The following is a 50981-nucleotide window of genomic DNA, read 5'->3' on the forward strand; positions in this document are numbered from 1 at the left end:
ACACCAGGAGGTCAGGCATGACAGAGTTTTGGAAATTTACCTTTTTTTCAAATCCCTGTGCTGTGAAAGTATGGTCTTGAATGTCCATGCAAAGCAATGCTGATGGTGTGGTCATCTTGCTATGCCCAACACTAGGGGATGGCCAGCAGCTCTCAGAATATTCTATGCCATCAGTATTACTTCTGCATCCTTCTCTGTTTACTTCAACTGATTGAAAGAAGTGTGTCCATACCTTATCATAGAATCATAGAATGGCTTAGTCTGAAAGGGACCTTAAAGACCATCTACTTCCACCCCCCTGCCATAGGCAGGATTGCCAGCAGTCACCAAGCAAGATGGGCTTTTTTAAAAAAAATGTGGCTGCCAGTGCACCTCTTACGTTGTTCTGTGCTTGGATTTTGTGCCCCTGGAATCCAGCTGTCCTGGTGTGGCAGGGAAGCTGCTGCTTTGGTGCATGAAATCTCCAGAATTGGCCCCTTTCAGGTCTTATTCACACTTTGATTAATTATTGCTTCTGAAAACATCTTCCACTTCTTCCAGCATTGCCTCACTATCTCTTCCTCAAGCTCTCAGTTAATAACCTGGCTCTTGGGAAAGCAATTGCATAAGAGTCTATGGCTCATTTTAAGTTGCCGGATGCTGGGCTGCAGTGAGTCACGCCCACAACGCCCTGGGAAGGGAATCCAATGCCACTCTCTCCAATTTATGGATGGAGAAGTTTTTGAGGTGTGGAAATGTACAGGATTTGCTCAGGGTCAGGTAGTGAGTCAGGCATAGTGGCATAATGTCAGAATGCCCATTCCATCCCATCTCCTCAGGCTCTCGTCTGTCTAGACTTTTCCATGCACCAGCTTTGATGCTGGTGTTACCACTATCTTTTGTCATTGCCCTGGGAGCCCAGACATCTCCTCTCCCTTCACCAGTCACGACAACATTTCTGTAGTCTTGAAAATGACTTGTTGCCAGTAAGGATCAGATGCTGCATGGAGGGGAAGTGTGTTTCTGCTTATATGGAGAGCATCACATCTCCATGTCCCTGTTGTTCATCTGTTGGCTCTCTCTGGTCTTCCTGCTTGCTCCCAGCACAGTGGCCCTGTCCCTGCCATCAGGAAAAGAACAGGATCTAGGATCCTGTGTAAGTAAATCTCCATAAACCTTCACTACACTGTCTCCCCACTGACAGTTCAACAAATGGCAAAAAAAGCCATAGATCTTAGCTTAGGAGCTGCCAAAAGTAAAAAAAAGAAAGACACCACAGCTTAATTTCTGGCTGTGGTGTCTTCTAAACCATGTCAGCATTTAAAGCACAGAGGGGAGTATAAAGGAAGGTGAGAAGTGCAGGATGAAGTGGAGTGGTGGCCCCTCCATTCCTTGGGTGAGGCACAGTGAAATAGACAAAGGCAAAGGAGAGAGAAAGGAGAAGTTGCTGTCCTTGGCTCTGGTTGGCAAACCCCTTGCAGCTGCAGTTTGGAGGACCTCACTGATGTTGGTTAAAGCAAACCAGACCAAAGCCCAAAGAAATGAGGGATGTTTCCTGTCCCTGCAGTTGTGTTTGGACCTAAATGTTTCCCTGCATTTGATTCCTTGCACGTTATTGCTAGCTGCATTCCTGACTTGACTCCTCAGGCTGGCTGCGGCTCCTGTGGGGAATAAGAGCCAATTTATCACCACTCTGTTTTTCCAGAGGGAAAGCTGGTGGTTAAACAAGGGGAAGAAGAGAGGCTGGGAATCTGTGGTTTTGCAGAGGAGTCAAGGAACAAATCTTGGAAGGGGGTCCATCCATCCCGTGCATTCACCCACTGCATTGCGTCAAGCCTGGGGAATTTTTACTGCTGTCTTAACAGAAACCAGACACCACAAGTGGCACACATCCTGCCAACAGCCCCAGGGCCACAGACGAGGACAGCTTTTCATCCAGGCAGTCTCATCCTACTGGTGGGCAGCAATGCCTCTGCCGTGCTGCGGTGGGCTTTAGAGGGAGTGCAAGCTGAAAACTGGGTAGTGTGATACTACAGACGGGTAAAGATGTTGTTTGGTCCACAGGTTTGGCTTTTTGGACCTTGGTTAAAGCTGAGGAGAGGCAGTCACGGCCTCATGCAATTGGTGGGATTTGTGTTTGGGTGGATATCTCTGCCACGTTTAATTCCTCCTTCTGAAAGTCTCTTGCTCACCTACATGGGCAATAAGGACAAAGAAGAAAACAGCCCAGCCCAACTCATGCTGAAAAGGAGGAGGAAAAAAGTGTTTTGAATAGTGTGGAAGGGGTGTGGTCACTGGGTGGGGGTGTGTCAGGCACCGCAAAACTTATTTATAAGCAAGAGCTGCTCTGCTGGAGAAGAAACCTTGGTGAGGCTTTGTCAGCTGCTGCTGGTCCCTGACACCACTGGGAGGACACAACTGCTGCGATGGGGAGGCAAAAGGACGTGCTTGCTACCATCGAGGAGCACCTGAGGATCCGAAATAAGTTGGTGCGGCAAGCGCTGGCTGAGTGCCTGGGGACACTGATCCTGGTGGTGAGTCTGTGCTGGGGCGTGGGGACGTCGTCCTGGTGTGGGGACATCGTCCTGGTGCAGGGATTGTGCTGGTCCTGGCACTGCTGCTGCTGGGAATTGCAGGTGAATGAGCCCAGCTCCCGTGCAACCTGCCTGTTGGCACAGCCGTTATCCATAGAGGATAACCTTGTGCTGTAGGGTGAGCGTTAGGGCTGCTGGCAAGGAGTGGGCTCTGCAGAGCTCAGCAGGTGTTGCAGAGCTGTAGCGTGTCTGTGTGTTCACAAAGCACAGGGAGCAGACTAAGCACTGGAGCAAGTGTTTTGCTAGAGATCATGCAAAACTTCCTTCCCCGCTCTGCCTTGGGGTATTGTCTTGGCACTGAAATAGTTCAAGTGTTATCATCCAGGCAGTGAAAACCTCACTTTGTTTTCTTTGTGCATCCTGTGAAGAAGAAACAGGCAGAATTTAAGCTGTTCCAGCAAATTTTTTTACTGCCTGCTGCAGGTCCCCAGGGGTCTTATCAGCAGGGCTGCATGCCACCAGGACAGCCTGTGTTGGCAGCTGATCCCGCCTGTGTGGAAGTGCAAGGCTGTCACTCCCACTACAAAACACATCATTTGTAAATGATGACTGCAACAAAACTCTGCTGCCTGCTGTACTGCTGGGTTTCCAAAGGGACAGGATATAGGGGTAGATATCTTTGACGCTGAAGCCTGATCTGAGCAGGTAGGACAGCAGTGAAGGATAGGGATCACACAGTAGTGCAGCAACACTGCAGTGGGGGTATCTCCTTTTTGGGTGTCCAAAAATGCAGGACTATGCAATGCCCAATGATTTGGTGGTAGCACAGCCAAAGTGTGCTGGTGAAACTTCATCTGAAGTGGTGTAAACCCATGTGGCAGAGTGACTGTGGGTTTATGCCCTCTGTAACTGGTTGTCTGAGGAGAGCACTGATGGACTGAGAGACTGAGGGGCAGAGGAAGGCTGATGAAGCCACATGTGCTCCTGGGGGTCTGACACACTGTCTTGTGCTTTACTTATGGGGAAGAGGGGACTATTGAGTCTTGCACAGGGGGAAAAACATGACAATAAAATGCTACCACTCCTAAAAGAAAGCAGCTCTGCACAGTGCAGTGGCCTCATTTCCAGAATGACCCAGCTCTGATGATTTCCAGGATGTTCTGTTGGTTTCCTGGGGAAGAGTTACTTGGGATAAAGGCGATAAGAAGCTGATGGGAATGCAACCAGCAGAAGGTCTCTGCAGTGAGTCTCAGGATAGATGCAAGGTAGTGCTTGGGGGAAAGATAATGTCTCCTGCTAGCCAGGTTAGTTCTGTTAGTTCTACTGGAGAAATGAGGCACATCTTCAGCTGTGCAAGCTTTCAGAAGGGCTTGTGGTTAAAAAATAAATTATTCTCTCTGCTGACACAATTTTCCCCTATAGTCTCACTGTTTTGAGGCGGAGAGGAATCAGAGCCCCAGGAAAGGTTTGGTCCCACTGCTTATCCAGACTCCAAAATGAGAGTGGGCACCATTAGCCTCAGGAAACACCATGCTTGCTCTGTTTTCATGCTTGTGTGCAAAAGCAGTTTCATCACCTTGTCCAGGACTCCCTGAGCTGGTGCCTGGGAAATAAGAAAATGCTGCTTTTATTGGCGCTCTCAACTCTGTCCCAGAGTGATCCAGGATCTCTTCAGCTCCTATGCAGTGGGACCTCTGTGCTGTATGGAAGCAGATGCAGAGGGAGAATTGGGAAGTCCCACGCATGTCAAACCCTGCCTGGCTGTTAGCATGGAATACAGAGAGGGAAGTTCGTTCCTTGCAGCTGTCCCAGTCTGTTCTTCTGCTAGTAAGGAGCTATGTGCTTTATTAAAAATTAAAATAAATATAATACATATATATATAATTGCTCCCTATCACCCATATTCCTCTGTATCTGTTTTATTTCATCAATTGCCCCGAAAGCAGAAGCAAAAGCCTTGAAGTTGTCTTTTTCCTTATCAGAAGACCTTGATAGTGGATTAAGCCAGATAATCCCAGGATAGAGATCCTGATCCTGCCTGGAGGGAAAATGGACATTTCTATCCTGCAGAAGTCCCAACAGGCTGACCTGAGAGTGAAAGCATTCACCTGCAGCTGAGCCCAGCAAGCACTTCTTGTGGGCTTCAGAAAATGGAATCTATGAAGCTGCTTTTGTGGGATATGGTGTTGGCTGCATATGAATTTCTTTAGAACCAGGCAATATTGGGGATGGATTTAAGGCTTGGTATCATTCACACCAAAGTCAACTTCCTGAGTCCAATGTTTAAGGTTTGCAGCTTATTTAAGATTGCACTGTGTAATGTAGAACTTGTCCCGCTGTGGATATTGGAATGGCTTCAGCTTCTTCCCTCCTCCCCTTCAATTGCATAATGGCAGCTCTCTAAAGCTCTTCTACAGCAAAGCCATTTCAGAACCCCACAGTTCTTACCTGCTGGTAAGAGTTATAAAGGCAGCAGAGTGTTGCCTAAGAGAAAATACTACCTTTTTGTTTAACGTAAGAAAAATAATCCAACTAAGCAGCCAAACCTTGAAGAGCACAAAGGAGTTGCAGTTGAGTTGCTCTTGCTATGTGCCTTGCACAACAGAGCTACACTCTGTTGCTTGCGACCCTCCTGTTACAAGAGTTTAGCACTTCTTCTGTTTCCTTTGATAGTGAAGATGGCAGTCCCCTTCCTCTCCCCCCAACATACACTTTCAGACATGTTAGGTTTGAACTTTCTATCCATGTCAGAAGCACCTCTTGCTGGAAATAGTTAAGCAATGCAAACACTGAAGGCATTTTCCGACTCACTTGCTGTTTGTGTTATTGCTGTAGCAACTCACTAAAGCGAGATTTCCACCAGCAGGTCTCCATGCTTTCCTTAAAGGCTTGGACTGTTTGTCTTTGTCTGCTGGCTGCAAATACCAAAGCTGTCCCTGTTCAGTTTTAACGTTTGCAGAAGTAATTTGCTATTGTAACTGATTTCCAAGTCAGACTATGATTCACTGCTGCTGAGGCACGAGGAAGGAACAAAACAATTCCTAATTGCTTCTCAGCCAGGCTGTCCTGCTTTTGCAGCCAGGTGGGAACTCTTTAGAATCTGAGTGTGCTGCTAACCACAGAAGCCAACATAGTAAGGTGGCTGGGATGATCAAGGCAAGGGGAACCTCATCTAACTGCTGACAGTGCTGCTGCTCTCCACCACCTCTTCCACCAGAAGAGCTCAGAGCTGTTTGTTAACCACCCAAACTATAGCCTTGTTGCTCCAGTGCAGGAGCAGGGAGATTTCTCCTTCGCACAGAGATGAAAGCTCAGGCACTACAACTTGCCCTGATGGGACACAGCTTTCTCCAGCAATGCCCAATACTGTGAGTGAAGCCCAGGTCTTCCCAAGAGTAAGGCTTCCTTATCTGATGGACATCAGGGATATCAGAACGTGTTCTTGCTTCAGTACACATGGGGACGGAACAAACTAAATAACATCTCCCCGCCAATGCCCAACTACTCTGCTGTAGGTTGCTCAGCTTTTTTTTTTTTTTTTTTTTCTTCACTGAGCTCTTTGAAGTGTTGTTGTAGCCCACAGTGTGCATATGATGTAGCTTCCCTCAGCCCCTCTTATCTCCCCACTCCTGCTGCCTCACTTGGCTCCAAGACAGCTCTCGGTGCAGAGGAGCTGTAACATTACAGACCATCTGAGCCTGGCTTTTGTTCCTACCCCGACTGGTTGGTAGGTGGAGCTGGTAGGTCCAGCAAGGCTGTGGAATATGATATTTCTCTCCTGTTTAGCAACCTCTAACTCACGACCCACCTATTTGTTCAAGAGGTGCTGCAGAAAGGCACAAATGTTTCTTCTTGCACTGCCCCTGCTGCTTTTGGAGGTCCCCTGGATGCACGGGCTTTGAGGCTGAAGAAGGCCCATGCACACTGGGCTCCTCTCAGGGTTCTTTCCCCTGGATTATCCCCAGGATCTGATTGCCCTTATGTCACCTTTGCTGTCCACCGGAGGGCAGCAGGGGCTGAGCCGCTCTTCCCATGCACTTGCTTGCTTGTTTTTTGCAGGCTGAAGGGTAAAGTTGCAACTGCAATAGTCCTTCTGGGCTATGCCAACAAAATTTTCCTGTCTTGATTTGGATCAGTTGGTCTGAAATCCAAGAACAAATCCATTTAGGCCTTTTGTGTTTGTTGAAGGTGTGAAAGAGCACCAACAAGGGAAAGATGGCAGGAGAGGGAGGGAACGTGGCTGCCGTGCTGTCTTCCACCTGAGTTCATGAACAGAACTGTTTCGGTCAGGATTTGTCCGTGAACCCAGTAACCCTTAGTTCTTCATTAGCTCTTTCACTATGTTTGTGTCCTTCAAGGCCCCCTCCTAAGAGCTGTGACTAACTCCAGGGCTTCTCTGCCAGGGTAGCTGTGGGTGGAAAAGCCACACGGCCTATCTCAACCCAACCTGGACGCAGAGAGGTTGAGTTTTTCTGAGTATGAAGTTACACCCAGCAACATGCTTCTGGCTATCTCCTCCCTTTTTCGACCGCTGGAGTCTTCCAGCCCCTTCATCCCTGAACCAGTTCAACTCACTGATCCTGCAGAACATGGTATGTTCCTATTGATTTTCTGCAGACTATCAAGTTGGATCAGCTCAGGAGGAAAGAGGAGATGAGAAGCTTTCCTGTTGGCCATGAGAACCATTAGATCTGCTTGAGACAGTAAAATGAAATTAGGGAGCTGTTTTCCATTAACATGGTTAATGGTGCATCGACCTCAACTCCTGGAAGAATAGCTTTAATACGTCTGAGTAATGGCTTGCTGCAATCATTTTATTAGTACTTAAAAAACACTTCTCTAATGGGTTATGGGGATAAAACAGCTGATGGCTGCATGCTGCCTTGTGAGGGTCTCACCTGAGTTTTTGCTGGTTGAGATGTTTTTCTGGTAATGTAAAAACTATGTGTTGGCAGCAGATTATTAAAACCAAGAATGAAGGATCATATTTCCTTGGGTGTGCACCACTCATATCCATTGCATGGGCTTAGGTCCATGGATTTAAATTGAATAAATGCTGCTGTATTTTATATAATCTTCCTTGCCTTGCAACTCAAGCTAGATGCTAGAACACTGTAAGTAGTGGAAAACGAAGACTTAAGAAAATAGAATGGTCAGGGTATCCTGTCTTGTATGGCCTGAGAGAAGAAATTGGAGGGAAAGCTAACAAAGAGTGGAATTGGAAATGGCGCGATCGTAAGTTTTATGTCACTTATGTCACTTATGTGGTCATTTACCACAACCAAACAATAGGCACCTGGCAGTGCAAAGATTTGGAAAAGTGGATCATGCCAAAATCTGTCACAGAGGATGGTGAACTTTGATCTGTGTCCCCATGAGCAGCATGGTAGATCACAGTGACACGTGGCGTGCTTCAGGTATGTCATTCAGGCTCCAACATATCTGTCACTGCTGTCTTTTTAGAGGTCTTGAAAGATAAAGGAGAGTGTTACTGAGTTGATGGGATTTGTTCTGCCTAAATGTACACAGGAAAGTTCAGAGTTGGCTGACCTGAGTGCTGACTACATCAGTGGGGAAAATGAGACCCTAAATCAAGCCACTTGTCTTGATTTAGAAACCCATGTTGGGAGGCTGGGCTCCATTCCATAAGCTGCCATTTCTCCTCACTGCATGTGAAGGTCATCCAAGATGACTGTATCAGTCATAAAACAAAATGACTAAAGGTGCAAAATAAATCTTGCTACAGGCTATCATATATTTTATACTTATTTGATGATAGTAACTGTAGATTTTGCATCTGCATAAGCAAGGATTGGAACTGTATCCCTCCGGACAACAGAACCACCTGGTACATGTATCAAAGCTGCCCCTATACCTAGCATATGCAATTGTTTTGTTGGCTGCCACCCAGTGCTGCCGCTTGATGCTCTAATGTAAAACCGTTTGTCACAAGAGCAGGGTTGAGCATGATTTGGATGTCATGTATGGGAATGCTTAAAGGACTCCATTGGTGTGGGATGGAATTGCACATAAGCATATCAAACCTCAAATTTGTCCCTAAATACTACCTTACTTTTTTATTTTAATCTACTTAGGGTCATTTTTTTCTATTGTTGTGCTGAATTAAGCCAAACAAGAACTTAGGACATATCTGATAAGTAATTGTAATGTTCCTGTGGAGTGGCTCCAGGGTGTTTTTGCATGGCTCATATACTCTCTTCTGAGAAAAAGCTGGGGAGCTCTTGCTAGGTGTAGGATGGCAGAGAGGAGAATGGAGAATAGCCTCTTGGGAAACACCAGAGCTGGAATTCCTCCAGTTTGAGAAAAGACCTTTGTGAATAAGTGTGGTCACAGATAGTGGAATGGAAAAATTGTGGTTTCTGTGACCAAAAGGTATGTGTGTCTGATGAACCAACCACCATCCACCTGCAGAACTGCGAGTTCCTTCAGAGTGAATAACACAGATTCCATCATCAATGGGAATAAGCTTGGTCTAGTGGGTAGCAACCTTACCCACAGCAAGAGACTGGAATTAGGTGATCTTTAAGGTCCCTTCCAACCTAAGCCATTCTGTGATTGTATTACTACAGTTTACAGTAAACTGAGGCCAACCCTACCAAACTCAGCTGCCTTCTGCAGCTTTTTCTGGGATCACCTCCTGGTCAGACTGATACGCTTTATGGCTGTAGAGAGACAAACACCATAGCCAAGTACTCTGTCCAAAACTCTGCCTAATATGTGCTGAGACTCCTCTGGGAAGGAACAGGTATCACCCTGGTCATTAGCAAGTTTTTCTTTGCTCACTTGCAGCTATGCTTTCCTCATGGTTTGGACAAAGCTGGTAACGATAGCTCTGTTTGTTGAACAACAACTAATCTTTTCTGCCCTAGAGCATGTGTGTCCTCTGCTGTGGTTTTCCAAGTGAGAGTCTTGGTATGAGGACAAGGAATGGGCTGCTATGTACCCAGTAGAAAGCAGTATTGGATATCAATTTGCTAACTAACGAGTTCTACAGGTTTCTTTGTTCTTCCAACAGAGGGTCCTGTGCCAAGAGGTACCTGAGTACAGAGTGTCCACCTCATGAGTCAGCCTGCAGCCTACTTGGCCACTCCTTTTCCAGCAGATTAAGTGCAATGTTTTCTTAGTAATTCATCAGTCACTGAGGGGATGAACTAGCTGTGTTTTGGCTTTGCCCTTCAACTGTATTGTGTGTTGCTCAACAGGTATGTCCAGCATTGGCAGAAGAGGTGAAGAGATCCACTCCTGCCTACCTGATGCCTATTTGGTGGTTTATCCCCTAACAGCAGATATTACCTTTGTGGCAGTTGAGTAATCTTGGAGTAATGGAATTTGCAGAAGCAGAACATCTTGATAGGTAGACACAGGCACAAGTTCTAGGCACTAGCCTTGAGGATCTTGAGCAAGATGTTATCCCTGTCCTAGTTTAAGGATGCTCTCTGTATCTAGTGATGAGATAATCCCTGGTATACACTGAGAATCTGTTCAGGTTAAGCCAGTGGAAGATAAAAGCATACAGAAGATTAGGACTAGGGCTCCTTAAAATATATGGTGGGTAGTGGAGGGACATGGCTAGGCAGGAGGCATCCATCTGGATGAGTGATGAACCGAACAGCCAGGGGAAACTGGTCTGGGTTGATAGGGGTGAGCATAGGAAGTATGGCTTTTGGATGTGATTGGGAAAGGAAGAATTGCCCACTGAGAGCTAACGTCTTTCAGAATGAGCACATACTTCCTTTAGCAATTAGGTTGTTACCCAGAGTGCTTGATGCTTGTTGGTGTTGCAGAGACAGAACAGTTTTGTTGCCCTGATCTCTTCCTACATGTTGCCATAGGAAGGAACTCATCGTGTTGAGGTGGTGTGGGCTGTGCTCAAATTGCCCATGGCAGGGAGCAAACCTTGGGGATGAGACAAGCATAGGTATCTCAGCTCAGGAAGGCAAACTCAATCCCTCAACCATGGCTTGAAAGGAATGTCCCTGAATGCCAAGGTGAAAAATAGCCTTCTTCAGCCATGTCTTCATATCCATGCAGTAGCAAAACTGTGCCATGCCAATCGATGTGCTACTGTGTCAGACAATTATTAGCCCTTTTTAACAGCAAGGAGTTTAGGTCCCTTATCTGAGCCATGATCCTTCTCGTCTACCTTTAGCCACCATACATTTGGATGTTTGACAAAATTGTCCAGTCTCCTGGAGATGTGAAGTGTGAGCTGATGTATCTTTAACTTTCTTTTGGTCCTGGATTCAGTTTACCAGCCAAGAGGCAGGCTTTCCTTGTGACTTTTCTGCAGCTGAATGCTGAAGCTTTGAGTTATGAGTATGCTGCAACGGTCCATGCAGGTGTAAGCAGAGCAGTCAAGAGTGTCGGTCAGCAGCTGGCCCTGGTGTAAATCACAGAGGGTAATTTCAGTCTGTTCTTGTCTTTCAGCTCTTCGGCTGTGGCTCTGTTGCGCAGATCGTGCTCAGCAGAGGGACCCATGGAGGTTTCCTGACTGTCAATCTCGCCTTTGGCTTTGCTGTGATGCTTGGCATTTTGATCGCAGGCCAGGTGTCAGGTATGTTGTGTCCCTGTGTGTGGGCTGGATTTCACTTGTGAGAACTTGTGATACTTGTGTGGGCCTACATGGCTGCACTTTCCCTGTGTGGCACTTCTCCCATGTGGAGACTATTGTGCCATGGCTCATCTCTTGCGCTCAAGTTCTGTCCATAAAAGTGCATAAACCTTCTGTCTTTCTGCAGGTGGACACCTGAACCCAGCTGTCACTTTCGCCATGTGCTTCTTGGCCCGAGAGCCCTGGATCAAGCTACCAGTTTATGCCCTGGCCCAGACACTTGGAGCTTTCCTAGGAGCTGGCATAGTCTTTGGGCTCTACCATGGTAGGTGCAGAAAGTATGATGTGCATGGGTCTTTGCTGTCTAGATTACAGCATATCTCTCCGAAGTGTTGATGAAACAATAGCAGTGATAGAAACTTTACATCTGTGCATTTCTCCAGAGTCATTTTATCTTCATGTTTTTTGTGTAATAAATAAAGACTTCACTTGGATTTTTTTCTGCATAGTCTAAATACTACTGTGAGACAGTCAGACTTCTAGCAACTTTGGCAGCCCTTGTCAGGCTGATTCTACATCTTGAAAAACAACCTGGAAATCCAGTTACTCATTAATGTATTCCTCTTTTCGCTGTGCTCCTTATTACAGCAGGAGATAAGAACTGATCACTCCGTTCTGATCAGGAAAATATTTAATACTGCTAACTCCAGACAAAGCAGTGCTGCTGTAATTTTGTAGCTTAAACAAGCAAAGTAATCAGCACTTAGCAATGTTCAGGATATAATGAATGCTAAAGCTAGTTGGTGTTCCTGATGGAGTGGCATGAGGAGAGTGTCAGTGGGTATGAAGATACAACTCTGTAATAATGAGTTTACTGCAGTATGGAATCATAAAAAATCCCGAGTTGGAAGGGAGACAGAAGAATCACTGAGTCCATCTCCTGGCCCAACACAGGACGACTCAAATTTAGTCTGAGAGCATTGTTCAGATTGTTCTGAACAAAATCTGAGATTTTGACTTCTGTAGCACCACAGGCATTTAGGCACCTTGTAGGGGGAATTAGAATTCAGATTAGTATCTACTGGCTCTGACCGGTGCTTTTTCTCCACCTCCAGATGCCATCTGGGCTTTTGGCTCCAACCACCTGTATGTAACAGGACATAATGGCACAGCTGGTATCTTTGCCACCTACCCATCTCAGCATCTGAATGTTGTGAATGGATTCTTTGATCAGGTAAGGAGGAGCTTGGAGGGTGCCAGAGAGAGAATTTGGGTTTGTTCTGGCCCTCTCATTTAGTCAGAGAATGCATCGCAGCTTGGAAGCATGTTCTGGAAGATGTCTTCAGCTGATTTGGCTGCTTACGCAGTTACTGATAGCTCTTCTGTGTGCAGGGAAGAGGTGTGGGCACAAAGGAACCTATCAGCTGCTAGGAGGAGCGTGTTCCATCATCTCTTTCCCAACTGGGCACTCAGTCTAATTCTGTATGACAGTGCCATGAGATGTTTTTATTGTAGCTTTTCCACTTTAGAAAATGAGTCCTAAAACCATGGAACTTCAGAAGAGTTAAGTAACTTGGTTAAAAGATCAGTCTGGATTAAATTCTTCTTTCTGATTTTTCCTTTCACAGTTCATTGGCACTGCTTCCCTGATTGTTTGTGTCTTGGCTATCGTGGATCCTTACAACAATCCTGTTCCCACGGGGCTGGAAGCTTTCACAGTTGGCTTTGTCGTCCTTGTTATTGGAACTTCCATGGGCTTCAACTCTGGCTATGCTGTCAACCCTGCCAGAGACTTTGGGCCTCGTCTCTTCACAGCCATTGCTGGCTGGGGTACTGAAGTGTTCTGGTAAGAGCTTGCCGATGAAAACTCTGTGCATCAAGGGGGAAAAAAGTTACAGATTCAAGTAGGTGGTACCTGTGGTGCCAGAGAGAATCTTAGCACCCTTATGGTGTCTTTGGAATGTGTAAACCTCTTTACAAGACACAGTTTGCTCTGTTTTGATTTCTTAAAAAATCATAGAGCTACAACAGTTTCCAGCAAATTAATGAACTTGGGGAGGAAATCTCAGAGATGAGAAGCTCAGGTGCACCTTGAACATGATCTTATCCACTTTTTTTTTAATGGAAGGAAGTGCAGGTCCTTTATTATATTTTGTTGAACCTGGAGAAAACTCAGAACTATGAGTAGTAGAGGCTATGTGCTATAAAGGAGTACTTTCCTGCAGGCAGTAGGAGGGAAGTGAAAGTGCCTAGCTCAGACAGTGATGGTTTCTCTAATTTCTTGGTGGAGAGAGAGTTCTAGAAGTCCTGGAAACAGCTGCTCTGAAGTGCTTGTCCCCAGAACTTGCAGCAAGAGGCAACAACTGCCTTGGATGTTGCTGTGGATATAGGGTTGCTGTTGTCTTGCATGTCAATGAGGATGTTTGCAAATAATCAGATTTTGCATTATTCCAGACTGAAACAGAAGTATCCTAATGCTTAAGCTGCAATTCTTAACCATGTGCATTTCCCTTTTGTTTTCCAGGACTGGTAAGCAGTGGTGGTGGGTTCCAATTGTTGCTCCTTTCCTTGGGGCCATTGCTGGAGTGATAGTCTACCAGCTGATGATTGGATGTCATGATGAGCCTTCTCCACCTGCTTCTGAGCAGGAGACAGTCAAGCTGGCCAACGTGAAGCACAAGGAAAGGGTCTGAGGAAGCTGCCATTCAGATGTGGCAGACGTTCATTACTCAGGACTGCAGCTGGTGAAGAGGAGGGAGGAGTTAAGAAGAGCTTCAACAAGAACAGGAAGAGTTTTTTTCCTGTCTTCAGTTATTCTAGCCTTTGATTTTTTTAATTTTTTTTTTTTAAATATCCGTGATGCACTTGCTTTAGATAGTTTCCTATGTGCCTTTTCCTTCCATGCAGTATCATATAATCTTCCCATACTTCTCGAAGGGGGTTGAGAGTTTTAGGAGACAGGAGAGAGGTGAGCATTGCTATCCAACCACTCCAGCATGAGCCTCATGAATCAGGAATCAGGGGCTCTATTGGGCTGCTTTGCTGTCTTGGCCTTTGAGCTTGGCAAACTGCTTCCCTCTGAACATGTGCCCCATCTGCAGAGTGGGGACCATGCAAAACATAAATTGTTTTTCTAGTGTGGAACTGAAATTCTGATATCCTGGGAAAAATTTGCCTGCAGTTCTATGATGGATCAAGTTCATGTTTGGTGTTGCTCCATAGTCAGTGACTTGACACCAGGAATGGACTTATCTACAATATTTTAATTGGCTAAAATGTTCGTTTCTCCGATGAGCTCACAGAAGATTGTATCAATTCACTGATCCATGAGCAGAGAGTCAGAGCAGGTAGTGAGAATGCATTGGATTTTAATATAATACTAAGACAAAATGTTTACAAGCCACTGCACCCTGGTGTTCTAATCACAGTTTTCAATCTTGCCAACTCATGGAAGATAAAACATAGGAAATCCTTGTTTCAGTCAGGGGATAACCTGGAAAGAAAGCTTGGCTCCCTGTAGCAGCCCTTCTTATTAATCAGCTGTGTATATAAATTGCAAGCAGCTAATAGCCAAGTTCCACTGAAAGCATGGTGTTGCTAAAGTTGTGTGTGTTCATGTAAATTTCACAGTAGTATTTTTTTTTAATAGAGATATATAAATGCACTCCTTAAAAAGCTATTACTACAAAACAAGATGGGGATCATTTAATTTAAAGATGTGTGGGAACTGCCTATTCTCTGACAGCTTTGAGATAACTGTTGGGTTTGCCCAAGATGGCCTTAGATTTTGGCACAGTGTGATTGGAGCATTTAGTTTTTTACCTTGCAGAATTGTGGGGGCATCCCTGGCACTCAGGACTCTTCTACCACATCTTTTCTGGTGAGGGTTTGGCTCCTATGGCACCTCTGGCTCCTATAGCACTGGTGTGTCAGAGGATGGCTGGCTCTCCCAGTGCTATACAGAGTGTTAGAAACAAGCAGTATCAGTTGTGAAAGAATTTGTAGGTCCCATGCCTCTGCATTAGAGAAACTCTTTTGAAGGCAGTTTCTTTAATGAGTGAATTCTTTGAAATATGTAACTTTGTACACATTTCCAGTCACTAAAACGATGTTTTTTTTTTTTTTTTTTTGTTTTGTTTTTTTTTGCCTTTTTAAGAAATAAAATGTTAATACCCACATTGTAAGATGTCAGCAGTGCCTGTTTTATTTTTAAGCTCTGGACAGTAAACTTTGCCATGGAAAGGAAGTTGTCAGGAACAAAAGCTTCCTCAAATCCCTTTCCTCTCTGCAGCCTGCATTAGCAAAAGCGAATTAACCCTTCAGGCAGTGTATCCATATGCACTGCTGGTGCTGTATTCCTTTCACTTTGGGGGTATGTAGGAGAAGATGCAGTGCCTGAGCTAATTACTTCCTTGCACAATGTAGAGAACATAAGTAATGCAGACCTGAGCCCACTGCTCAAAGAACTGCACAGTCGTTCCTGCCTATGTGCTCTGTAAATGCAGGTGTTGTTCCTGATTTATGTCCTGCTGTGTTTTTCCTCTGTCAGCTGTACAGACTTGAAAAAAGTCTATAGCTTTCCACATAGTGCCATCTGAACAGTTCAGTGAGGTTGGATTAATGTGATTTCCTTTAATTCACCAACTAGCAATCAAGTGATTTTTAGCAAGAAATCTGTTTGTTCAGTATGCTCTGTACTTGTCCCATTTCTGCTGCTTTGTTCCATTTCTGTCTTGAAAATTAATCCCTCAAAATCTGTTTAAAAGCCTTGTGTACTGTTGCAATCAACTCACGTAGCTGCAGGGATCACTTTTCCTTTTTCTCTGTCCTTTTCTCACTCTTCCACCACTTCAGTTAAAATTCTTACTACAAACATGATGACTGTGGACTCCAGAATTGCTGTTTTTCTTTCAGTATGTACTCTGTACCGTTTCCTCCTGCTTCCATCTGAGCCTTTTTCTATAACTTTGCCTTATTTTTGCCTCAGCGTTCTATTTTGGAATCCTTAGTAAAACTGTAGCAAAATACCAACCTCTTTCAGGTCAAGTCTTGACTAACTTTTGTCTTAGTCATGTTCCCACTGCGTAGGTCTTCTCTCTGGGGATCTGTTGGAGTGCCAAGTGCAGCTGAGCAGACCTTCAGTCCAAGTTGAGTGGATGGGAACTAAGTAGTTTTATGTCCCTTTCCAAAAAGGTCTTGCCCATATTATCCACTCATGGGGCAACTCTTTGCTAACCCTGTGAAGAAAGCACTGCATTGGGTAGTTTCATATGCCGGATTCAGGAACTACTATTTGAGTGTGGGGAAGAAAAAACAAGGTTAATTGCAGTCAGCAGCATCCCTGGCAGTAGGCTCCCTTAAGTTGCTGCAAATTGTGATTGTTTGTTTTCAGTTTAGTTGCCTAATGTTTAATTTTTGTCCTTTTTCTAATTTTTCCCTTTCCTGTGACTAAACTACAAAACAACGAATCATCATTTTCTCAATACTGTGCCTTTGCAGTTCTTGGAGAATTTAAGACTCATCTGGCCAAATAAAGACTGCTAGGTTTTAGGTCAGAAGAATTCCAACCATCAGGCTATTGAAATATACTTAGTATGTAGGAAGAAATAAATCTACAATTCAAACTATTCATGCTTGACAGGGAGAGTAATTAGTCACTAGAACAAAGATGCTGTGGAATGTCTATTGTGTGAGGGTTTCAAATTAAGACTGGCTGTCTTGCAAAAAGGTGTCTCACTTAAACAGCAAGGCCTTCTCCAAGAGCAAGTCCTTCTGGAGGAAATTCCCAGACATCTATATTACAGAAGGTCAAGTAGACAGGAAAGGTCCCCTCTGGCTTTAAAACCTATTTATAAGGAATAGTGGCCAGGAGTTCAGTTCCTCTTGTCAGCTGAGTCTGAGTTCTTTGCTGCAGGTGCTGTAGTGGGGACAGGAGTAAAGCACTGACTTCTGCGCTGCTTTTCTATCCCAAAGTGAGTTTCAGCTCTCGTCTGCCAGCAGTGAGTACTGGGGATTCAGGAGCTGGCTGGCACATGGCTGATCTGGTGGCACTGGCCCAGGGCAGGTTTCCACTTAGGACCAAAAGAATCAGCATGGACACTTCAGCTGCTTGCTCTCTTCCCTTTTTCCCACCACCTTCCCCTTGGTTCATGTCATCCTCTTCCATCCAAAAGAGATACCTGGTAACTCTATGAGAAAGTGGGACTGAGACAAGGTCACCGTGTGGGAGAATACCTGAAACTGTTTCAAGGCTGCTATCTCAAGACAGGCCAATGGAGAGGAGAAAATGAGGCTCTATTGTTGGACATCACTGGCAAGGACGAGGCGTCATTGGCAAGGACTGTCTTCTCTATGTCCTTGGCAGTTCTGCATGCTCATGTCATGCTTGGACTTCCATGAGCCCCAGGTTTCTGCCCTCATCATGTACCTCAAGGTAGAAAGCAGTCTTAGCGCACTTGCCCAGTTCTAGCACAAACTGGTTCTAGTGTGTCCAGGGTTTCTGAGCTTGTGGGCATCATTGTGAGAATCATTGAATCATTAAGGCTGGAAATGACCACAAAGATCATCTAGTCCAACTGTCAACCCACCACCACCACGTAGGAGCCTCTGTAGGCTTGTAGGTGCCTTCGATGTGTGTTTCATTAAGCCACCTTTTCATTAATTGTTTACTGTGAAGTACAATAAAAATCCTTCCTGGCAGCACAAATTCCATTCTGAGCAGGAAGTTCCTCTTCACTTTGCCCCATTCAGCTCCAGTTCAGGAGCAACAACTCCCATGAAGGGTTCCTCTGGATGCAGTGTGTAAGTGAGGGAGAATGAAGGAGTTCAGGGCAAATGATGCAACCTAGCTGCTGTCGTGTGGCTTCTCACTGCTGCAATTCAGCTGAAGAAATGAGCATTGCCATCTCACTCCAGGGGGTTGGAGAACAATTATGCAGCCAGATGAGTTTATCAAAATGAAAATATTTTTGTGGGTAGCCATATAATGGCAATTAAAGAGCCACACTGGAAAGGAAATGTCAATAGCAGAAAGATGGGAAAGACACACAGAGAGAAACTCAATCATTTTAAAGGGCAGTGGTTTTGTTTAAGAAGTAGCTGATACCTCCTGACAGCAAAGTTTTGCAGCACGTGTAATGTATTTAACCTTATTGAGTGAGAGTGCAGAAATGTATTTAAAATTCAGTTAAGAAATATTTGAAGATATTTTTCTACTTGCAACATTAAGGAGACTTCTTAAGGTTTCCCCCAGTGTTCTAACAGCAGCCAGAAGGAGGAATGAAAAGAGGAGTTCCCTCATTAAATAAGCTTAGGGATAAAAGCGTGGTTTGGATCCATCGATCCTAAAATTTCCAGTGGATTTAAACGTCAGCAATCAGAAGCATCAGGGCTTCATAAATCCACCTTGGATAGAAGATCAGCTGCACAGAGTGGGCATTCAACATACCCAAAAGACACAGAATGGTGAAATGGAATTTTTCAAGTTTTGAAATCCAGTATAAAAGCACAAGGGGAGAAACAGTACTGCACACACTTCAGAAATGGGATTTGGATCCCAAATCCATCAATAAATAATTGAATCTTTACAGTTGGAAAAGACCTCTAAGATCTAGTCCAACTATCTGCCCATCTCCATTATGCCCACTAACCATGTCCCTCAGTGTGACATCTCCACATTTCTTGAAAACTCCAAGGACAGTGACTCTGCAACTCCAACCTTCACAGGCTTTGCTTCCTGGAGACTTTCAAGGACCGACTGGACCACACTCTGAGCAGCTGGCTGAGCTGTAGATGGCCTTTAAATGTCCCTTCTAACTCTGAGGATTCTGTGACTCTATGATATGCTTGTGTTGCTCTGCCAGTGCATGTGGCTTGAATCCCAGGGACCAAGTAGGAAACTCAGCTCTCTCTGCTGATCAGTGTGAAGGATGCCTGTTCCTCTGGAGCATGGCCACTGGGCATCATTTATCTACTGTCCTACTGGCTGAGGCTAAGTGACATTGACAGTGAAGAACAGTTTTCCTTCACAGCCACACTGGGGAACAGATTGGCTCAGCTCATTTCTGCAGCACATTTCCTTGTCCAGAAAGAGCATGGGGATCAGCAGAAGACATAGGAAGAGTCTTGAAGCCTTCACATGATCTGCAGCTTTTTAGTTTGGGTGAGATCTCTCCAGCAGACACCTTTTACTTAATCTTGATATAGTTGCTCTTCAATGTCTGTCTGAAGAGAAATGCCTATTAGCATGGGACCTCCCCAGCAGAACCTGTCCAGCTGGGGCTGACCCAGGCTCTGTCAATGGAGGTGAATGGAAGAAAATGAAATAAATGGATGGAAGGTGACAAAAAGAATAAGCTCTCAGGTTCAAGATGCCAACTAGCACAGACTTCCAGAAATGTAATATGAAACATGCTGACTGAGATAGTTGTTTAATTGGTTATGGAATCATGGAATCATAGCATCGTTTGAACTTGAAAGTACCCTTAAAGGCCATGTAGTCCAATTCCCCTGTAATGAACAAGGATGTCTGCAGCTTGATCAGGGTGGTCATAGGCCCCTCCAGCCTGATCTTGACTGCCTCCAGAAAGGAGGGACCGAAGGATCATAAACTAGCTTAGTGCCTTGCCAGGGAGTTGCATACTTCCCATCTACCCCTTCTTCTTCTTCTTCTCTTCCTCTCTAGGATATGCACTTACTTCCTACTCATTTCTGCTGCTGGCCTGGAACAGACTGAAACATCTTTTTGGATCTGGAATATCAACAAAACATTCCCTGCTATCCTGCGCTTCGTATGTGTCTGCAGCTGACCTAAGGGTAGAGGAGGAGAGTCCTAGAACCTGGGGTGTGTCCTGCCAATTGCTTATAGACAGGTGAGGACACCTACCTGCCCCTGCTAGCCCAGCTGGCACTGCTGTGGGAGCCCACAAGGAGGTAGCTGTGGGGTGAGCTGGTGCCCCCCTTGTGTTGCTCTGTGTGGTGGCTGCTGAAAAGCTCCATTCCAGATATAAGACATGAGACCTAGTACAAAACACAAGACATAGGAATGGTCAGGATGGAAAATGCATCTCAGTAAATACAAGTTAATAGGTGTGGCACACAAAGCCTCCTTTATCTTCAAGCAGCAAGATATGAAGTCAAAACTTACCACACCTCTAACCCATGTTTCCTTTCCCTGAGTCCAGAGGCTGAAAGAGAGCTCAGCAGATGTCAGGCCAGGCAGCCTAGCCCTGCAATGTCCAGGTGAGCAGCTGAGCTTAAAAAACATGTCACAGTGATGAATGCTCTTGATACAGGGATGAAGACGACTGTGTTTGTGCCTCCAGGTAAAAAATGTGAAATGCTGAGAACCTCTATGCTGCCTCCAGGGGATACAGAGCGGAGGGACAATTGCACAAGAGTGTTTATAGATCCAGCACAGACAATCTGTGCAGGAGATGATTGTATCTGAGTCCTACCGTCCACAGCTGCAAGATAAAGGTACTGAAAGCTGGGGGAGGTCTGGGAGCCCATGACCCTGCTCAGGCTGACAAGTGGTAGTATGAACATTCAGTGAGCATTGGGTGAGCAGGGAAGAGGACAAAACAATGATATCCTCACCGTCACTACTTTCATAGGGACTCCAAGCTCCGTTTCCTCTCCATGTGCATGCTGGTTCTGTTGTGCTAAAAGAACACAGTCAAGGAGCCTAGAGAAATGGTCACCTTGTGAGTCCATTGTAGTGGGGGCTGAATTGCTTCACTGACTGTGTTAATGATGGGCTCAGCCATATTTCTAAATGGAGGTATGTGGGGAAATTTGAGGTGCAGGTCTATGTCATAGAATCATAGAATCACAGAATCGTAGAATGGCCTGGGTTGATAAGGACCACAATGGTCATCTAGTTTCAACCCCCTGCTATATGCAGCATTGCCAACCACCAGACCAGCCTGCCCAGAGTCACATCCAGCCTGGCCTTGAATGCCTTCAAGGATGGGGCATCCACAATCTTCCTGGGCAAGCTGGAAGCCCTGTGTAGATGTATTAGGGTGTCCTCTCTCTGTATGACAGGGTCATATCCTGGAGATGATGGAACTTGAGCTGAATTCCTCAACCAGGAGATTATGGCTTGAGCAGGAGCCGAAACTCAACAGATCTCTATATTTCTATTTCATTTGTAGTAGCATGTCCATTTCCATAGAGACATAAGAATGCACAGGAACCAGACAAAAGCTGTGTCTGTCTCTGTGCTCTGTCTCCAGCAACAGTCTCTTACACCTCCCTGCCCTCGTTAGAAATGCTGTTACAGGGAGCAATAAAAGGCATACAGATGATGTGGCTTTTCAATTCCCAAATATTCTTCTTTGTTTGTTTTGAGCTATAATAAAGTTGGTTGAAATCAACTTTCTTGAGGAGCCAGAGTAAAGCTGCATTTGCATCATAACTGAAAGGAGTTTGTTGGTTTATACTGTGAAGGGAAACCTCATCCTCTGTCCTAAGGAAAAATTTTGATGTAGTTTCATAATTAAAGCTTTCCTTATTCTCATTTCCTTACTGGAAGACATCTTCCTTGCCAGACAGGCTTGCATTGTCCTAGATGGTTTTTCACTGTTCCAGGTTGTATATGAGAGTATGGCAATTCCTTTCTGGATGAACCTGAAGGGAACCACATAGATGGTTCATCTTTCTGGCCTCCATCAATGGGAAATGGTCTCAGGTGGATGTTTTCTGTCAGATCCAGCTGCCTAGGCTATCAGAGCTAAAGATGTCATAGTTCAAATGAATGCAGCAGGCTGCCTGGTGAGGTCTGCACCAGGATTCCCTGCCCTCTGAACCAAGCACAGTAAGGCATCTGTCACTGGAACTCATCATTTCATGTCAGGCTTTTAATATGACTGTGCACTGGCTCTAGCCATGAGAGGCAGATCCAGAGCATGGGGAGCTAACCTGCATGGCTAAGATCAGGGTAATACTTTCCATTCAGTATGAGTCACTGGGGCAACTTGTAGTAGCTGAATTTTGTGTCTTAGCTGGTATCAGCTCAGTCACTAAAACAATTAAATTTTCATTAAACCTCCTGGGCTTACTTGCAGCTTCTGAACCCCACCCAGCATAGAAGAGCAAGTTTCTGTTGCCCTTTAACTTTGCATTCCCTTTCTTGTTTGCATTGCTTTAGGTACTCTCCAGCCAAATTGTTGCGTGCCTGAGTCCTTTCCTCTTTTATATTTTGTGCTCTCTCAGGAAATGCTTACAGTGCTATTGGCCCCTCAGGAGGAAAGAAGCTGATGGGAGAGGAGAGGTCAAGCTAAGAATCCTGCTCTGAGTTGGAGTAACAGAAATAATAGCATCTGATCCCCACGAGATCTACAGCTCAGTGCATCCCAGCACAGCTGCTACCCGACCAGCACATCTGGCCTTGGCCAGAAGAGTCTGGCTCTCCCCTCAGCCCTCCTGCATCCATACATGATGTGGTTCGGAGAAGGGCCTGTGGGATCACTGATTACCTCCTGTGCAAGCATTTTCTCTAGGTGACCATCTCCCACCTTCCCTCCTATTGAGGCTGGGTTTGCTGGGAGGAAAACCCATGGGACAGAAAGCAGCAAAGCAGGAGAGACTCTGGTCCTGAAGAAATGGTTCTTCTTCATTTCAATTCAGTGACTTTAAAGCCTTGAATCCTATTCTCAATGTGAGGGGATGGGTTTGAAGAATCAAAAAGAATCAAAAAAAGAGACTCACACAATGAGGGAGACCTCATTGTGGCCTTCCAGTATTTGAAGAGAGCATATAAACAGGAGGGGGAACAGCTGTTTACAAGTGTGGATAGCGATAGGACAAGGGGGAATGGTTTTAAACTGAAACAGAGGAGGTTTAGGCGAGACATTAGGAGCAAGTTTTTCACACAGGGGTGGTGAGGCACTGGAACAGGTTGCCCAAGGAGATTGTGGATGCCCCATCCCTGGAGGCATTCAAGACCAGGCTGGATGTGGCTCTGGGAGCCTGGGCTGGTGGTTGGCGACTCTGCACATAGCAGGGAGGTTGAAACTCGATGATCTTTGTGGTCCTTTTCAACCCAGCCCATCTAATGATTCTATGATGGTACGATTCTATGATCTCCCCTGAGCTATACAATCCCCAACAAACACCTAGGATTGAGTCCTGAATTCCCTTGCAAGGCATTGCTTCAAAGAGAAATACGGGGGTAAAAAACATTATGTATTTATAATCCAGGGAAGAATAAGTGGGAGCAGAAAGTCTCAGAGTGGCAGTCTGTGGGTCCTCCCTCTTGCAGGAGTTGTGCCGGGGAGGAGCGCTCTCCCTGTTTATGCTATAGGGCACGCCCGGCCCCTGCCAGCTGCCTGGAAGTGAGGAGTAGCAATGCAGAGCTTTCCCACGCTGGAGACCCTTTGTAGGTCTGGGCAGGAGCCTGTGTGTGCCTTCAAAGCAGAGAGAGCAGCAGCACCACCCTGCCCCTGGGCGGGCAGGGAGAGGTTGTGCGCTGAAGATAGTGTCATGTACTACAGAGACAGACTGTACAAAACATTTGCTATTCAATCATTTTGGTATTTTCCCTTCCCATGACCTGTTCTATGCTCAGCCCTCATATGCATCTCTTCCGTATTTCTGTGCCTTGGAGATTAATTTGTCTTCCATGTTTCATCCTCTTTCATTAGGGCATTCTCCCTGTTGCTTTTCTTCCTCTTTGGTCTTTTTCCCTCTGTCCTCCTGTTCCTTCTGCCTGGTGATCCTGCAGAGCCCCCGGCCCCTTGTCTGCCTATGGCTCACTGGGGATAGGATAAGCTGCTGTGGAACAATCCAGGAGCTGGGCCCACGTGGGAGCTGGGAGCTCTTGCTCTGGGCTATTATCCAGACACGTTTTGCTGAGGTGTCCTCATAGTACATTCCCAGCATTTTATCAAAGAGGTGACGCTGTCACGGGTTTGTTTATCATTTCCCTTCAGGGCATGGTCTCTTCATGGCTTCTTCCTTCCATTTTTGAGGAGGAAATGTTTGCAGTTCTGTCAGCCCCTGGGAGGAAAGTAAGTTACAAAGGGAGCAGGGCTAATGAAAGTTTTTTCCTGAGCAAAGGTAACACTGCTTTATGGTCACCTATGCCCTGAACATGTGGGAACAAAGCTCAGCACTCGAGGACACTGAGCGGGGAGCTAGTCTCCAGAGGAATGAGCAGGGCATCAGGGACACGGCCATTGTGCAGAGACACTTTTGTCTCTGTTCCTCCAGCAGCTCCTCTCTCCACCACCCTTCGCGGTCTCTGACACTGATGGGTCCTTGACTCCTGCCATGCCCAAACCTTACATCTCTGACACATCTCCTCCTCACACGCCTCCTGTGCACTTGCTTGGCTGTTTCAGCAGAGCTTCGAGCAAATCTGTCCTGCCCCTTCCTTCATCTTCCTCTTTTGTTGAATCACAGAATTGCAGGGGTTGGAATGACCTCAAGAGATCATCGAATCCAACTGCCCTGTGATAGCAGGCTCCCTACAATAGGTTGCACAGGTAGGCATCCAGGCAGGTCTTGAATATGTCCAGAGAAGAATACTCCACAGTCTCTCTGGGCAGCCTGTTCCTGTGCTCTGTCACCCTTACAGTAAAGAAGTTTTTCCTCACGTTTATACGGAACTTCCTGTATTTCCTTTTGTGCCCGTTGCCTCTTGTCCTATCACTTGGAACCACCAAAAAAAGCCCAACCCCATCCATATGACTCCTGCCCAACAGATATCTATAAGCATTGATGGGATTCCCTCCTCACCCTTCTCTTCACAGCCCCAACTCTAAGCTTTTCCTCATATGGGAGATGCTCCAGTGCCACAGCCATCTCTGTGTCCCTCCACTGGACTCTGCAGTAGTTCCCTTTCTTTATGAACTGGGCAGCCCAGAACTGGGCACAGTGCTGCAGATGTATTCTCACCAGAACAGAGAGGTCCTCCCTCTACCCACTGGTCATGCTCTTTTTAATGCATCCTAGGATACTATTGGCCTTCTTGGCCACAAGGGCATACTGCTGGATCATGGGCTCACTGAAGACAATGCCAGTGTCAGGGAGGGACACATGAAGGACTTTCTTTACACAGAGGGATGTAACCCCCTGTCCCATGGTGCTCCATGCCATGGCTGTGACCTGGGGCACGCAGACCCCAGGCTGCTTTCTGCTTTATTTATTCCAGCAGAAGATCTGTATCTCTGTCACTGTGTCAAGAAGACTTGCACATGCATGAGTAAAACAAAACAAAAAGAGACTCTCAGGGTCCTTTGAGAGGATTTGCATTTTGGGAGTCCTCTATTATTTTCTACTGCATCATCTTTTCCTTCTGTACCCCCTAATGTATGCACTGTTTTGGGAACATCACAGAACACTGCACTGAGGAACTCACTTAAGAGCCAGGAGAAAAAATGTAAAATGCAACAAATGTTGGGAAACAAGGAAATCTTGTTTCATGATGTGAGTCCTTGCTACTAATTTTGGCCTTCTATTATTCTCAAGTTTGGTGTCATTGATGTCCTGTGCTGAAGGTGGCAGATAGGTGACTCTGGGGAAAGATGTGGGTTGCAGATAAGCTCTTGAATATAGCTTGCAGCACAGGTTATAGACCAGACCCTAGTCCTGGATGCTGAGCTAACATGATATTCTTCATCTCATGTTTTTGCCACCTGTGCTTTCCATGAAGAGGGAAGTTAGGATCATAGAACAATTAAGGTTGGAAAAGATTGCTAAGATCACCTAATCCAACTGCTGACCCATCACCACCATGGCAACTAACCCACGTCCCTGAAGATACCCACACAGCAAGTGGTCTCTCCTGCAAGGTGTGACCTTGCTGTTGGACACCTGCAGTGAGGAGATGACTTCTGCCTGGTTTTCTCAGGAACCTAGGTGCAAAATAGCTTGTTTTTGATAAGAGACTCTGGATCTCCTGAAGCCTCTGGGAATTGGAAAGATGAAGTAGTCACATCACTGTTGTATAAATCCTCCAGGATAGTACTGGAAAGCAGTCAGCTGTGATAGCAGGGCTGTAGATTTCTGAAACATTTTTTCTTGGAAAATTGTCATAGAATCAGAGAATCACTGAATGAATGGGGTTGAAAGGGGCTTCAAAGAGCATCCAGCTCCAACCCCGGCTGTGGCAGGGGTTTGTGGTTATGGATCCAAGTTGAAGGAGGGAAGATTTAGGTTGGATGTTAGGAGGAAGTTCTTTACAAGGAGAGTGGTTAGGCCCTGGAACGGGCTGACCAGGGAGGTTGTGGATGCCCCGTCCTTGGACGTGTTCAAGGCCAGGTTGGACGGGGTCCTGGGCAACCTGATCTGAATGTGTATGTTTGGTGGCCCTGCTAGGCAGGGGGGTTGGAACTACATGATCCTTGAGGTCCCTTCCAACCCGGGTGATTCTGTGATTCTGTGTGATTCTGTGCCAACCACTAGATCAGGTGCTATATCATGTTGTCCAAGGCACCATGTAGTCCTCCAGTTTAAAATGGAATTGATGAAAATATGGCTGGGCTTTTCAGAGTGAAAAAAAAAAAAAAATCTGCTTTGGCTAAGCAGCTTGCTCTTTCATGGAGCTCCAATCTGGTTAGATACAGTCCTCTCAGTATTCAGGTGCTGATTGCTGTGGTTCAGTTTTTATTCATTTTCCCCTATGTGGAAATACACACATGGTGGGGAGAGAAATGAAAAGGAAAAGAAGAATTAGTGATAGCAGCTTTTCAGTAGCTCTGCAAAGAAAAACCTCTCACGGATTTCTTTCCTTTTACTAGGTAAGGAATTTATTTTACTTTTAGCCCTAAAAGCCAGAGCATATGCTAACTTGCCTACCTTTCTGCTCAGCACCAAGCCCTTCCCATTCTCAGATCCTCCTGGTTGTTTCGGGGTGTCATTTGCCTCTCAGGCAAACCAGACTCAAATACTTAATCTTGATTCATTGCTTTTGTCAGCACTGAAAATTGAGCTCTGTGTGTCTGTGCTGTTACTCATTGCTGAGAAGGAGAAGATAATTATATTGGTATTTCTGGTTTTGAAGGAAAATGTGTGTTGTTCCTGGGAGTAAAAAGCACTGGTGCAAGATCCAGGTGCAGACTCATAACCACACGCCCAGAACCTGGAGTTGTTAGATGCCTGATTGTGTATCCTTGGTGCCGTTCTTATCTTGCATGTTTTTTCGTCATCTTCGTTGTTCTGTCTCTCACGAGAAATGAAAAATGAGCAAGAAGGACAGGGATAAAATCTTCAAGGCCCTGGAGAACTTGTAGGTGAATCACATCAATTCTCTCCAAACATGAGGCAAACACAGTGCTGTCACTAGGAGAGACGCTGGAGAGGTTATGCCAGGAAGAGGCTGGTTTTGTGGGAAGGATGAAATGAAGTGAAGGATCAGTGTGGAGAAGGAAATTGACTTTCTTGATGCTGCTTCCTCACACAAGTCCTCTCGTCATCCTTCATAAGGGATGTTAGGCTGTGGCGTTGATGGGTCTCCTGTGCCTGTTATCCCAGGCATAACACAAATAACTTACAGTTTGTGCTAACACATGGTTAGTATAAGGAACACTGCCGTCCACAGGAAAGGCAAAAGCCACAGGTACAAACCTCTTCTCTTGGGTGTGGAGAAGGTGTTTATTCCACACTTCCCATTACCAGGTGCCCAAGACCATGGCCTCAAAGCTGCACCTCCAGAATGCTTCATCTCTCTGCACAAAGGACAAAACTGTGGCCTCCTCTGCTAAGTGCTTGGTTTTCAGGTGTGTTCACCAGCCCCTAATTCACTTCGGCCAAAAGACCTCAGGTTTGTAATGAGATGCATGCTTTGTCTAGAGATCATCTGCAGTGATGCCTGTGGGTAGCTACTGGCTGACAGTTGTGGGTGTCATTCAGTGAAGATGTGGGATCTGGTGTAAGGTGACAACTGTCCTTTGTTCTCTGCCATTCTCCCCACCGCTGTGTTTTTCACTTTCTTAGTTGATCTTTCCTTCTTTGCATTCAAGGCTGGACAAGTTTCCTTTTGGGGCAGCTCCCTATCTGGCTCTTGAGTGTCTTTTATTGATCAAGCTCCTGAGGTTCTAGAGACCTGTGAAAAGTGAATGTGACATGCAAAGCCTGTGCCAGAGAGCACTATGAGATTACTTGCACTGCATGTTCCAGCCTTGCCAAGGCAGAATGCCTCCTCCCAGCATGGCTTTGTAGGTGGCTTTATGGACTGGACCTAGCAGCTAGAACTGATCCCATGGGAGTCATTACCTGGCTCCCTCTGTGCTGAACTCCAGAGATGTGGGCAATCAAGCTTTTTGCAGAATTTTCCAATTTCCTAAGAAGCTCACATTTGGCTAAAAAGTGTAAAAATATTGATTCACTCTACTGTTAATTGTTGCCTATCCAACCAGAGAGGCTTTGAGATTCCTCCTTAGCCTTATCTTCCCTAGATTATTGCCAAAGTGTTTGTCTATTTCTTCCCTCCTTCTTCTTTCTGTTTTCATAATGCAGAACAAGATAGTCATGGATGTGGGCTTTGCTGTACCTCATGGTGTTGGGGGACACAAATCTCTTCCACAAGGCACTGAGAGCTGAAGGATCAGCCTTACAGGCAGTGGTGTTAACCACTGCAAAGAGAAGGACAGAGGATGGGAGGTTTTCTAGGGATCTTTTGAGTGAACTGCCCCATGAGTAGGGAGCATGGAATAAAAGATGACGGTACATCTTTGAAAACCAGTAGGTGATGTTGAAGTCTGCCTGTGCTACCCAGGGTTGGGAGCCTGCTCCTCTATGGTAACCGCTGTTGGCTTCCCAGTGGAGTTCGACTGGCTGAAGGAAGTGAGTAAATGTCTTCATGCCTGAAATAACTTCCCATCATCTCAGTGTCTCATAGACCCTTCCAGCTCTATGCTCAGTCCTTGGCAGTATAGGCATAAGGTCCTTGAAAGTGCTGCCAGGATGGCTGCTACCATGCCAAGTCTTTGCTCAGCTTCTATGGCACCATTCACCCACAATCGGCTTTTGTTCTCCCAGCCATGTTTAGACACTTTTTCTTTGGGAATCTGATTTGGAAAAACATTTCTGGAGCAATTTTTTTTTTTTTTTTTTTGACCACTGTTTTTGTTGCTGCTTTTGGTCTGGTTGGACTCAGGCATGACGAGAATTCAGATTTCTTGATTTTCTTTCCCCTTTGATACATCCCGGGCTACAGACATGTGAACAGCAGTAATAAAGACATTACAGCTTAACGAGTTGTGGTGAGCTGTGTTGTCCCAGCCCATCCAATGATATGTCAGTACATAATTTGTAGCTGTCTGTTTATCTGTGGATTCACTACACCAATAAATGATCTGCTATTCCTGGCTAAGGCAATGCTCTTATTTGGCTTATACTGAGTAAAGGTGTTGGATGAGAAACCCACAGTTTGCATCTTGATGCTGTTCCAAACGGAACCAGAGCCACTGCAGGTCACTGGCTTTGTATAAATCAGAGTACAGCTTCCCTGGGGCCCCTGGGGACTTTCCCTTATCTTACTGCAATTCAAAGAGCTTTTCGGGCTAACATGTCTTTTTCACATTCTATTTGCATTACGTGCACATAGCACAGTCCATACAGGTGAACAAAGTACAGCTTGTAACACTTTCGTTCCCTGGACTATTGTGATATCATGGGCAGGAGAGAGCATTAGCACACCCATTGGCACTGCCTTCTTGGGGTGACAGTTAATTCAACAAGAACTGCAGTGTTAGTCAAGCTAAAAAAAAGTAAATAAAGTATTCGTCTACAATAGCCAAACAAATAGAAGAGTTGAATAGGCTGGAGGAAAAGATGAATAAGAGAAACTCACACTTTGTGCAAGTCATCCCGAAGTTTGCTTGCATGAACTTTCTCACTATCCCAGCATCTGTTTCTATACCTACTCTGTTGCCTCTCTGCTTATGCAAGCTGCAACAATTGCTCAAGGGAGCAAATGCAGATCTCAGTATTCATTTTCCTTTTGTACTGAGACCCAAGGCCAAGTTACATTCAGATTCAGATCTTGCTTCCTCTCTCTGCAAATGACCTTGATCAGGAAGAAATCTTTTCCCTGTGAAATTATTTAATTTAAATTGTTATCAAATTGGTGGGGCGGGACACTTCTCCCACACGCAGCAGCACACGTGGCTCACGACAAGCTTTGGATTAAGACTGACACAGTAGTAAACCGAGAGTGATTTGGCAGAGGGTGACTGATCCCTAATTTAGATTTTGAAGTCTGCGGTCATTCACTCATACACACAGTGTACTACACAGACAGGAGACTTGCAGTTAGGACTCTACAGATCTGTGTTTGGCCCAAAATACAAACTTAGGTGGTATCTGGGATTACAGGTGGACTACTCTTGGTAGTGGTGCCAGTCTGAAAACTGTCTGCCACAGATCACTCACATCTGTTTCCAAAATGGCATGGGAACTTTCAGAACTGACCTGTCTGAAATCAAATCCCAGACAAATCTGACTAATTTCTCAATGAAAGCAATTCCCCGCTGGTAAGCTGATGAGAAGATACACTGCATAAGTTTTGGTCAGAAGAGGTCTCTGGGATCTCCCCTCCAGCCTTCTGCTTGGACTAGCTGGGCTATCCCCGGTGCTCAAGCAGGTTGGCTCTGTATTTACTTACTCACCTCTGTAGCTGCCCTTCAACTCATTGTTGGCTTTTATCCCCTTTCAGTCTCTTCCTTGCTAGACTGAGCAATCCCAGCTCCCTCACACTCTGCTAATGGGACTGGTGGTCTGTTTTCCTTGTCCTGGCAGCCCTCCCCCATTGTTATTTCTTGATATCTCCCTTGATTTGGGTTAGACAACACAGACAGAAGATCTCACTGTCCTGGCACAGTCCAGTATGAAGTTTGCCCAATTTGAGGTGAGGCTCATATTCAGCCTGACGGTAAGGTAATGTGACTGTGGGAAGAGGGCAGGAGTGTTCTTCATCCATACCTGCTCTGATGATGGACCCTGCTCTTGAGGCTCAGCAGACTGATAGTGTGGGTGCACAGCTTGCACGCCAGATGTGGCTCATGCTGAAGGACAGCTTTTCAGCTATTTGTGAATGAATAACCACAGCAGCAGACTCACACTCAAAGAGATCTCAAGGAAAATCCCAGTTGCTTCACAAAGAGAGGTGTCTTAACCCTTCCCTCTGATTTGCTCCTCAGCACAATGTCCCAGAAGCATGCTAAGGAAAATGTGGGAAGCACCATCATTATACACGATATCTATGTTGCTTGTGGTCTGTAAAGATCTCACCAGATATCACTGAGTATGTTTGCTCTGATACCCTGGGAAAATTCCAGCGCAGTTAATTGCCTCCTGTCTAATTCAATTCACATTTAATAAGGTGGCAACATTCAAGCTAAAGCCTGCAGGATAGATGAGTGGTGGGAATCAGAGCTGTGCAGAAAAAAAGATTGGGAAGAAGAGGTACAAATCCATTGCAAATCAGTGTTTGCAAATCAGGAAAAGACTCCTTCCCCTGCCCCAGTATGTCCAGGATCAATTCTTCTTTTTCTGAGCTCTGCCAGCCAGAAAGTGTGGGAAGAAATACTGGGATGAGGTTCTTCTACAAGGTTGAGGCCATAAACCATCCTGGCATATATTGTGCTATGAGAGATGCAACAAATCCATCTGCAAAACCCTTCACTTGCAAACGTTACAACAGAGACTCCCCTGTTCTCACCAGACTTTGTTGTATGTGTTATATGGACCTTTATTTTCATGCTGTCACTCATAGAGAAAAATTTTTAGCTTTCCAACTCTCAGGGAGAGCACTGATAGTGTGAGCATACAACTGTTTTGAAATGTTCAGTCTCTACATTGCAGACCTGACACCATTTGCATCTAGTGTCCCAGATCTGCATATTCAGATCTTATCTGAAGCAGAGGGGAAGCAGAAATACTGTCAGGATAGTTGGAGATGGGCATGCAGAGGGGTAAAAAGTCCATCTCATCTTAAACATGGCTAAGATGACACTTGCTGTTGTATTGCATATTCCTATACAGTCCTGCCTTCCCAAACGTAAGCTGAAGTTCTCCCTGGAAGTGCAAAAGGAAAAATCTCTGCCCTAGCAGCAGCTTGCTCCAAGTTTTTTGAGATCATATCTACTGTGTTTATTAGTTTTCTTAATAAATTGGCAGCCTTGGTGTGCTCTGAGCCAGGTATATTTGCTGAAAGATTTATCAGAGATCCTCCAGGCCCAGATAGGTCAAGGCGGGGTAAGAAGACAGTAACAACTGCTCCATATCAGGTTCTTATCTTTGCTTTTAGATCCACTAGGTGCTGCATGCAGGCAAAGAGGGATACATCTCCCTTGCCTCCGGCATGAAGTTGTACCACTACAATTCATCTACTAAATGTAAAATTAGACAACTCCTCAGCGGTCTCCCAGTGTTGACATCCTCTGATTTTCTCCCCCATGAGGCACCTGGCTTCCTGTTGCTTATCCCATTGCCAGTTGTCAGTCCTCCCCTGCCTTCTTTCCAGAAATCATGCCAAGACTGTCACTGCTCAGACAATATCTGTCCCAGGGCAGGCATTGCCTCTGTGAACAAGATAACCTATGAATTGTGATGGAAAATGGATGACACTCAGCCCACTGCTTGGCTGCCTTGGGATCATTCTCCAACTTACGTCCAGTCCTGAAAATCCAGTCATCACCCCACTGAAAAACAGCCACTTAGATAATCCTCAAAGCAAAAGTGCTGTCTACCCACACAGCTCTGGACCTCCATCTCCCAGCTCTGTTCTTCTGTAAGAGAACAGCTGCTTGTGAATTCCTGATGATGGCTGAACTTTCCTCTAAAGGAAAGTTCAGAGCCTTCAACTGATTTCTGAGCCCTGAGAACAGACCTGCTGCAGGCATTTTGTCTCTGCAAATATAGGAGGAGAAAACAGAGTAGGACACAACTAGATCATTCCATTTCAATCCAAATTGAATCAATTACTCATCCAACCATGCTCTTCTTGTTATGCTCTTAAGGGATATTCTCACCTAAGTGATTTCTGAGCCAGAGTCAAATTTAGAGGGTGTGTTATAATTCAATTAGCAAGCTGGAACAGCTCTCCCTGGCAAGTTTGAGGTATTGAAAGGAGCTTGGCTTCATTGGATGAAGATAATTGGGGAGATTGGATGAAGGAGAAAGAAAAGAGAGGAGAAAGCTGGTTTCATCTAGTTGTGCATACAATATGTTAAGTAATCATGTATCTTGTAGTAATGATTCATCTCAGAGATGCCTTGTGAAAATTCTAGGCTAGTTGAGTCTTGCAGTCATGCTCTAGGCTGAAGTAAGGAGAGTAAACATCTTTGGCTTTGAGGTCTTGTTAAATATTGTGTAAGAGAACTGAATCCCTTTTCCCATCCCAAATGGAGGCTAACTCTGGAGGTATCAGCCTGCCTGCTTGGGCTCTCAAAAAAGCAGGAGCAGTCACTGCTGGTGGAAGGCATCCTTGAAATTAGATGTCCTTCTTGGCAGTGGAAAACTTGGGGCTTTGCCAGCAGACTGCTTTTGACAAAGTCTTATCTTGCCCGATGTAACCTTGGCATAGCCCAAATATGAGTTTCATTAAAAAGACATTTCCTCTGGGGACCAAATCTTTTGGATCAGTACACTGGCCTTTTGTCAGATTACAGAATTTTAATCGCAGCATTGAGGGTTTTGTTTTGTTTTGTTTTTTTCATCTTTTCCTCATTCTCCCTCATGAAAACCCATTCCTCTGACTGCAAAAGTATTGTAGTTTATTCCTTAATAGTCAGCCCAGCTGAGGAGAGGAGCCAAAGTTATATGCACTTTGTGTTAATGGCAGAATGTTAAATAAGCATCGTGTTTTTAGGTTTTTATTATTATTATTATTATTATTTTTCCAAGAACGTGTAGAAAGCCAAAACCTAGAGAGCCGGAGGCATAGGAAGGTCTGTGAAATTGAAATCTCCAGTTGATTCCTGGAATGAGGATGTCTTCTCATTTATTTGGGTATCCAAGTGTATAGTGACTTCAGTTCAGTCACGTATGACAAGAAATTAATCTTCCTGCCTTCCTTGCAGGAGGAGCACTGAATTGATGTTCATGATGGAGATGCACGTACCTCTGGAAGGATGAACCTGGGACCATGCCAGAAATCCCACCAAGAGCTAATGATGGGAATGGGATTTGTGCTTCCACAGTACCAGGTCTGGATGCTGATGGATCATTCCACAAAAGGGATCTGAAGAAAACCAGGTCTGAGTTTTGAATAAATTTCAGTTCATTTAGCCAGAATGCCTAATATAGGTGTTAGGCAGCAGGTATATTTTCATACACTCCTGACCCAGCATACACCACATTGAATACAGTGTTAACAGTGTAATTCCCTGCCAACATCAGCCAAGCTAAACCTGGGTTGCTGCCACCTTGTCCTCTCCGCTCTGTGCCTGCCAATAGAAAGAGCTGGCTTTCTGCCCACCCAACTCCATCTGCAAGAACCCTTCAGCTCTGACAGAACAATATGGGAGGAAATATCTATTCCTTGACCCAGAAAAAAAGTCAGGTCAAGTTCTGTATTTCTGCAGCACTTCCCACCTTGTTCATAAATATCATGTCTTGGTAGGTACAGACCTATGTGGAACACAAAAGCTATTCTCTTGTCAACAGGTAGTATAAAAGAGATGTGTTTAGATTGGTGTAACTGTAGCAAATCTTGCATTCTGCTATATGTCTTGCCACACCTGTGCATGGCTTTCTGACCAGGAGAGCCTTCTTGGTGTCATCATAATGGGATTGTTACTGCAATGGGGATGTCATGGGAACAAACATCATAAGAGAAGGTAGCAGTAACACAGAAGGATTTCTTATGCTTTCTGACACCATGAGCAAGTTAGCATTTAGGAACTGGTCTTGCCTCTTTCTGCTTGTACATACAGTACTCACATCATATCATCTTGTGAATCCATGATCTTAATAACTTTAGATTGTCTGATGTAAAGAACCTTGTAGAGCCAAGGAGAAAACAATTCACAGGCGCCCCAGGCTCAGATAGGACACAGCTTGCATGCTAAGACTCACACACATACGTGCCATCTGAAATGCTCCACAGTATCTGAAAAACTGTCATGTAGCTGTCAGACCTGATGCAGGACCTACAGCTATCCCATCACAGCAGCTTAGCACAGCAATTCAAGGGAGCATGATACCTATGTTTGAGCCCTATCTCAATGACTGTGTTCGGGGTTCCATACCGTCCCATCACTGTGCTGCCTCAAAACTGAACACTTCTCTTGATCTTCAGCTTCAAAACTGGACAAGCTTGTGCTCTGGAAGTACAGGTCCTACTGCTGGTGTGTGCAGACTGTACACCATCTACTTATCAGAATGATTGCATATGTCTGCCAAAGACCTACCTTCTTCTTTGCTCTTGCTTTTCTTTAAGCCCTTTTTTGTCTGTGTACATGGATCTGCATGTGCAAATTTTTCACTGCTGATGTCACCTTCTTTTCTAAGGACAAAAATATTTACAGAGCACTCCTTCGAAGTGTAGCTGCATTTGTAATTAACTGATCACAAAATGATGGTTCTTCGTGCTTCTGAGCTTTTTGCTTACTTGTGTTACCTGAGCTCCCAGTCTAAGTCAGACAGGCAAGCAGTAATGAGAGAAGAAGCATTCCACAGTGTTCAGTCTAATCAGAAACAAGTCCTCAGAAATTACTCCCTGACCTGACACTGAGCTGAACCCCACAGCACCATCAGATCCACAGTTAAGAAACTCAGTGGCTTGGCTGTTCTGAACAAATTTTGTTCCTAAGATAACGTACAGAGATGGATTCCAGGTTTATTCTTCAATCTTTTATTCCATCTTCCTGCAAAAGTTCAAATGTGAAGATGCCGAAAACTTTCTTGACATAAGTTACATTAAGGATTACCTCTTGCCTTGATAGGGAACTGCCCTTGTCTCTTATAAGCCTATAATCCCTATTTTACATACTTGCCTGTCTTCTTTCACATTTGTTTTGATTTTCATTCTATCTCTGCATAATTTTCATTTTCATACATTTCATACAACTAATGCAGGAATTTCCCATGTCTTCTCTGTATGGCATTATTTTTTCTTTACTCATACTGCATGATTAAGTTGTAAAGCAAAATTTTTTAATCTGTTTCCATAAAACCTAATGTCTCTAGGGCAAGCTCATTAAACTTTTGTGGTTTCCCAGATGATTCTTTGAGGTCTAAAAGACAAAAAAACCCCTCCATTTATCAGTATATTACCCATATCAGGTATATTTATATCCTAGGTTTGAAGATGTGGGGCAGACCAATTAAAGACCATGTCTAGAGGGATTTTGCTTGCACCTATGTCACTGATATGTTAAGAAGCTTTTTAATGGGACATGTGTTTGTTGTAAAACTTTCATTTTATATAAGCAAATATTTTGGAAAGGGCGCCAGGACGTCTTGCATTTTGACTTGCTGAAATCAGTATCTTTCTGGCTGGTGTAGTAGAGTGAGTGCCTAAGTGTGCAAATGTATTTATTACCATATATTACCATAGAGAGAGCTTTTTCTTTCTTACTTCTTAGCCCCACAACAAGCTTGGAAAGAGAAATGCCAGTTCACATTGTTTTGGTCTGAAAGGTAGAAGCCAAGAGGAGCACTGTGTACATGGAAGATTTTGACTGTCCCTTTCAAGTTTGCCCATCTTCTTTTGCTCATCGCTATCCTCCAATCCTCCTAGCTGGTGATAAGCAATGTCAGAGTTACTGGTTGTGTTTCGTGGACAGCTCTGGATACTGGTCACCACCAGCTGCTATTGGTCTCTGACTCCCTGACCACTGGTCCAAGCAGAAGGGATTCTCCAATGCAAGCATTTCTGTGCCATGCAGCACAACTCCCTTCATTTCCTGTGGATGCTAGAGGTCAGTACACCTCCACAACCGATGTGCTTGCAGGAACTGAGCTGACAACTCTACATGATGTGTGCCCCAAGCTGTATCAGCTTGTGCTGTGCTAACATAAGCTCATCCACCCTGGGTTCTGTGGAGATTTGGCTGGATCTCCCTCTCTTGCCGTTCACTGTTTGCTATTTTTGAATATTTCTCTGAAGTTTGCTGTACTACTTGAACATCCCACAGTGTTACAACTTGGTCAAACGGTTATTTTGCCTGAGGGTCACCAATGAGCATAATTCCTCAAGAATGTATAAGAAAATGGAAGGACAAGGAATATTTTTTCTTCAACTCTTGAAAACAACTAGACTAGGAACAGTTCTTGCTTTTTGAAAGTGACGGTTGACTAGAAAATCTGCCTGAACCAATGCAAGCTTTGAGCAAACCTGCATGACACTCATCTGGATGATATTTATCACACAATGAATAATGTTGGATTGAAACATGATGGAAAAGATGAGCATCATTTCGAAAGCTCCGAGTATATCTCTTGGTGCTGCAGGGCATGGCTTTCTGGGCTTTTCCATACACAGTGTGTCACGCTTCATAATGGGAAAAAGGAGGCTGAAGTGATAAGTGCACAACACCTGGACTTTCTGGAAATGTCATGTGTGTTGCACATACAGGCAAAATCCTGCAAGAGAAAGGAATGACGTTGACAGAGTGAGGTCATACGTCTAGGAGATACAATAACAAACATTGTAATTTAAGTTCATTCAGTTCCCAATCACTTCAGTTTAAGAACGGGTGGGAAATGAGGTTTGGATCTTCAAACTTCAAAGGCCTCAAGTACAAGCAGAGCAGCTGCATCTGCATTATGGTTCAAAGGAAATCCTGCATGCAAATACCTCCCACCATGGGGAAGGGCTGTTGCCACAGTTTAGCCATTTGTCTCAGGCCTGTTGGAAACGCGTACATTATTTGATTTTCTGACTTGGCTGCATCTGCCATTTCCAAGGCATGTCTTACTCAGCCATGACTACTACTCTTCATGATAAGATCTTATTTCCTGCTGGTGGGACTTGGTTAGTAATTAACTGAGTGGGAAGAGAGGGGTGGGAAAGTGATAAAGTCACACTCTTAATAATAAGGGCAATCAAGGGCAAAATCAAATCCTTTTACCATTACACATCTCCAATTTACCAGTAACTCATAGACTGCTCTAAGGAGGCTTCCTATGCCAGAGCTGTCCAGATGTGAGCAGCTGACTGATAGGGAGAGGGAGTGGTTAAGTAAAGGGATGAATAAATCTTTGATCAGCCCATAGATGCCTCCTCTCCAGGTTGATTTTGGCTGGCTCCATTTTTGCCTACAAAGTTAGACTTTTAGAGGAAGATTGTAAATTCCCCTTCTATTCATAGCTTCTTTCACAAATTCCTCTATGATGCAAAATGCAACGACCTGTTCTTCATGGGACCTGGGACCTTCATCACCAGGGTTCAGTTTTATAGATGGGGGATTCCTTTTACAGAAAGTGTAAAACAAGGAGGCTGTTTAGAAAAGCCAGAGTCCTTCTTGTATGTTAAGTCAGGGTGTTGGCTTTCCAAAGGGTAGAGTGGACACAATTTGCTGGAGTGCACACCTAAAAGTGATCCCCAAAATGCTGAATTTCTATTGTATATCAAGGGCCTTAAACATTGCTATTAATAATAAGCAAGATACATGGCCATTAGTACTGTATTACAAGAATTTCCCTCTTATATATTCATTATGTGTTGACATCAGCCCATGGCAGAATTAACTTTATCAAATGGACCATTAAAAGCTGCCTCAGCTGACAGCCTGGATCTCTCCTAGCAAACAAGCTCTGCTGCTGGCAAATATTTACTAAGTCATGTGCTGAAGCTGAAGAGGAGGTTGAAATATGAATGCCTAATAAAAGGCTTACATTTTATATCAGCACCAGTGGATGTGATTAAGTAGTTGCTGTTGTCTTGATTACTTTGAAGATGACACTGCTGATCATTCACGTAAGAGCAGACAGCTCATTCATCATATTAACATGCATGCAAATCTATCTTCTTTCCAGGATGTCTGAAAAGCAACCAGATTCACTGGCAATTATTTCAGTTGAAAAGATAATTTCTGGCCTGGCTACAAAAAATTCATCAGTGTTAATGTGGTTGTTATCTTAAATAGTATAGGATCAAAGGTATATTAAAAAGTCCCTGTACTCCTGTAAATGCCCATTGGACTGGGCGCTGGCTCTGAGCTGCCAGAGACCATATTTCCTCTTGGGAAGCTCACTGCTGTTGCCACCCCTGCCTGAGATCTGCTTTAGAGTGTGGTTCCACCCCATCCCCCTGCTTGGTACCCAGTTGGTAACAACAGCATCACTTTCAAAGTGAATACAGGGCTGTGCATAGAGGAGTCCTCTTGGGAAGTCAGTACGCATCGATTAGCACCCTGTTGCTGCTACTCCTTCCAGGCAAATGCTAAATGCTGACAGACCAAACTGGGACTTCAAGCATTCATATGTGCTACACCTGGGCTGCTCCCATAGGACTGGAAGCAGAGCCATGAGGCTGCATCTACTGATGGGCTTTTTCTGGGGAAAAAGGTAAATTTTGAATGGCTAGCAGGACATGGCATATGGTCTGGTTGCTGCTCCCACATAAGCAGAGACGGCTCTGTTCCTGTGAACCATCAGGATGCCTCTGTCCCCTGCTCCTGTTCCAAGTTGCTGATTCTCAGTCAGCACTTAGGTGGGAAGAAACAATAAATCCCCATCTCTCTAGTCTGGGTGAAATGCTGTGAGGAAACACAGATGAGGCACTAATTCTTGGGCTGTTCAAAAGTTCCTAATCCGGAGTAGGAGTTAGTCTCATATCCCACCACCTGGCTGCATGATTAATCTGTGCAATTAGAGCAGAGAAAAATGATTGTTAGAAGCTTCTTAAGTCTATAGCCAACAAGCAAACAGTGGCACTCCTCTTACTCTTGTCCTTTGAGATGGGTACACTAATCCCTGCATGATGTGGCTAGGGTATCTGCCTTACATGTCCTTTTCTAGTGAACCAGCTTGGCAGGCTTTGCCAGTCTCACTTACTCCACTGAAGAACAAGAAATTGACACAGAAAATTGATGGGTTTTAGTCTTCTTCCAAAACTTCTTTATTTTATGGGCTGCGGATGACTTCACCATTGAAGTGTCACAACGGATTGTGGCTCTGTCCTCTTGTACCTCAGATAAAGGGAGGCATAAGAGAAACTTCTGCTCTATCCCACAGAAACTGTGCCTATTTTCTACTTCTTATCACTGCTTTTCTTGCTTCTTCCTAAGCTTTTTTACTTAGGTTTTTCAGCTGTGATGCAAATCTGGTTCATTAGCTTCAAGCTTCAATGACATATCCTTATGTTTGGGCTCTGAAACCCACTGGCATTTTCTGCCACAGAACTGTGTGACAAGTTAACATGTGAGTTCTATCTATGCTGCTGCCCCTCAAACTTCCCTGCCTCCCTGGCCTCTGCTTCACATTCCTAGAGGTGCCTATCAGTTACTCATCATCTTCTACTTCTGTAAACATGCATATGCTGCAGAAAATGGGCCCTCCATGCACACTCTGAAACCATCAATGTATAGAAACCAATGTAGAACCTTGAGAGAGAGAGCACCTAAACCATTGCTCAGCCTTAAAGCAGGATTCCATCAACTAAATAGTTCCCTAATTATTATTTGCTCAGCCTGTTCTCCTAGGCCACCCAGGAATCACATCTTCCCTGGGCAATCACCATTTTCACTGTTAAAAAATTTCCCCAGTGTTTCAACTAAGCTGCCTATGATAGATTCTCTTACGCTGCCGTTGGCTTTGCAGATGTATGGAGATATGACCAGGTGTTCCTCATTTCCACCTTGTCTCATTTTCTAAATCTATTGCTGCAGATTGTGGCTACTTCTTGGTGCAGTTGATTTCATCTCTAAAAATGTAGGTAAAAAAGCTGTGATTTCACACTTTCCCTTCATGAAAGATGGGAAACAGGTGAGTTCAGTGTAATTCAGTGGGGCTAGTACATCTATGTCATTCAGGAAAATCTTCCCAGGCACTTCAGCAACCATTTTAAATGAAAGGCCATGAAATAAAAATCACATTACAGAGCCGCATGCACTCATTGCTCTACTTGTATTTGCAGTCCCACATGTAGTTGAAGGGCAGGAACATGCTGCTCTGGGGATCCCAGCTTGCCTGGGGGTGGGGTTTTATCCACTCTGAGGAGTGAACTGTGGTCAGAAGTTTGGCTTCACTATGACTCTCCTGTGGCATGAGACAGTTTCTGAGTCGAAAACAAAATTCAGAGTGAGGATGCTGCTCTGCCTTGTACTCCTGTGATGTTTTACAGACAATGGGAGAACGAGGCTTTTATCCAGAGTAATTGCATGAATTTCCATGTTCATAGTGCCTTTAGCTTAGCTGAGAAGCTTCACCATAATGTTTAATGTAATCACTTTTCCTTTGAAAACGTTAGTTCCAAATGAGAAAAGCAGACAATAAGGTGAGTGGGAGAAACACCACATCAAAACAGAAGAATGAACAGAAACATCAACTTGATTTCATTCTATGATAAGGTGACCTGCTTAGTGGATGTAGGGAAGGCTGTCAATGTGGTTTACATTAGTAAACCCTTTCAGTAGCCTTTGGCACTGTCTTCCACAACATCCTCATGGAGAAGCCCACTGTTTGGATGGGCGTACACTCAACTGGGTGAAACACTGGCTGGGTGGCCGGGCCCAAAGAGTTTTAGTTAATGGAGTTAAAACCAGTTTTTGGCTGGTCATGAGTGGCCTCCCCCAGGAGGCCTCGGTACTGGGACCACTCCTATTTAACATCTTATTAAGGATCTTGATGAGGGGATTGAGTGCACCTCAGTAAGTCTGCAGACGACACCAAGCTGGGAGAGAGTGTTGATCTGCCTGGGGAGAGAAGGGCACTGCAGAGGGACCTGGATAGACTGGATCAATGGGCCAAGGTTAACAGTATGAGTTTCAATAGGGTCAAGTGTCAAGGCCTGCATTTTGGTCACAACAATCCAAGGCAACTCTACAGACACAGGGAGGAGTGGCTGGAAAGCTGCCTGACAGAAAGGGACCTTGGGGTACTGGTGGGCAGTCGGCTGAACATGAGCCAGCAGTGTGCCCAGGTGGCCAAGAAGGCCAGTGGCATCCTGGCTTGTATGAGGAGTGGTGGTGAGCAGGACTAGGGAAGTCATCCTGCCCCTGTACTTGGCACTGGCGAGGCCTCACCTCAAGGGCTGTGTTCAGTTTTGGGCACCTCAGTACAGAAAGGACATGGAGGTGCTGGAGCAGGTCCAAAGAAGGGCAACAAGGCTGGTGAAGGGCTTGGAGAATGTGCCCTATGAGGAGAGACTGAAGGAACTGGGGCTGTTTAGTCTGGAGAAGGCTGAGGGGAGACCTTAGTGCTCTCTTCCAATACCTGAAAGGTGCTTGCAGTAAGAGTGGGGTTGGTGTCTTCTCACTGGTGACAGGTGACAGGAGGAGGGGAAACGGCCTGAAGTTGTGCCAGGGGAGATTTAGGTTGGATATCAGGAAACACTTCTTTACAGAAAGGGTTGTTAAGCACTGGAATAGGCTCCCCAGGGAGGTGGTTGAGTCACCATCCCTGGACGTGTTTAAAAGCTGTTTGGATGCGGTGCTCAGGAACATGATTTAGCAGAGGGTTGTTAGAGGTAGGGTAGCACGGTTATGTGCTGGTTGGACTTGGAGATTTTTAAGCTCTTTTCCAATCTGATCAATTCTACGATTCTATGATTCTATCTGTGATTTTCTCTATGGACTTGCAGGAAGTCTTTGGTATAGCATGGTGCTGAGGTAGAGAACAGTGCTTAGCTCATCTGTGCACCAATAGGCAACCTCAGCAATTAAACCCTCTCAGCTTTTCATCAAACATCTAACTGCCGGGTTCATGGTGAGAGGTTTCTCTGCTTCCTGGCACTTCCCTATAAGCAGCCCTTGTCTTGGGCTGGCATTGTCCTGGGCAACAGGATGGACTGGGTGAGATCTGAAATGTTTTTGTATCTCATATCTGTGATTTGTTACCCACTTGTGTCTGTGGTCTGCATGTTCCTGCTGTGAGTACTTGTTTGGATGTATAAATGTTGCTACATCTACATCTAGGGGCCAGATGATCCCAGCACTCTGATGTGCTACACAGAAAAGTTTGCTTGGAGCAGTATCTGGCCCACGGAGCTTACACAACAGCCAGGATTGGTAGTAGGACATAAATTGCTCCCTACTGTCCCTGCAAAAAGTACGGAAGGACAATGAACTAATTGGCTGTGACCTATCTGCTCAAGAATATGAGCAAAGAGGGTATGTTCTGGGTAGGAAATGGTTTTGGTAAGGCAACACATCCTGATAAAACTGCATATGGGACAGGGAATGTTTGGGCTGATAGCAGTCTGGCCTCAACTGCTTGACCTTAGCTCGTCACTGGATCCCAGGGCATGGAAGTAACGCTGTCACCAGGCTGTGTCTGGTGACAGACACTTACACAGCCACACTGGTATTTCCTCTCTGCTGAATGGTTTGACTTAAAGGACAAAGGAATGATAGAAGAATTTTTTATCAACTTCCACTTGTTTAATATAAAAACCTGCACCATGGAGGTCCCACTCTGCAGCTCTGACATATTCATCCCCAGAAAACCCTGATCAAGCCTCCTCCAAGGCATATATTGGCAGTCATTTTGCAAACAGAAGCTGCATGCCAGCTTGGAAGGGAAGTTCACTGCTCTGCTGCTGTCTGCTTTACTGCTGTACTCAAGGCATGAGAGCTCCTGATTGCCTGATGGGAAGGAAGATGGGAAACCAGCCAGCAAAAACTCACCTGCAAGGAAAATTCCTGACTAGCTCTTGCTACATTTTGCTTCTTTGGGCCTGCTGGAGAGAGCACAACAGGGCTGTTCAAATGGTTTCTTCTCCTTCATTCATATGTATGGCATAGGCTGAAGGTTGTTTAAACAAAGTCTGAACTGCAGACATACCTGGCAGATCCCAGGCAAGCCAGCCTTTCCCACAGGCTGCATACTCTACACTGGGGAATGATATACAGCACTTCTTGCACGGAGGAAAAGGCAGAAATATGGTTTAAATGAAAAAATAAATTGCATTTCACATGCTGTGTGCTACCAGTACTCCTTGATACGCTTCCACAGCTACGACTTCTGCATTTGCCACTTCCTCAAATCACTGACATATCCATCACACTCTGGTTTATAAAAGCCTCTGTGGTACATAGCGCTGTGTTTAGCAAGATTTGTCAGCTCCCTGTCCTTACTATCTGTCAGCATGAAAGTATTTCTTGGCTTCAGCTTTCTCCTGACTTTTCTAGACTCAGGTGAGTATTTGCTGGGTCCTGTGGGGCTGCAAGACTTAGAAGAGGTCTGGGGATGGGTGTTGCATATGGAGGGATGTTCCTGGCATGCTGAGGCATGGGAATCCCTCATACGAAGTTTGATATGGAGTGGGGTAAGCATTAGTGGGCTTGGGGTATATCTGAGACTATGAGTCCATATGTGGGTGAAGGTGGAGGTGTTCACAAAATGAGCTGGCTATCTAAGCTTCCATGGTGGTCAACAGCAATCCAAGTGGGACAGTCACAGGAGTGATTTGAGTTACTCTATGGTAGACTTTGGTCAGCTGAATCAATATCCAGGCAACAGTGACTGCAGATTCAAGGGATTGGTTGATTTGCTCATGCCCAGGATCACACGATTTTAATTTAGACACCATATGCTACCTCAGCTGTCCATCAGTTCTGCTTGAGAAGAGTATTAGTCTTGTGGAGGTCTTGTGTCATATGTGCAGACATCATGGCTGCTGCAGGGTGCCTTACATGGCACCTGAGTGTTTTGGGGAACCAACTGATGCCCTGAATGCACTGATCTACATACTGAACCTTTGGGTTCCATTTGTTGTATCAAGGAGGTTATGTTGTTTGTTCTCTCTCCATAAACTCTTTACTCCTTCCTAAGTTTCTCCTACTGACTGCCTGATACTCTGGTCTGCTTAAGAAGTTCTTGTCCTGAAGCAGTAGATAATCAGTAAAGTGGATTCCTCTAATGTCTACAAAGAGATATGTTGTTCCCAGTTTGTCCATAGCACAGTGACTGCTGGCAGCCCCTCAGTCACCAATTCCTTGAATTCCGTTGCTCACTGCAAAGAGAAGATTTGGGGACTGCAAATCCAGGGACACTCAAACGCCCTTGTGGACAGAGGGATTTGTAGATATGCTTCTCTTAATATCCTCAGCAAAATCAAGCAAGCATTATCTACTAGAAGACAAGGCATGCTAGCCAGGTATCAGTAGTTAAAATGCAAAATCACAGCTCAGATAGGCTTCCCTGCACTTCCTTATATTCAAGATCATACTAAATAAAATAATAATAGGAAATAAATGCAAAAGAACCCACGTAACTGGAAAAATAAGAAAAGAGAAACATGAAAATTGCTGATCAAAAGCAAAAAGAAAAGAATAATAGATGAGAGGGGAAGTGAAATCCCTCATGACTGCTGCTCAGAAATATGCCTTGTTTCCTCATCCAGGAACCATGCTTCAGTGTGAGGTTTGTCACAGCATAGGAAGAAGCTGCTATGGCCCCATGGAAACCTGCAGTGGTGATGCAGACACCTGTGGCATCATTCTGCATGAAGTTACAATAGGTAGGTGAGATGTTTGCTGTCTCTTCATCCCTTTCCAGTGAGAAATTCCTCACTGGAGTCTCAGATGTGATGACACCATGCCTATTCATTTGAGGGGATCACCAGTGTCACCGGCACTGCTTTTGGGGTGTGTCTGTCAGGTCCTGGGAAGGCTATTGAGCAGTTGCTGCTGTAGGAACCAGATGGAGGGGAAGGGAATAACATGGTGGTTAATGATTTGGTGCTGCCCCATTACAGGGGGGATGGCAATCCCTTCATTGATCAAGACCTGTCTGCCATCCAGAATTTGCCAGATGGGCCCAGTCACCATGAACTATGGGAAGGTGAAAGCGAGGAGCCTCTTGGCCTGCTGTGTGGGTGATGCCTGTCGGACAGCGTCTGTCTCATGTGAGCTCCCTTTGGCTTATCACCATCCCTTTTCTGCTCGCCTCTTACCAAGGTCAGGCTTTGTACGCTAAGCCATCGCTTGGCTCCTCACTCTCCTTCCCTTGTTAAAACCAATTGCATCCTATCTCTTTCCTCCCAGTGCCGCCGGAGAACAACGTGCCCAATGGATTCCAGTGTCCCGCCTGCTACAGCGTGGATTCTTTCCAGTGTGGTAACGAAACTGTGAACTGCACTGGATCTGAAAGCCAGTGTGTTGACCTGGCTGGCTTAATGAATACAGGTAACAGTCCTTTGCTTGGGGCTGTCTGTCATCTTTTTTGTTTAACTAGCAAACCCAGTTTAAGAGGGAGCAATACAGATAAATTAAAAAGGGGTGACAAGTGTGAAGAGAAAAATGAAGAAATTCAAAGCTTAAAAGGGGCGTGCTTAAATATGGTAAAAAGGCAAGGGTGTGCTTTCCTTCCTCTTTTCCAATAATAGCTGGGATCCCTTGTAGTATGGTATAACTGAGGTAAAGAACTGAACTGTTGTCATGAAACAATTTGATATGTGGACATAACCCCTGAATTTGCTGGCCCCAGCTAGGGTGCATGAGGATGAGCTTGGATTTAAACCAGTCACCCAGCTGCTGGAGCTTCAGGTGAAACTAATGCAGAGCTATCAGCTTCTTTATGCAAACAACAGGAATGAGAGAATCTGACCAGGGAGTTAGGAACCCAGCATCAACAGAAAGATTGCTCTAAGCCTGTTTGACCTGCTGTGTGTCCATAGCCATAGGCAGTTAGGTAATTTCCCACAAAATTGCTTGGAATTGTTAACTGACAAGGATTTTCTTCACAGATGTTTAGTTTGGCCCAGCAGGCTGAAGCTTTGATAAAAGTATTGTTTCCAGAGTGAAGAAAAAAATAATCTAGTTTAATGAGGAACTGGGAGTTGTTGACTTACGATAAGGTTGTCTGGCTTTCCCCAGGCTGAATTTCAGGTTACTTCTGTGTCCAAACTGCTGGCTAGATGTGGATATTTCTGTGATTACAGCACTTTAAGGTCTATCTATCACGTAGATGCTCTGGTGTTGGCAAAAGTTCCAGGCTCTCCCTCAGTGGGTACACGTGCAAGACTTCTCGGTTGCTTTGGCTAAATGATATAAGGCCTTAGAGACAGACTTGCCTAAATGCACGGCTCAGCCTGTAATTCCTTTGAGACTTCTCAATCCTGGTCAAATTTTGGCAAAAAAATAAGTCATTCATCTCATATTTCATGAAAGGGTCGAAGTGAGAAGGTAACAATGAACACTGGGACTACTGTATCACAGCTCTCATCTCTCTAGGTAGCTAGGTGAGATGTGAATGGAAGAACTGAAGATTATTCCATAAAATACAACAATTTAAAAGCTTTTCAATTTTTAAATGGCAGTTGTTTAAATTTAAAAAAAAAAAAAGAAAAAGATCTTGTTCATCAGTAAGGAAGAAGAAACCCTAAACACTTTGTGTTTCTAGTCAGTGAAGGTAACCTTCAAACTCAGTAGAAGGGAGCAGGCAGGAATGGGCTTGGAGCCAGCTGGATGTGAAGAATATGCAGTACGTGAGGTGAACATGGGAGCTCCAGTGGCCAGGGAGGGAATAACTATGGAGACTGTTTCCCCTGACCTGTGGAATGTGCTTCTTTTGCTGTGTAGGTGGACTGACTGTGAAAGCTGCCATGAAGGGATGCACCACCATTTCTGAATGCAATGCTGTAGGAGACAGTAAAAACAATCTGGGGATGATGGACATTAAAATAAAGAGGTTCCAATGCCAACCAGCTATTACACTGGAAATGCTGAGTTCTGGGCTTGTCCCTTCACAAAGTCTTTTCTTCCCTGCCCTATCAGGGTTCATCTTGGAGAAGTTGCTTTTCTGACTCTCGCTAGGACTGGCTTAAGCAAAGCTTGTGACAGCCAGTGGTTTGCTCCTGTTTGATGTGGTATCTCTTGTGTGCAGATTCTGTTTTCAGAATAAAGACAGTACTTACACTTTGTTATTTTCTTTTTTATTTAATCTGATTTAAAGCTACATCTGTTCAATTGTGGTTGGTTCTGTTATGTTCTTAGAGTGCTCTGACCATAACAGAATCATGGGAGACTGCATGAGGTGCCTATGCAAGCACCAGAACACAAGCAACAGAAGCACAAGCACCAGAACACAAGCAACAAGCACAAGCAACAGAAGCTCTCAAAATAGCACTAGAATCTACTTCCACAGACTTAGGACAAGTCCTCTGCATTTGGCCAATCACTTTTCCAAGCTCTGAAGATGACTGGAGGTGAGCTCCTGGGAAATTCACTCTGACTAGAAAGGTAGCCTGCCCTTTTTTGCCTCCCTTATATCCTATTTTCAGTTGGATGCTTGTTTTCTCCAGGCAGACCTGAAGTATTTCCATTTCAGAGGGGAGTCAGTGATCCTTTGCTACAAGCAAACTGCTCCTGGCAAGAAAATTTCTCCTTGTGGTTGTTCTTTTTCCCTTACTAGACACTGTTCTTTTCTATTTTGGTTTTCAGGATTATCCAGAATAAATGTTTACTTTAGGAAGGTTTTATAAATTAGGCAGCTTTCTATGGTGATAGATTGCTGGGAGCCCAACTAATGGAAATTTGTAACCAAATGCCTACTTCCCTTCAGATGGTCAAACCACACCCGTTGTTGGCTTAGCCTCCCCCCTTCTACGTGGGTAATTCCCACTAAATGGCTCTTCTGCTCCATTGCCTGTCCTGCTGGCTTTCCTCAGGTTGGTCCCACACAAAGGCACCTAAGAAAAACAGCAGTGGGCAACAATTCCATATCTGGGAGGTAGCACGGGCTATTGGCAAAGGGATAAAGCAATGGGAGTTTTGGAAGATCATAGAATCATCTTCACAGTCTTCCTCTGGACCACTCCAAAAGTTCCACTGCTTTCCTGAGTTGGAGGCCCCAGGCTTGGATACAGTACTCCAGATGGGGCCTCATGAGAGCAGAGAGAGAGCAGGGGGGACAATCACCTCCCTCACCCTGCTGGCCTCCCCTCTTCTGATGCAGCTGGCCATCTGATCTGCAAGCACATACTGCTGGCTCATGTCAAGCTTCTCATCTACCAGAACCCCCAGTCCCTTTTCAGAGCTGTTCCCAATGAATTCTTCTACACATATCTGAGATTGCCCTGACCCCACTGCAACACCTTGCACTTGGTCTTGTTGAATCTCATTTGGTTCACATGGGTCCACTTTTCAAGCCTGTCCATCTCTGGATAAAGTCCCTTTCTTTTATTGTGTCAACTGGACTACTCAGCTTGGTGTCATCAGAAAACTTGCTGAGGATATACTCAATCCCACTGTCTTTGTCTTTGGTAAAGATACTGGAGGGCACAGATCCCAAGGCAGACCCCTGAGGGACACCACTCTTGTCTGGCTTCCACCTTAACATAGCACCACTGACCACAACCCTCTGGCTGTGATCATCCAACCAATTATTTATCCACTCAACAGTCCACCCTTCAAACCCACATTTTTCCCATTTTGAAATAAGAATGTGGTGTCCAGGTAGATGACAACAGTTGCCCATTCTTTGTCCACCAACTCTGTCACTTCATCAGGCATGATCTGTCCTTGTTAAAGCTATGCTGGCTGTCTCAGATCACCTCCTCGCGTGCCCCTTAACATGTCTTGCATAAAGATCTGTTCCATGATCTTCCCAGGCACAGAGGTGAGGCTCACTGGCCTGTTGATCTCTGGATCTTACTTTTTCCCTTTCTTAAAAATGAGAGTGATGTTTCCCTTTTTCCAGTCACCGGGGAGTTCGGCTGATAGCCACGATTTCAAATAAGATGGACAGTGACTTGACAAACACAGCAGTCAATTTCTTCAGTACCCTGGGATCCACGTTCTTTGGTCCCATAGGCTTGTTCATGTTCAATCTTATGAGCTGGTCTCGGACTTGCTCGACTCTTATAAGTGGAAGGATTTTGCTCTCCCCAATGTTACCTAACGTGAGAGACTGGGGTCAGCATTTTTCTATCAATTTCCAGATAAGTGAATCTTACTGGAAAAGTATTGACTTTTTGTTTTTGGGAGAAGGCTGTCAGATTAATAATCAAAATGCATGATTGCCATTTGTCCTTACGAGCTCTGGCTCATGGTGCAGTGTTTAAGACATGGAGACATGGAGTAGCAGTGATCAGAAATGGAATTTTATCTCCTAATCAAAACTGTGTCAGAAAGCCCTAAGGAAAGCCTTGGTTACTCAAATAAGACCATAATATGTGGCAGTACTGAGATGATTACACCTAGACATATATGCATGAATACGTATGTGACCATTTTTTAGCATGCAGCAAAGGGACTGACTGTTCTTGTAATATACCCCTCCTCTAGACTTTATCTTCTTCCCAAACATTCTGAAACTCTTTTCTTTCTAATAGTCTCATCAAACTAACTGGGAGAGAATTTCACATTATCTATTATAATAAGAGGGTGTGAATCTGAGAGTGAAAATTATTTTTTGGGGTGGAGAAATAACTTAAAATACAGACTTAATGCAGGCAAAAGAGTCTGGTTAGGCTCAGTTAATTATTTTCAGAGGCAATGCAGTTATGGTGTGGGTGTCAGAGAGAGAACACAGCTCCCCCTTTGCTGTGTAACAGCATGCTGATAATGGAGAGATTTGCTCTTGCAGCATTTTTCCAAATCTGATAACACTCTGGAATTAAAAAAATTCTCTATCTTTTTGTGCACGTACATTATCCCTGAATGCATCTCCTGCACGTTCATGCAGAACATTTCAGTGTTGTCTGTGGTCTGTGGCATCCCCCTGTAGCAGGTCTTAATCCACTGCAATGCTTCAACCTTTCACTCTCTGTTTGTTCCACTTTGACCTGTGATGTTATCTGGACAGAAAAGCTTGGTGGTTTTGTTTAGCCTGAT

General features: G+C 44.9%; 2 protein-coding genes and 1 long non-coding RNA gene across 3 annotated transcripts; all 3 read left to right on the forward strand.

The window, feature by feature from the left end:
• The first annotated feature begins 2310 nt into the window (after positions 1 to 2310).
• Positions 2311 to 15263, forward strand: AQP3 (aquaporin 3 (Gill blood group)). Its single transcript, XM_052670684.1, has 6 exons — positions 2311 to 2513; positions 10962 to 11088; positions 11273 to 11410; positions 12201 to 12319; positions 12714 to 12931; positions 13610 to 15263. The coding sequence occupies exons 1-6, from the start codon at positions 2406 to 2408 to the stop codon at positions 13776 to 13778; spliced, it is 879 nt and encodes a 292-aa protein (XP_052526644.1). The 5' UTR covers positions 2311 to 2405; the 3' UTR covers positions 13779 to 15263.
• Positions 15264 to 20266: 5003 nt separating this feature from the next.
• On the forward strand, positions 20267 to 34524 carry LOC128074664 (uncharacterized). The gene is made up of 3 exons (XR_008203259.1): positions 20267 to 20325; positions 20409 to 20562; positions 34116 to 34524. It is a non-coding gene; the product is annotated as an uncharacterized LOC128074664 (long non-coding RNA).
• A 9665-nt stretch (positions 34525 to 44189) lies between these two features.
• On the forward strand, positions 44190 to 48067 carry LOC128074645 (phospholipase A2 inhibitor and Ly6/PLAUR domain-containing protein-like). Its single transcript, XM_052670689.1, has 5 exons — positions 44190 to 44339; positions 45548 to 45664; positions 45902 to 46051; positions 46191 to 46331; positions 47727 to 48067. Exons 1-5 carry the CDS (start codon positions 44291 to 44293, stop codon positions 47948 to 47950), a joined length of 681 nt encoding a protein of 226 aa, XP_052526649.1. The 5' UTR covers positions 44190 to 44290; the 3' UTR covers positions 47951 to 48067.
• Positions 48068 to 50981: the final 2914 nt, after the last annotated feature.

Source organism: Tympanuchus pallidicinctus, unplaced genomic scaffold (assembly GCF_026119805.1).
Source record: "Tympanuchus pallidicinctus isolate F22 unplaced genomic scaffold, pur_lepc_1.0 scaffold9, whole genome shotgun sequence".
Taxonomy (NCBI): Eukaryota; Metazoa; Chordata; class Aves; order Galliformes; family Phasianidae; genus Tympanuchus; species Tympanuchus pallidicinctus.

Bases quoted from the DNA above. Each gene is read 5' to 3' on its own strand.
- AQP3 (XM_052670684.1), top strand. From the start codon at position 2,406: ATGGGGAGGCAAAAGGACGTGCTTGCTACCATCGAGGAGCACCTGAGG. The intron at 2,514-10,961 runs GTGAGTCTGTGC...CTTGTCTTTCAG, and splicing joins TGGGGACACTGATCCTGGTG to CTCTTCGGCTGTGGCTCTGT. The intron at 11,411-12,200 runs GTAGGTGCAGAA...CTCCACCTCCAG, and splicing joins AGTCTTTGGGCTCTACCATG to ATGCCATCTGGGCTTTTGGC.
- LOC128074645 (XM_052670689.1), top strand. From the start codon at position 44,291: ATGAAAGTATTTCTTGGCTTCAGCTTTCTCCTGACTTTTCTAGACTCA. The intron at 45,665-45,901 runs GTAGGTGAGATG...GCCCCATTACAG, and splicing joins TCTGCATGAAGTTACAATAG to GGGGGATGGCAATCCCTTCA. The intron at 46,052-46,190 runs GTGAGCTCCCTT...CTTTCCTCCCAG, and splicing joins TCGGACAGCGTCTGTCTCAT to TGCCGCCGGAGAACAACGTG.